Source organism: Protopterus annectens, chromosome 2.part0, assembly GCF_019279795.1.
Source record: "Protopterus annectens isolate FY-2018-M chromosome 2.part0, PAN1.0, whole genome shotgun sequence".
Taxonomy (NCBI): Eukaryota; Metazoa; Chordata; order Ceratodontiformes; family Protopteridae; genus Protopterus; species Protopterus annectens.
Genome location: NC_056728.1, coordinates 784,816,663 through 784,888,751, shown reverse-complemented (window position 1 = coordinate 784,888,751; position 72,089 = coordinate 784,816,663).

Sequence of the window (72,089 nt, the reverse complement as noted above, 5' to 3'; positions counted from 1 at the left end):
AGTGAGTGACATCTGAATCTCATGTGGTTGTGGCCCTTTGACTGTGTACTGGGTGGGACAGGCCTGGATGGCTCCTTGTCACAGTCACTCTCTTCCACACATCACTGTGCATCTACCTTTGGCTTATTATGGTGTGTTGTCCCTTAGATATATGTCTGTATTCCTATCCACTGTGTGTGCAAAGCATGAGTGGTGCATACTGAGGAGTGTCTGCACTAACATCTGTGACTGCCAGATATGTCTGGTCCACTGGTGTTTGCAGACATGGCCTTCATTTGTTTAAGTGTGTGAGCATGCCCAGTATGACCTTTCAGTATGTTGTCGACTGACATTGTCTTAATTTCTCTAAGTGTGTGAGCATGCCCAGTATGACTTTTCAGTATGTTGTTGACTGACATTGCCTTCATTTCTCTGTGTGTCTGAGCATGCCCAGTATGCCTGTCTGTATTGAATGTGTGGATCGAGTCCAGGTAGTTTGTACTGCAGTGCAGACCTTTGTGTTATACACCTACAGGTAGCATACTGTTTCTGCAGGGTATCCGTCAATCATTTGTCTATATGGGGACAAACTGTGCAGGGGATATTATGTACTCTAGGTGATTGTGTCTGTGCTGCTTCAGCTGCATGGTACTGCTGTTAGCAGAGATATTCAGACATGTACTGTTAAGCACAGTGATGTTTCCTGTCCTCATATACTGTCAGGTGGACATTCTTGCTCACAGTGATGTTTTGGGGGACAAGGGTGACTGTGGCTGTGTCTGGTATTGTGGGCAGACACCTATTTATTAATGGTAAGTTATGCCATTCTGGAGGCGGAGATGCAGATGCTTGGTGCTGGGTTCATGTATCCAATTCAGCACCTTGGTACAGTATTGGCAGAGGATCCCATACTTGTATGCCCATCAGCATGCAAGTATGGACTTATCTTGCTGTAGCAATGCCTCACAGCTGTACAGACCTGCACAGGTCAGCCAGGGGCAGGGGCCATGGGTGAGGACATTTACCATAGTGTGGTATACGGGCATGTGTGTAGCCACCCATGTATGTGTTCGCAGCCAGGGATAGTGTGTCCACACAGCTTGGTGTCAGACCCTGCACATTCCATGCTGCCCATGCTCTGTTATTCTAACCTCTTCCGTATATCATGCATGCATTCTCTGATACTTTCCCTAAGGGTATCGCCCCATCACAGATGTGTGTTAGTGTTGGTCCACAGTTCATGCAGTGGGACATGGTGGACATGTACTGTGGCTTGTCCACATGACCTTGCATATGGCTTATGCGGAGGATGTTATGTTTTTATTTGGGTGTCCATGACATAACATGCATTGGCAGTACATGTGAGACACAGGCCTTTGTCAGATGCCTGTGGGCATTAGGTGTTGCTGCATGCCAGACGCGGAAGGTCATTCCATTCTGTCAGTCCTACAATCCCAGACCACCATACAGTATATTCCACTGGGGTGACAGGATAGGTGTGATAAGTGTTCATGCCAATGCCTCCTAACAGTCTAGCTCAGGTGGTGTGGATGCTGGCATGGTGCTACCTCCCGCTAGGGACACACCTGCATGGGACACCTGCACTGTATGCTGCAGTCTTCCACTATTGCCATATACAGGTGGGGTCTTACTGTACCCATTCCTCACAGCAGGGATATGACCAGAGAGGAGCCTGTGGGTGGTGTTTGTATGAGCTGAGTACATGTGTGCTATGGACACTACTTGCATCTGACACACAGATATGCATTCGGCATTCCAGTTATCCTTGCATGTGCCAGTACATCAGCTGTTTCCCATTACATCAGTCCTACCTCTTTTGTGATCTGTGAGTGTTTGGGCAGACAACACCAGTATCCCCTACTACAGGACGAAATAATGTGATGCATACCTGTATGTATGTTTCCAAGGGTGTGTCCATTTCACAGTGACACAATATACACTGTATGTCTGGGGTAATTTCCCCTGTGTACTGCTTGTATATGTAGAGCAACAGCCATGCCATCTCAGTCTTTCAAATGGTGAAAATATTACCACCATACATTTGCAATGGCATAATGACCACTCTCACATGATATGGGACACACATCAACATAACACACATATACCTGCATATTGTGCAGATGCTACAATCTATCCTGCTACCTTGGCCACCTCTGTGCATCTGTGCTCCACTGGTATTAGACCTACACATACATGTTACTACATTTCTACATAGGGTTGTGGGGGGTGCACCTGACTGTTACGACTTGTGTACATCACATTGGGGGGGGTACACCAGACCGTTACTACATAATTCACTAGGGTAGGGGGGAGAACACCTGACTGTTTCTGCATTCCTACAAAGGATTGGGGGGCACATCTGACTATTTCTACATATCTACACATGATTGGGGGGCACACCTGACTGTTACTACATTTCTACATAGGATGGGGGGGCACATCTGACTATATCTACATTTCTACACAGGATTGGTGGGGCACACCTGACTGTTACTACATTTCTAAGTATGATGGGGGCACACCTGACACTTGCACACATTTCCTATGACTGTACTGGTATGTCAGGTACTCCATTTCATTTTGTATCCTAACCTATCATGCTGACTAGAGGCATAGCAGGGTACTACAGATCTTAGCTTTGATTTACCTACATATTAGTTTCTGACTTGCTACCCTTCAAAACTAACATCCCACTGCCTGACCTGCTGTGGTCTGTCTGTGTAGGCCTGGGGGGAGGTTACCCATAGGCTTCCTTCAGAGGCCATAGCACAGCCTTTGTTTGTGTTTGTCTACACCTGTCCTGCTGGCTGTGACTGTTTTTGGGTATGTGGACGCCCCTGACTGGTATGTGTGTGTCAGTTACTTTGTGAGTATCCCATTATTGAGGGTGGTGCTGCAGGACTGCCTATGTTGGATGCACATAGTACACTCCCTACACATGATTGAGCACAGGTAGTGTCATGTTTGGCATCCCTTTTACTGTATGTGAGAGTCAGAGAGAGGTGTTATTCCCTGGGTCCCTCCCGTGTCAGTGTATGTGCTATGTGTTCCCTCTTTGCCAAGGCCAGGGCATACTGGGCACACCTCCTTCTGCCTACTTGGGCAGGCTCAGGTTGTTCCTCCTCCAAGTCACTCTGTGCCTGTGCAGGCCTTGGCAATGGTGGTGGGCTGTGTGGCCCTGCCGCGTGCTGTTCCTGCTGCAGCTGTTTCCACAGAATCATATTGTGTAGCATGGCACATATGATGAATATTTGGGTACATGTAGCTGGTGAGTAGTGCAAGGCTCCACCGAATGTGTCCAGGCATTGGAACGGTGACTTAAGCATTCCAAACACATGCTCTACTATAATTCTGGTCTGTGCGTGGAGTTCTTGTTCGAGTGTGTGCGCATTTCTGATGGGTGTCATCAGCCATGGCTCCAGTGCATATCCAGCATCCCCCACTAGGTGACCATGAGGGATGTCCCCATAGGCAAATCTCTGATACAGCTGCATCAGATGCCAGATGTGGGAATCGTGATAGCTTCCAGGGCAGCCAGCACACACATTCATTATTATGCCCTGGGCATCGCACATGACCTGGCAGTTGATGGAGGGGAAGCCCTTGCAGTTGATGTAGACCCTACCCTGCTCACCGGGTGGTGCTTTGATGCATATGTGCATGCAGTCTATAGCACCCACTACCTCAGGGTATTCTGCTATTTGGTGGAACAGTTCCATATTGCTGGCCAATGCTTCACGGGTGTTGGGGAAATATACGTGCTCACCACCATGTGCTGACATGGCATCCAGGAACTGATGGAGTACCCTGGATGCTGATGCCTGTGAGATCCCATCATATCCCCAGTTGGCCTTTGGAAGGTACCTGTAGCTAGTATTCTTAGGCCTACACATACCTTGGTATCCACTGGGATGGATTTTCCACTGTTAGTTTTGTGTGTGAGGCGTGGCCAGCACAGCTCAACAATTTGCTGTAGGAGGTCCCTGTCCAACCTATAGTACTCCACTATCTCCAGCTCATGTAGCCCCTGGTAGGTTACCCTGGGTCTGTACACTCTTCTCCATCTCCTCACTGTGGGTTGGTTGACAGCATTCACATCCTCACCACCCTCAGCTTCTTCCACAAGTTGTTGTATGACAGCTATTGCAGCCCCTATCATTTTGTTGTTTTGATTGTTAAAAGTTCCCCACTTGTTTACACCAGTGGTGTAGAGTGTGGGAAAGACCAGAGGGGAAGGTGTTTGCATAGTTTATAGCAGTGTTTTGGATTGGGCTGGTCTGCTGCCTGAGTAATTGGCTGATTCTGATACATTTCACCTGCCAGCTATGCTAGTTCTCCTTGATTACCTTCCTACTGCTGTTTTCCCTTCCCATTGTCTTCCTGTTTAAGCCCGGGGGCGCGCCGCGCAAACAGAGTGCTCAAATGTGCACAGAACTGCTACTTCCTCATTTAACATTTTTTTTCTTCCTTTAAAACCCAGTGCACGGCACTCACACCCGCTTAAGCAATGTAAAGCGTGCTAGGCAGATTCAGACACACCCCCTTGCTTAGCTGTGCTAAGCTAGGAGCAAACCCGAGCCACAGGGCTCCAATCCACGTATGGTATGCCTGGCACACCACCATGATGTCAGCTAACTCTTAGGCTTGCACCAAGCTATTCCTACTCTTACACTGTTGGAACCTGACTAGCATGCTGGGGAAAACTGGGATTCACTATCATTCCTCTCATTTGCATAGGATTGCCTGTTAATGCATAATTACATGTCTCACACTGAGCCTCCCCCCTTAGCAACCACTACTCATTGGCCATGTTGTCTTCTGCCTGCCATTGACTTTTATGGCAGAATAGTGATTTTACTTAGGATGCTTATTTTAGGTTTATTTTATTATTTTCCCCCGATCCCGTTTGGGCACTGCTGCCCTATGCTTAAACAGCCGAAATTGGCTAAAAAAAATAAAAGTTGATTTTTTTTTATTTTGTAAGCTGTTTGCAATGCCAATGGTCTTATACTTGGCCATTGGCATGCTTCCTGACTGATATGCAGCCTTTATTTGGAGCTGTCACAGCTCCGTTTTGGATTTTGCAGAAATATACTCAGTTACTAACCGAGTACATTTTTATAGAGTTCACTAGTCCTGCACGGCTGGTTTCAAGCTTCCTGGATCACAAATTCACCTCATTTGCATGGATTACTCCTGCAAATGGGGTGATTTGCATACAGGGGCTTAGTCCATGCAGGACTAGTGGAGAAGTGCTCATGCACACCCCTGCAGTCTGTTCCTGGATCGCACGGCAGACATATTGCCTGCTAGAGCTCCTGCACTAATTCTGCATGCCATGCAAGGCATGCAGAATCCGGGGGAGGGGGGATTATATTGTTTTCTATACAAGTATTTCTATCACATTTGTATAAATGTGCAACTTAATGCACAAATAATGCAAACAGTGATACTAACTACATCCACTTCTAACAAGATGTGTGAATATTCAGTAGGTTGTCATCTTATTATATTTCTTTTTTTGATCAAATATTTTTATTGAAGTAAGAAAATGATAATTTTAACAATAATGTGAACATCATCGATATGATTGTCAAACATAAAAGATCAATGAAAAAGGCACATTACAACTATATGCACTATTTACAGAGGCCCAAAATTTATACAATTATAAAACAATAGCAAAATGTTTGCATAATAACCATCAGTTAATTCAGAAAGAGTTAGTCTTTATGAAAAGTTTAAATGAGAAAAGAAACCTTTATCCCAAAGATTATTAACAACATTTCTGGGGTGTATTCTCATGTCTTTCATTTTGGCTTCTCTGGAAATCATTTCTTCAAGGTGGGTCAAAAAATCTTTCATAGTTGGAAAGGTGGTGGACTTCCATTTTCATGTTATACACTTTCTAGCAATTGCTAATATTGTCCATAAGAGGTACGAGCTGGCATTGCCCATTACAAAACCTTCATTTACATTAAAGAATATTATTGATTTAGTTAGAGAAAAAAAATCTGTAAATAATTCTTTAAAAAATCTTTAGTATTATCCCAAATTGTTTCAAACAGGCACATTCATAAAAAATGTGGATCCAATCTGCTTTACATCTCCAACAAGTAATGTTGACAGTTTTATTAAATTTTGCAAACCTCTCAGGAGTTAAAAAGGCTCTATGCAGGAACTTCCATGTAAAAATTCTCAAATGCTGTCTCCGGGATGTTAATTTTATAGAAGATAATAATTTGGATTTCTCAAGTGAAGCATAACTGAGTCAGAAACCCTAAGTTATTGAGTTCCAATGTTTATTTGTTAGTGTAGTTTTATATCCTATTAGTATACCATACAGTTTGAAAATAATATTGTTAAAGTTAAAATTATTGTACAATAATTCAAATATATAAAAAGTTAAAGGTGGTTGGTCTTTATAGGAAGAATTACTAACAATTCAACTTAGATCCTTTGAATATTCATTATACTTTGTAATAGTAACCAGTCTTGTGTCTGTAGATTGAATTCCTTAATAATGTATTGCACAGTTAAAACTTCTAAGTCTCTTATGCAATGGTTCCAGAATACAAATTTATTGTTCTCCCATTTATTGAAATGTTTAAAGTGTAACTTATCCAGCAAGTTTTTTGTAATTCTGATGGGAACAAGTAAATCAAAGCAAATTTTAATATCTGCATTGGAGTTCATTTTCTTTCTGAAGTTATTAAAGGTATTGTTTATGATATTAGACTTTGGAGGTTTTGTGACATTGAAGTGTATGGACTAGCAAATAAAATGCCAAAATTTATTCAAAGATTCACTAATAAAACTTTTGATAATAGTGATAGATAACTGTAGACTTCCAATTAGAACTATAATTTGGGTCTACCCAACTTTTCACATCTTTAAGCAGCGAGGCTCTTACATAAGTTTCTATATCTAGGAATTTTATGCCACCTTTATCCCAAGATCTAATGTGATGAATATAAGCTATTCTATTCTTTTTAGGGACCCATAAAATGTTTAATTAAACTCTATTTAAATCTCTCATAAATGTATTTCCATGAAGTATGTAAAGGCTAATACTATGTAGAGAATATTTGGCCAAAGGACCATTTTTATTAATTGTAACCTGTCTTCAAAAGAGAATAATATGTTATTCCACTTACTTATGTGGTTATTTACTATAGATAACATGTTTTTATAATTGGTTAATCTTGCCACTTCAGTAGTGTTGTTTAAGGTTATATCTAAGTAATTTAATGAATGTACTTATTCTCCAATAAAGTTTTGGTTACCATGATGAGCTTTTGCTTTGTTATTCAAAATAATGTAATTAGATTTCTGCTTATTGAAATGAAGTCCTGAAATTTTTTTGGAAACTATTTATAACTAAGTCCAATTCTTGCAATTCAGACTCTGAGTTGGATAGGGTAAGTAAAATGTCATCTGCAAAAAGAGTTATTTTGGAGTTATAATTGTTATAAATATTAATACCCTTAATCTTTTTTTCTTATTAAGAGGCAAAAGTTTCTATACCTAGAGTGAATAGAATGGGAGAGAGTGGACAGCCTTGCATAGTCCCTTTAGTTATCGGTAGGGACTCAGACACAAATATATATATAACATAAGCAAGATTATCTTTGTAAACAACGTTTATCATAGAAATAAATGATGGTGGAAATGCTAATGTGTTTAGTATACCAAAAAGATCGTCCCAGTTGATAAGAGTTGAAAGCCTTTTCGATGCTTAAGCTGACTAAAAGAGCTTCTTCACCTTCTCTATTTAGGTATTCAATAAGTGTTAGCATTCCTTTAATATTATCGTGTGTGTCTTTTATGTATAAAACCTGTTTGATCATAATTTATCATTTTCATAAGCGAGACCTTCACTCTATTAACAAGTATGACATAAAAATTTCATAATCATTATTTAATGGGGAAATTGGCCTGTAAGATCCACAGAATTTTGGTTCTTTATTAGTTTTGAGAATGTTGGTGATTAATGAATACTTCCAGGATGGTGATATTAGGTATTCAGACTGTACTACTGTTAAAGCTTTATGAAGAAGAGAAATAGTAGCTACGGGAAATGGTTTGTTCATTTCTATTATAATACCATCTGCACCAGGGATCTTATTAGGTTTAAAACATTTAGTTGTATCCTTTATTTCATTTAGAGTTATTTTTTCCCAAATTTGCATAAAGTTCATCAGGGATTCTCTCTAAGTTTGTTGTAGCCAACTCCTCATCTAGGTTATTACAGCTTAAATTATCAGAATTATAATGATTAGTGTGATGAAACCTGAACGCATCTAATATAGCTCCTGTGTCAGATACTGGCTTATTGGAAGACTCATGTATTGTTTCTATGATATTATTTGATTTAGAGTGAATCTTGGCTCAAACTGCCAAATTATGCATGTGCTTTGGAGTTAGTGCATATTAATTTAATTTCATTTTCTCTAGAGCATAATTTGTTCTATGCACCAAAATATTTAAGTACTTTTTATTAAGTTTATCTAATTCTTTTTTATCAATTGGTGATAGGTGTGTTGAGTTTAAGAGTTGAAATTTGGATTTGTAGACCTTGTAACTCAGATTCCCATTCCTTTAATTTATTGTTGTACCAGGTGACAGTTCTACCATAAATAAAGGACTTTAAACATCCCATGTCATTATTACATTAGTATGAGAACTAATGTTTGCTTCTTGAAATTCTTTTGCTTCCGCTAATAACCAAAGTTTGAAGTCTTTAGTTTTGGTGATATATGCAGGGATTCTAGGTATTTATATTAATTTAGTAAAATCTAGCTGTATTTCAAGTTTGAGACAATCATGGTTGGAAATTGAGCAAGGAAATAGAGAGAAAAATGAAAGTTTTAGCTTTAAATTATTAGAAACTAATATTCTATCGATCCTAGTTTGGGTTTTGAATCTTATTATATTTCTTTCAACAATCAGTAAGTCCTTCATAATATTATTTTCCTAAATTCACAGAGCATTTTTCTCATAGTTACCTAATATTGCTAATAAATTTACCCTGAATTTAAAATGTGTTATTGAATCTTTTGATCTTCATCTTATTGTGCCTATTTCTCTCTCAAAATGCTAAAAACTCATCCTTTAAGGATATTTACCAACACAGATTTGTCAAAAGAAGATCCTGTATGATTACTGTTAGCATTTTATATAAAAATGTTTGAAGCTTTGGATAAAGAAATTGCAACTAATATCATATATTTAGTTCTGCAAGGTCTTCTGTTCAGTCCCACACACCATTATTATTATCTCAGTGATGTCATGGAATATTATCATTTATATAATAAGATGAGTTCCCAACTTGTTAACTGGCAGGAGATCACATGATAAGAAAAAAAGCAATGCTTCGTATGAGTATGATATATTTAGGGGTGTGTCACTGGGGTCAGTCCTGGGTTCACATCTGTTCTGTGTCTATATGTTACAGAATAACACACACCCTGAAGGGCATTATTGTGCTTAGAGAATGGGCTATCATTTAAATTGTTTTGTACGTGTTTGCTTTTGTTTTAATTACTCTCTGTTTGTCTCTCTTTCTCTCTCTCTCTCTCTCTCTCTCTCTCTCTCTCTCTCTCTCTCTCTATGGCAAAATTCAATCTCATCCTGTCTCTGTATCCCTACCGGAGTTCCTCAAGGCTCCATACTCGACCCCCTATTACTCAATATTTTTTATAAATAACTTTCACCCTTATATCTCCAAAGCTGATGTAATTCAATACACAGACAATTCAACCAGAGTCTACTCAGCCAACTCAATTTCTGAACTGTTGCTCAAAACACAAACTGCTTTCTTTCTCCACCACTGAAGCCTGAATGTTCAGTAGCACTTAGCCCTGAACCCAAATAAATCTAAAATCATGATTTTCACCCCATCCAAATCAACCACAGTACACAAAAACACATTCATTATCTACACCCAAAACAAAGTACAGATCAAAATTGTCTCAAAACAAAACTACTAGGAGTACTCATAGATGATCAACTAAAATTCAATATCCATCTACAGCATTACATCCAAAAAAACTCATCAAAAACTTGGAATGCTATACAGACACAACCAATACCTAATCCCTTCCACTAGACAAACCCTTGCTTCCACCTACCTGTTCCCCACTCTTTTGTATTGCTCCCCTGTACTTACCAACCTTCAAACCTCCCAAAAAGCCAATCTGGAAGCATGCTACAACAAGAGAGCAAAATTCACAACAAATTCCAAATACTCCAACCATCTCTGTAATTCATTTCACTCACTAAAATGACTGGAGCTTCCAAACTACTTCAACTATCTACAACTCTCTACTGCTCACAAACCTAACTTCAAATCCTCAGACTGTCCCTCCCCAGATTCTGTCTTCAACTCCTTCCACCCAAACAGACCCCTTAGATCTGATAACCAGAATCTACTCCTAGTTTACAAACCTAACCGACCTCCTGGCCAGCTAATCTTCTCTTTCTCCTTAGCCAAAAAGTGGAATTCTTTCCCATCGGCTCTCAGAACTACTCAAAACCCTGCCAACTATAAGGCTTCTCTACATTCATACATATCCTGGAACTGCTCTTGCACCCAAACTCCCTGATAACCTTACTTTCATGATACATCTTAACTCTCTACTGTATTTACTTTAACTACTGCGTATTATAACTATTCACAAAAATACTGTTGGTAAACTGTCACAGAATTGTACTCTGATCACTGAGTAGCAGATAATTCTTCATAATTGTAATTTAATTGCTCTAATAACCACATATCAATAACAAATCTTGGTAATCCATTTCTACTTTTGTCTAACTTTTGAGTTACATACGATGTTAATATGTTAACTATGTAATTTTGTAATTATGTAATGCCACTGTTTGACTATGAAGCTTTTCTTCCCAGGCCTCCACTGAAAATGGACTATATATGGCCAGTGCACTTCCCCAGTTAACAAACAGTATATATATATATATATATATATATATATATATATATATATATATATATATATATAGCTATATAGATATAGATATATAGATATATAGATATATATAGGTGTGTGTGTGTGTGTGTGTGTGTGTGTGTGTGTGTGTTTGTGTGTGTGTGTTGAATATTTTTGATGTAAAATAGTTCCTCTGTCTACTGTTTCAAGCTTGCTGTAGTATATGCTGGCAAATCATTGGGGGTTGAAGTCACTGAATAATAAGTTACGTTTGAGTTTCAGACCTTATCATAGCTCTCAACTAATCAGGGACAAATCCCAACAGAATCAGGGACAAATCCAGAAGTAATTAGGGAGACTTGTAAAATATTACTACTGTTAACTTAAGACATTGACAGAATAAGAGAATGTGAATTAATATACATTTTCTGGAGTAAAAAAAAAAGTTTTTAACTCTATTTATTGTCACTGTTTATTATGTGTAATTCATCTCCTTTTCCCCAAAAGTCACCAGTTTTATGAGGGATTAAGGGAGGCAAAGCTAAAAACTGAGTCAAAATCAGGGTTGTCGCTGAGGTGACAGGTATGGACTTCATATCCTGCAGAAAAGACATATTAATATAAATCATTTCATTATAGCAACTCTCTAATTTTATACGAGCAACATTTAAAATCTGTCCCTATTGTTGAGCATTTGCCCCATCATTATTTTAGGCTTTATCTGGACTTCTTGATCTCTCTCTCTCTCTCTCTCTCTGTCTCTCTCTCTCTATCTCTCTCACACACACAGACACACACACATGCACACACACACACACACACACACACACACACACACACACACACACACACACACACATACATTTCAGCTTTCATGCATGCTATTGTACGCACAAGCATATACTTTTGTAATTTTTTTTAATTATCCATTTGTTTTAATTTTACACATACTAAACAGCAAAAGCATTGCTTAGCAAGTATAAAATAATAGCTCAATTGATCTCACTCTCACTTTCATGCATGCATAAAGTCACACACAGACATAAACACACACACACACACACACACACACACACACACACACACACACACACACACACACACACACTTTTATTTCTTTCGTTTTTTTACATTTTTTTGTTTTAATTTTGCACTTACTAAACAGCAAAAGTGCTGCATAATGAGTGCAAAATTATGGTGACCATTATCTCTGTAATAGTCTAAGCTCCACGGCAGCTTAATATGCTGCCATGAAGCAGTGGACTCATTTTTCAACAGGCACTACCTCTACATTAACATCCTGCTGGAGAACGTTCATTCTCTAATCAGAGTAGCAATATACAGGTCATCCAATCTCTAAAATTAAGTATCAGGGCTGTGCAATTCACTTCTAAGACATTGCATCAATAGCACACATTAATCAGTGCCTCATATCCTGAGTCAGTCTTGCATGTGTGTGGCATTTGCACTCCTTTCCACAGTGTTTGAAGTATAAGCTCACTTTGAAATCCTTTTTTCCTGGTCTATCGGTACCTACCTTTTTGAAGATTTTTATTCTGCTGAACAGTGCTCTTTCTAATTATATATTTTCATTCAGCTGATAATTTCATCCCTGAATCTTCATCTAATAAATGGAAAAGGGATATTTCCAGATGGACTGACCTAGTCATCAAAATACATGCATAAATGCAGACACAAATAAACAGACAAGATAAATAAATGAACACACTGATATAAGAAATAGTTGAGTGACGTCTTGTCATTTTTTTTCTTTTAGAGTGAGCCTTCTTTAAGTAATTTACATGTCTGCTCATTCTTTTATAGTTCTGTTACTCCTGTCTACAGCTTGTAGCACTGAGCAATAAGAAAAGGATTGCATTTGGGTATGAAATATTGGAAGCATTGTAATTTTTCTTGTTTCAATAGCTTATAAAGCCTGGTGTTGTCTTGGAAGTGTGAGGAATTTCTTGTAAAAGGACTATGTTTTGTTTTAATCAGTTCAACAGCATATGCTGTATATTTTCTCCAATGATCAACAGCTTCTGAGTAAATAATGTAATTTAATCAACAATAAAGTGTTGTTAAGCAAGGCTATGTATTTTTTTTTTTTTGAAAACCTGTCAGATGATCTGGAAAACTGCTTTTTTTAAGATGACATAATAAAATGCCATTAGACCTAGTAAAACATTTCAGTTACACTAACATAACACATAACAAACTGCTACCACTTTACTGCTGAAGAAAAAAATGTTTTAATCAGCCTCATATAACAGCACAGCAAACAACCTTTCAAGTGTGATATTGCAAAAAAATTTTTTTTTTCAAACCACAGAACTTGGAATTCAGTATAAATGCAGCTGATGGACAAAAAACATAATATAAATTGGCAAGAATGTCTTTACAGTGATTTGCTGAAATCTACTGGCATCAGCAAAATATGCAGAACAGACAGCTGCATATAATTACATTTGTTCTCAGGTCCTGATGCTTTAAGTCTATTTAGTTCTACACACTGCTAATATTAATTATGCCAGTAATGCCAGCAGGACAAATGTGCTGAATACTGTGTACACTGACTGGAGTATTTTATCTGTAAAGGTTCCCCAGCTTAAAACAACCAGTGACAGAGGGAGTCCTTAGAAAACCTTTCCACAATGCAGGCAGAGACCCATGATTCAAACAGCACTATATGCAAAAAATCAATAGCATAAGTAGTTTCATTGTAGCATTTTCATATGGAACTCTATTTGATACATTCTTCTTCACAGACAATATGGTCAGCACTCTTCTGAACTAAGATGTGTACTGTGAGAGACAAAACATTGTTCTAAAGGAAAGTTATAATGTCTATTTTTGTAGATTTGCAGATGTGAATGATAACAGCCATATTAATTCTTGAAAGGTATCAAAGGGTCTTCACTTTGGTTTGACCCATTATATTAGTTAATATGGAAAACACCATAAGTTAAATGTTTTAGCATTACTTTGCTGGAACTTAATTTCGGTAACAAGTGAATATGATTTTAAGAGAGACAAATATTTGCAGGAATGAAAAAAATATAATAGTAAATTAGTTTATATTGTTGTAAGGTTATTATTGTTTCTTTTAAACAGTAGCAAATGTTAGAGAAGGGCATGATGAACAGTTAGTGATACCATGGGAATTCTAACTGGAGGTTGATGGTAAATCAGCCAACACTGGAAGTATTTATCTCAAGTTGGCAAACAGGTCAGAATGTTAGCAGCTGCACATAGTGAATATGTGATAGAATAGGAGTACCAGCCTAAAGAGCGACCCCAACAGTGCATGATTTATTTAATTTTGTTTGTAATTTATTTGTAAAGCTAAGTGAACTGGGCCATATAAATTCCTTTTCAGTCATGACATTATTGTAGTTAAAAGGGGAGAGGTTAAGCATGCAAGTTAATTCATGCATAGAATTGTAATATGCAGTAATATGCAGTAATAGTGCAATATGTAATATTCAGCTCAGTATTAGGCTAATGTGACAGAGTAGAAGATAGATTGTGGTACTTAATGCATCAGAAAGTGAAAACAGGGCGTGGCCAAGGATGAACACAGGATAGCAGCAGATTTCTTCAGCTCCACCAATTTCATTACACTGACAGGAATTAATTACTTAAAAAATTAATTTTTGAAGTAATTTTCTTTCTAAATATGTTTGTTTTATATAGTTTTTGAACTATATCTAAAAAAGAAAGGACATTTTAACAATATTCCTGTCAGAAATCACTTTGGAAATTTCCCTGTCAGTTTATCAGTCTGAAATGAGTTCCAGTAAGACAAATTCTCAAGACTCCAGCATCAAGAAAGAACTTCAGTCTCTGATAACTACAATCCAGCAACTTACTGCTAAGATGGATAAAATGGATACTAAAATAGATACCTTCATAGAAAAAACTACAAAACAAATAGACTTGTTACATATAGACCTGCAACAACAGAAGATCCAGATGACAGGCATAGAAGAAGCTGTGAATGACATGGAAAATAGAATCCAAGAAGAGGAAATCAACATTGAGTTTCTGCTGAAACAAAATACACATTTACAAACAAAGCTGGATGACCTGGAAAATAGATCTAGGCAAACCAACACTAGGATTTTTGGACTGCCAGAAAATATTGAAGGTAACAATATTACTTCTTTTTTTAACAACATGGCTCCTAAAACTTTAGTGTTACCAGAAGCATTCTCTGTTCGTAGCGCAAGAGCACATAGATCTATAGCTAATACTAACTCTAACAAAAACTATCCTAGATCAGTTATAGTTAGATTTCTATCATCTTTTGATAAAGAGATGGTTCTTAAATCTGCTTGGGCTAAAGCTCCTGTTAAGATTAATGAGACAACTGTGCGTTTTGACAATGACTATTCTTCCTTGGTAATAGCTAAAAGAAAAGTTTTTCTGACACTAATAAGGGAGCTTAAAAAAGCACAGTTTAAAACATACCTTCTGTTTCCTGCCAAGCTAAAAATCTTCCTTCCTGATGGTCCTAAAATTTTTGATGACTTAGACTCTGCTTTACTGTTTATCAAAAAAAATAAGATTTTGGATAAAATAGAGGAAATGGAATGGGCTAGTCCTTCATTAAAGAGACTGGCAACTGAAACTTCATGGAAGACTTCAGAGAAGAAGAAGAGACTAAAAAACAAATGATTTGTTCTACGTTTTTTTTTTCTTTTTTTTTCTCTCATCATTTTACTTCATTATTAATCTTTTTAAATATAGTTCCTGCTTTTGCAGAAAGCCACAAATATTCTGAAAAAGATTTAATCAAAGTTATTCTCTGTGTGCAAAGAAATGTTTTGTTTCATAACCAGTCAAAATATCTGAGGAACTAATAACAAACTATTATTCAATTTGTTTCTCTTTCTGAAAAAGAGAAGTAAGGTCAGTAATTTGATACATTTTTTTTCTCTTTTTTTTCTCCTTTTCTTCTTTTCTTTGTTTAAACAATGACATTCTATTTAGATTATGTAATGGGTAAAGGGTGGGGGAGGGGAGGGCAGGGAGAGAAGAGTAAAGAAAATATGATTAATAGAATAATAACATATTTATTCTTTGTAAAAAGTTTATATGTTCTTCAAATGCTATTCCTAATTATACTTTCTTGATTATACTGCTTATGCTTGTTTGTAAATAATCTGTCATGCTTTAACTAATAATAATTAGAACTAAATAATAGTAAATAATATGTTTTATTTTTAACTCTATTAATATAAACAGTAAGTAATATTCCATTGCATATACTTCTTATAGCTTTCTCTTACATTTTTTTTATTTCTGCCTTACACTCTTTTATTTTCTACTCTCTTTTTCTTTTCTTTATTCTTTCTCTTTATTTTTTTTCATATTAATATATAGAAATGCTTTTGATCATATAGACACAGTAAATAATAAGATTTGCATAAAAATTGAGTTGGGACAAAAATATTGAGTTTTATTACTTATTAATAACTTTGGGCTTAATTTAACTTACATAGAGGCTGTAATAACCTGTAAAATACATTGCGAAAGTTTTGTCATGTTTAGATGCATTTACACTGCTAAATGAATGTTTGTCACTAGTTTTTAACAAGTTTCCCACCAAAATGTTAAGGGAGACAATCTGGGATGTGGGCTACCTCATGAACAGTGTCCTCGAGTTGTTTTAAAAGCTTCAACTCTCAGAATTCTCACAGAGAAGCTGAAAGCAGTCAATCTGACCTTTGACCCAGATATCACACTGACACATTGCAGATTCAGGAAGAACACTCTACCAGGAAGTAGAACTGATGCAAATGCGACTATGTGAAGGAAAATGAACTCTTTAACATCTAAATGTGAGTTATTTTATATAATTACTTAAATATCTATGTTATAATTCATAAAATATGTCAGTTATAATGATTTTAAATGATACAGTTTCTTGTAGTAAGTAAATGTCTTATTTTAGAAGGCATAGAAAATGAAACATTTATTCAAGTGTTTTTGAAAATCTACTTGACTGCAGCATACTAATCTGTGTTAAAAACGTATGTTCCAAACATATACATTACTATAACTCATTTAATTCATCTGATTGACAAGCATAAATAACTTTATAACTCTATTCTGGAAGAAATTGTCATGTGATATATTTTAAAGCAGTAATATAGACATACAAAATACAGATGGCATTTTTACAATAATGCAAGTGTTTCTGAGAATTTGCATAACTATGCAGTATGATTTATAACAATTTCTATAAATATAATATTTTATTCTATTGACAATAATGAGTATGAGTAAAATGCTCATATACAAGCAATTCAAGGTTTTTTTTGGAAGCTGTTGACTGCATTTACATGACAGAAAATAGATGCATCTTAATATATTTAATGTCTGAACCATATTAGCCAAAGTTTTTGATTTAAATGAATGTTAGAACTTATTTTTACATACTTTGAATAAATTAATATGTAAATATGCCTTCCTTTTTTTTTCTCTCTCTCTCTCTCTTTCTTTCACTCTCTCCCCCTCTTTCACGTCTTTTATTTCTCTCTCTCCTCTTGGTTCCTAATATCAAGATTATTTGAATGCTATTTGAATACAAGTGTATTATATTACATAGATGTATATAGTAGTATGAATAGTTTTTTTTAAAAAAAAAACATTTATTTTAGTTTATATGATGCTGTTTTACCAAATGTGTAGTCTTGTCTTGCTAGATAATTGAATTGAAAGCTGTTAATTTAAGTTAAATATAACCAGTATTAAATTGATAAGGTGGTAGCTGAGGTACTGCTGCATAGGGTAGGGGGTTAACTTGAGTGGTAAATACTACTCTAAGTTGGAGTTTTTAACTCCAGGCTGGATGCAAGGGTTAATCCTTACATTATTTTCACTTGTTCATTGTTATATGTATATAGTTTTGACATCCACAATATATTTTGTACACTCATTGTCACTACAAACAAAATTGAATCCTATACAAAATCCCATAAGAGATTCAATAAATACAGCTATATTTAAAGGTACACCTAAAGGAGGAGATGTAACATTACTTATGTTGTTATTTGTTATTTTGATCATAAGATTCTTAAGTTTTAAAAATGACATCTTTAAAAGAAATTTCTTTAAACATTAATGGATTGAATAATCCGTGTAAAAGGGCAAGCTTAATAAGATACATTAATTTACATAAGGCCAACTTAGTCTTCCTGCAAGAAACCCATCTCTTGAAAAAAGATATTGATAAACTAGCCACAAACAAATATACAGTATTGGTTAGTTCAGAGCACACTCAGAAAAAAAGAGGAGTGGCTATTTTATGGAATAAAAGTATGCCCATTCCTAAAACCATTAAGTCTTATCAGGATGACAAAGGAATGTTTTGTATAGTTACAATACAAATTAATGGGAAGACTTACACTTTAATTAATGTATATTGGATACCTGGAATTGGTATTAATACAGTGAAACATCATCTTGATAAGATCATATCATTCTCTATAGGAGATATTATTTTAGCTGGTGACTTTAATTGTATACTACATGAAAGTGATACTACCACTATAGGAAAAAGAAGAATTACATCTAATGCAAAATGTTTAAATGATTTTGCTAATTCTTATCATTTGAATGATATTAATAATCAGATAGATTCAAAATCATTACCATACACCTTTTTTTCTAACAGATACAAAACTTATTCAAAAATAGATAGGGTCTTTATTTCTAACCAGATGGTAACAGATTTAATTAATTCCAAAATCATTCCTATATCTGATCATAATTCAATTGTTTTTGAATTCATGATAAAAAATACTCATAATGTTCAGATCAAAAGGATACCAGCATGCTTAACTCAACTAAAAGACTATAAAGAATATATACTTTCAGAAGTAAAACATTTTTTAGATATAAATAATACTCCTGAAGTCTCCATTGTCTATGTTTGGGATGCCTTAAAATCATATCTATATGGACAAAGTATCAGATGGTATAATAATAAAAGGAAATCTTGGGATAAGGAATTGTTAGATATTCAAAGTAAATTAGACTCTTATAAACATAATAATAAAGAAAATATTATGGACAAGAAAGTTATTGAAGAAATAAACAAACTAAATGAGAAATACAAAGAAATTTTAACTCATAAAGTTAAAATAACTTTAGAGAAATACAAGTTTTGTCTTATTCAATAAGCCCCAAATACTTACATAGACTTAAAAATAAAACAAAAGGTTGAATAAACAAAACCATATCAAAGAAATCTTTTCTCTAAGGAAAAGAAGAATGTTTCTAGTATACCAGAAATACTAGATGAATTTAGAAATCACTTTCACAAAATTAACCATAATAACATTAACATGGAACCTAAAGATAAAATAAAGGGGTTTATAACCACAAACATGAATAAAAGCTTAATAAACAACAGATTAAACTATTGGACAAGAGTATTTCATATACAGAGGTTATTACACAAATAAATAAGCTTAAATCAAACAAAGCACCGGGTAATGATGGTATTATACCAGAGATATATAAAATCCTTTCTAAAAGTACATATTCATTAATACATAAGGTTTTTATTTTGGCCCAAACTGAGTTAATAACCCCCCCATCTTGGCAATATACATTTATTTCACCAATTTTAAAACCTAATAAAGATCCAACTAGATGTACTTCATATCGGCCCATCTCATTACTTAATGTTGATTATAAAATGTTTATGAGTATTTTTGCTGATAGATTGAAGACAATCATCCCGGCATTATAGATATAGATCAGACAGGCTTCATTGTAAATATAAATACTTTTGATAATATAAGAAGAACTTTAACATTAATTGATTTTGCAAATAGGAAAAAGAAAGATTTAACACTTATTAGTCTTGATATAAGTTCAGCATTTGATTCAGTAAGTTGGGACTATCTGTTTACCTTACTGAAGTGCACAAACTTCTCAGATGCATTTGTAAATCTAATTGAGCATTTATACAGAGGAACATTGGCTTATATTAAGGTAGGAACATATGTTTCACAAAAAATACCCATTTTAAAGGTACAAAACAAGGATGTCCACTTTCTCCACTATTATTCACTTTAGTAATGGAGCCTTGGGCTAATTTGATCAGAAACAGTACTGACATAGAGGGTTTTGAAATAGATGAAAATACAACATCCAAAATTCAACTTTTTGCAGATGATGTTCTAATCACATCAGCAGGATCTAATTCTTCTATGCAGTCTCTATTTGATAAAATGATGAATTTTAAAAGTATTTCTGGTTTAATATTCAATGAAGAAAAAACTAAAATACTACCTATATATACACAAAAAATATTCTCATTAGTGATTTTACTAAATATGTACCCAATTCAGGTCAGATAACTTATTTAGGTATAATACTATCTAAAGATATTAAATCTATTATATATAATAATTATAATACCTGTTTTCTTAATATACAAAACCTTTTTAATACCTGGAATAATATGTTTTTTACTATGGAGGAGAGACTTACAATTATTAAAATGATAATATTCCCCAAGATTTTATACTTAATACAATCAATAATACTTCCACCTACAAAAATAATTATCAAGAAACTGAATACACTAATGTTAAATTTCCTATGGGCACCTAATAGACCTAGGATTGCATTAAAGAAACATACTAATAGCTGGTCTCAAGGGGTATTTCTTTTCCAGACTTTAATTTATATACTATCTCTTCTATTGTAAAAGTTATTACTTTATTAATAGATCAGTCATATGTTGCAAAATGGAAAGATTATTGGGAGCTAATTAGTATGCACTTCATGAAAATCTCCTTAACACATAAAAATATGATTGTAAATAACTCCATGTTATGGTTACTAAAGGAATTTTGTACTTCACCTATTACACCTAAACATATGGTTTGTTACCCATTAAATATTATTATTAGCTATTGTAACTTTATATTCATGCACCCTAAGTATAGGAATGGAATTTTATTATATTCCTATAATGTATACTCAGGGTATGCTTTTGTCATCTACTTCTGAAGGAACTCATTTAGCTATAGATAATGATCTAAAGTACTGGTATCAGTTGATATCTGATAATAAAGTTAAAAATCTAGATTTCTTAAAACAAGAATTTGATCTAAGAGAAACTTGCTGGTTAGAGGTTCAGACCTTTAGACAACATCTCATTAATAAAATAGATCTAATGTCTATAACAGTTAAAGAATCTATTCCAACACTGATTGATTACTTGATATTAAATTTACAACATAAAGTTTCTGATAAAGGTAAACTTTCATACATACATAAAATTATCAGACAAGAAACATTTTACAGTGTAGATTCATACTGGAATTATTTCACTTCTATTAATGGGGACCCACCAAATCAACAAGATAAACAATATATATTGGAATCTGCCTATAGAACTACATCTTCCATTGTCTGGAGACTTTATACATGGAAATTTTTACATAGATCTTTTATACACCTTTGATGATGAATAAAATAAATAATAAAGATAATCTATGTAAGAGATGTAATGTAGAAATTAATGCTGACTGGGCTCATATGTTTTATGACTGTATAAAATTGAAAGAATACTGGAAGTCAATTAATGAATTTTTGCAGGCTCTTGTTACAGATAATTTCATTATTTCTAAATCTCTTATATTATTCAACACACCTGTACCTCAAAGTGTTAAAAAGGTTAAGCTTCCCTTGTTATGGTCTATTCTAGCAGTGGCTAAGAAAATAATAACCAGAAATTGGATTTCAGATACACCTCCTTCGTTCAATGAATTTAAAAATGTTATGAATATAGTGTGCCATATGGAAATAAACACAATTAGGTCAAGAACAACTAGAAAAACATCTTATTATATTGTATGGGATAATTTACAAAATTTGTTAAAAAATCCTAATTTCAATAGCATGGTATTTTAGTTTAATTAATTGATCTGATTGTAGTGGATGTCTTTGTAAATACTTTAGTTGTTTTGTTGAATGTTATAATCATATCTATTTTTAATTACTTGTATAAAATTGTTATGATATTTCTCTTGTATGTTAAAACAATAAACCTGTTTTGAAAAAAAAAAAGAAAGTGAAAACAGGAATCATACCTCTGGAGGCGTGGCCAAGGATGAACACAGGATAGCAGCAGATTTCTTCAGCTCCACCAATTTCACAACACTGACAGGAAATAATTACTTTTAAAATTAATTTATGAAGTAATTTTCTTTCTAAATATATTTGGAATATCTATTACTTGAATAATATCAAAAAAAGAAAGAACATTTTAATAATATTCCTGTCAGAAAACACTTTGGAATTTTTTTCTGTCAGCTTTTCTGTTTGAAATGAGTTCCAGTAAGACAAATTCTCAAGATTCCAGCATCAAGAAAGAACTTCAGTCTCTGATATCTACAATCCAGCAACTTACTGCCAAAATGGATAAACTGGATACTAAAATTGATACCTTTATAGAAAAAACTACAAAACAAATAGACTTGTTACATATAGACTTGCAACAACAGAAGACCCAGATTACAGGCATAGAAGAGACTGTAAATGACATGGGGAATAGAATCCAAGAAGAAGAAATCAACATTGAGTTTTTTGCTGAAACAGAATACACATCTACAAACAAAACTTGATGACCTGGAAAATAGATCTAGGCGCAATAACATTAGGATTTTTGGACTGCCAGAAAACATTGAAGGTAACAATATTACTTCTTTTTTAAATACATGGCTCCCTAAAACTTTAGACTTACCAGAAGCTTTTTCTTTTGGTATCGAAAGAGCCCATAGATCTATATCTAATTCTAACTCTAACAAAAAGTATCCTAGTTCAGTTATAGTTAGATTTCTATCATCTTTTGATAAAGAGATGGTACTTAAAACTGCTTGGGCTAAAGCACCTGTTAAAATTAATGAGACAACTGTGCATTTTGACAATGACTATTCTTCCTTGGTAATAACTAAAAGAAAAGTTTTCCTGCCATTAATAAGAGAGCTTAAGAAAGCACAGTTTAAAACCTATCTTCTGTTTCCTGCCAAACTAAAAATCTTTCTTCCTGATGGCCCTAGAATCTTTGAAGACTTAGACTCTGCATTGCTGTTTATCAGAAAAAATAAGATTTTGGATAAAATAGAGGAAATGGAATGGGCTAGTCCTTCATTAAAGAGGTTGGCAACAGAATCTTCATGGAAGACTTCAGAGAAGAAAAAAAGACTAAAAAACAAATGACTTGTTCTATGTTTTTTCTTTTTCTCTCTCTCTTTTTCTTCACTATTAATCTTTTTAAATACAGTTACTGCATTTTCAGAAAGCCACAAATATTCTGAAAAAGATTTAATCAAAGTTACTTTCTGTGTACAAAGAATTGTTTTTGTTTTATAAATAGTCAAAATATCTGAGGAACTAATAACAAGCTATCAATCAATCTGTTTCTCTTTGTGACAAAGAGACTTAAGGTTAGTAATTAGATACATTTCTTTTTTTTCTTTTATTTTAAATAATGACATTTTTTTTAGATTATGCATTTAGTAAGGGGTGGGGGAGGGCAGGTAGAGAAGTGTAATGAAAATATGATAAGTGGAATAATAACTTATTAGTTCCTTGTAAAAAAGTATATATGCTGTTTAAATACTGTTGCTAATTATTTTTCCATGATTCTATTGATCATACTTGTTTACAAATAACCTGTCATGCTTTAATTATTAATAATTAGAACTAAATGGTAGTAAATAATATGTTTCATATCTATCTTTATTAATATATACAGCAAGTTATATTCCACTGTAGATACTTTTTATAGCTTCCTTTTTTATTTTTTTATCTCTTCTCTTACTTTCTTTTATTTTCTACTCTCTGTTTTTTTTCTTTTCTCTCTCTCTCTTTTTCTTTCATATAGGTACATTTACATGCTTTTGATAATTCTGATACAGTAAATAATAAGATTTGTATAAAAATTGAATAGGGACTTAAAAATTAGTTGTATTATATACTAATAACTGTGGGCTTTGTTTCACTGTCATAGAGGCTGTAATAACTTATAAATTACTTCGCAAAGGTTTTGCTCTGTTTAGTTTCATTTATATTGCTAAATGAATGTCAGTCACTTGTATTTATTAAAATTCCCACCAAAATGTTAAGGGAGACAATTTGGGATGTGGGTTACCTCGTGAATGGTGTCCTCGAGTTGTTTAAAAGCTCCAACACTCAGAATGCACGCAGAGAAGCTGAATGCAGTCAATTTGAACTTTGACCTCTGAATTCACACTGACACATTGCAGATTCAAGGAGAACACTCTACCAGGAAGTAGAACTGCTGCAAATGCGACTCTGTGATGGAAAATGAACTCTATTACATTTAAATGTGAGTTATTTTTATAACTATTTACTTATTTATGTTATAATATATAAAATATGAAAGTTATAATGATTTTAAATGATTCAGTATCCCATAGTAAACAAATGTGATATTTTAGTAGGCACAGAAAGTAAAACATATATAAATATGTTTTTGAAAGTTTACTTGACTGCAACTTATTATTGTATGTATGTACTTATGATTTAAACATATACAATCGTAAATCCAACAATATATGCTGGTTCCGGATGTGCCAAGAAACACCCACGAAATGCACTACCCATTGTACAAACTTCTGTAAGGAAATGTGAAATAAAATCAATTCCTTTTTCACTCGATGCAGTAAAAAATGCAGAACTTTATTGAAAGTAAGCGCTTTCACCAATTAGGCTTCTTCAGACTTTTTACACTCACTGCATTACTATAGTTTAAATAAACAAGGATGTCTTACTATTGGTTATCTGAAAAGAGGCTTAAAGCGCTACGCTCACTTCATATAAACATACACTTAAAACTTCACTAACATTTAAAAGGCTTTAGTATAGCATATAAAACATCTTATAGACAATAACCATATTGGAAAAAGACGTGCATGTAAATAAATTTGTTCATAAACAAAAACACACGCATACAAGAATACACATGTGTATGCATAAGCAAAAACAGACTAGCATATCAATATTGACAGCTAAATCCATGTACGTTCACACAAGTAACAAACAGTGCAAAATAATGTTGCATAAAAACATTTAAAACATGTGTCTTAAGTCTGACCTATGCAAGCAGAGATAAAGGTACGTGTGCATAGGTGAAAACAGACTGACATATCTATACTTGTGCGATCGCGTACTAACAGCTAAGTCCTATCGCACAAAATAATAATATTACTACATATATTAAAAAGATATGTCCTTAAATTAGGATCCTAAAACCATAGGCTAATATATATACCTATAGCAAACACCTATAACCTAAATGACAATAGCCCAATATATATTAATGCCTATGACTAAAAGGCTAATGTCTTATATCTTATATGTACCTACATGAAGAAAACCTAATGATCTGTGGTTCTATGTAAATATTCCAACTGCCTGAATGTTAAATCAAACATATCAAAACTAACGCTTTGGTACTCAAAGTCTTTTTTTCTTCAAGAAAGGTTTCACCTGTACTTTGTCATTCAGGCCTGGGAATTGATCTGCCCTGCATCTAATGATCCATCTCATTTCATTCTCTAATGTATGGTTAATTAGATCACCCCCTCTTATACTAATATTAATCTTCTGGATGACCATAAACTTGAATTTATGTGTAGTACCCAACTCCATCGTATGTTTTGATAAGGCATTAAACAAAGAACCTTTCCTAATATGATAAACATGCTCCCTAATACGTTCTTTTAGGGAGCAATTAGTTTTGCCAATATAAAATGATTGGCATGCTGTACATCTAGCCATGTATACAATGTTTTTACTATCACAGTTTGTGTTGGTATAAAACTGATATACTTGTTTCGTCACAGGATGAATAAAGTCCGTGGTCTCGTCTATATATGTACATTGGTTACATTTCCCACAAGGTCTTGTATTAATGTTGTATGTGCCCTTGCGTTCTTTATTCAAAACACATTTCGGTTTACACAATATTCTTTTAAGATTAGGTTGGTTCTTAAATACAAAAGTAGGTTTAGGACCTACAATCTTGCTTATATTACTGTCTAGGCAAAGAATATCCCAATGCCTATCCAGTATTTGTTTAAGATGAACAGCATCCTTTGTGAAGAACATAGGTGTTCTAATGTGCTCCAGGCTTGTAGGTAAATTTACACAAGATTCCCCCAAGTGTTCTGAAAAATAAGGTTTTGCTATTGTATTCCTCAGATCATTGACCACATTAGTAGTTCGTAAAAATGTCTCTTCATTGTAACCCCGCTGTAAGAACTTCCTCTGTAGGTTATTTAATTCCTCTCTGTATCCTTCATCAGATGGATTCAACCTGGAGGCTCTCATAATTTGACCTTTCAAAACATTGTCAAAGATATATTTAGGATGCATGCTATCTCTATGCAAGATGGTATTTACTCTAATGAATAATTTGGAGTAAATTCCAAAAAGTTCGTAGACATTTTCATTGAGTTTCATTTAAGGTCACTTGTTGCTGCTAATAACAGTATTCTCAGAGACAGTAAACAGTTTTTACTTGATTTATACACATATGTTACACAGTTAGATGATGAAAGTCATTACATATTGGTAACATTAGACGTTGTCAGTCTGTTCACAGTGATTCCAAATGCTGTAGGGATACAATGGTTACATGAATATCTCAAAGCTCACTCTGAATATACTCTTGATAAAATCAATTTGATCATACTATTTTTAGAGATAGTTCTAACTAATAATTTATTTATGTTTGGAGAAAAAGTGTACCTCCAGAAAGATGGCATAGCTATGGGCACTTCCTGTGCCAATAGCTACGCCAACTTGGTTATGGCACACTGGGAGGAGAATTTTCTTTTCAAGTTTGAAGCATTTCAAAACCATGTAGGTCTATACCGTAGGTTTGTTGATGACCTCTTTTTTATTTGGCTGAGTGATGTCGATACACTCAAAAACTTTATTGATGATATTAATATGTCTACGAACTTTTTGGAATTTACTCCAAATTATTCATTAGAGGAGATATCATTTTTAGATGTTAATATCTCGAGGCTCAACAATGGATTACTCAACACTTCCATACACAGGAAGTTATGTCATAGAAATACCATCTTGCATAGAGATAGCATGCATCCTAAATATATCTTTGACAATGTTTTGAAAGGTCAAATTATGACAGCCTCCAGGTTGAATCCATCCGATGAAGGATATAGAGAGGAATTAAATAACCTACAGAGGAAGTTCTTACAGCGGGGTTACAATGAAGAGACATTTTTACGAACTACTAATGTGGTCAATGATCTGAGGAATACAATAGCAAAACCTTATTTTTCAGAACACTTGGGGGAATCTTGTGTAAATTTACGTACAAGCCTGGAGCACATTAGAACACCTATGTTCTTCACAAAGGATGCTGTTCATCTTAAACAAATACTGGATAGGTATTGGGATATTCTTTGCCTAGACAGTAATATAAGCAAGATTGTAGGTCCTAAACCTACTTTTGTATTTAAGAACCAACCTAATCTTAAAAGAATATTGTGTAAACCGAAATGTGTTTTGAATAAAGAACGCAAGGGCACATACAACATTAATACAAGACCTTGTGGGAAATGTAACCAATGTACATATATAGACGAGACCACGGACTTTATTCATCCTGTGACGAAACAAGTATATCAGTTTTATACCAACACAAACTGTGATAGTAAAAACATTGTATACATGGCTAGATGTACAGCATGCCAATCATTTTATATTGGCAAAACGAATCGCTCCCTAAAAGAACGTATTAGGGAGCATGTTTATCATATTAGGAAAGGTTCTTTGTTTAATGCCTTATCAAAATATACAATGGAGTTGGGTACTACACATAAATTCAAGTTTATGGTCATCCAGAAGATTAATATTAGTATAAGAGGGGGTGATCTAATTAACCATACATTAGAGAATGAAATGAGATGGATCATTAGATGCAGGGCAGATCAATTCCCAGGCCTGAATGACAAAGTACAGGTGAAACCTTTCTTGAAGAAAAAAAGACTTCGAGTACCAAAGCATTAGTTTTGATATGTTTGATTTAACATTCAGGCAGTTGGAATATTTACATAGAACCACAGATCATTAGGTTTTCTTCATGTAGGTACATATAAGATATAAGATATAAGACATTAGCCTTTTAGTCATAGGCATTAATATATATTGGGCTATTGTCATTTAGGTTATAGGTGTTTGTTATAGGTATATATATTAGCCTATGGTTTTAGGATCCTAATTTAAGGACATATCTTTTTAATATATGTAGTAATATTATTATTTTGTGCGATAGGACTTAGCTGTTAGTACGCGATCGCACAAGTATAGATATGTCAGTCTGTTTTCACCTATGCACACGTACCTTTATCTCTGCTTGCATAGGTCAGACTTAAGACACATGTTTTAAATGTTTTTATGCAACATTATTTTGCACTGTTTGTTACTTGTGTGAACGTACATGGATTTAGCTGTCAATATTGATATGCTAGTCTGTTTTTGCTTATGCATACACATGTGTATTCTTGTATGCGTGTGTTTTTGTTTATGAACAAATTTATTTACATGCACGTCTTTTTCCAATATGGTTATTGTCTATAAGATGTTTTATATGCTATACTAAAGCCTTTTAAATGTTAGTGAAGTTTTAAGTGTATGTTTATATGAAGTGAGCGTAGCGCTTTAAGCCTCTTTTCAGATAACCAATAGTAAGACATCCTTGTTTATTTAAACTATAGTAATGCAGTGAGTGTAAAAAGTCTGAAGAAGCCTAATCGGTGAAAGCGCTTACTTTCAATAAAGTTCTGCATTTTTTACTGCATCGAGTGAAAAAGGAGTTGATTTTATTTCACATTTCCTTACAGAAGTTTGTACAACGAGTAGTGCATTTTGTGGGTGTTTCTTGGCACATCCGGAACCAGCATATATTGTTGGATTTACGACTGTCTTTATTATTTTTTATTTGCTGGTTCCAGCTCTCATATTGCTGGTTGTAGTCCTTGGATTTTTGCCTTAAACATATACAATGTTACCATTCATTTGACTTATCTAACTGACAAGCATAAATATTATTATGATTTTATTTTAGAATAAATTGTCATGTGACATATTTTAAAGCAGCAGTTCAGATATATAAAATTCAGATGGCTTTCTTCACAACAATGCAAGTATATTTGGGAATTTATATAGTTATGCAGTATGATTTGTAACCAATTTTATAAACATAAATATTTTATTTTACTGGCAATAATAAGCATGAGAAAAAAGCTTTGATGCAAGTAGTTTAAAGTCTTTTAGAAGCTGTTAACTGCATTTCTATGACAGAAAATAGGTACAATATTTTTTTTTGTTTTTTTTTTTCTTTCTCTCTCTCTCTCTCTCACTTCTTTTATTTCTCTCTCTTTTCTTGGTTCCTAATATCAAGTCTATTTGAATGCTATTTGATTATAAATGTATTATATTAAATGGATGTACATAGAAGTATGAATTGTTTTTAAAAGTTTCTATTTGTCTATACGATGCTGATTTATCAAATGTTTAGTTTTGTCTTACTAGATAATCTAATTGAAAGATGTTAATTTTAGTTAATAATAACTAGTATTAAATTGATAAGGTGGCAGCTGAGGTACTGCTGCTTAGGGTAGGGGGTTAACTTGAGTAGTATGTGCTACTCAAAGTTGGAGTTTTTAACTCCAGGCTGGGTGCAAGGTTTAATCCTTATATTATTTGTTTTTTGTTTACTGTTGTTTGTATATAGTTTTGACATCCACAATACATTTTGTAAGGTCATTGTCACTACAAACAAAATTGAAGCTTATACAAAATCCCATAAGAGTCTCAATAAATACAGCTATATTTAAAGGTACACATAAAGAAGGAGGTATAACATTACTTATTTTGTTAATTGTTATTTTGATTATAAGTTTTATATGTTTTAAAAATGCCAAATGACTTCTCTAAAAGGAATTTCTTTAAACATTAATGGACTGAATAACCCATGTAAAAGGGCAAGCTTAATGAGATACATTAATTTACATAAGGCCAACATAGTATTCCTTCAAGAAACACATCTCTTGAAAAAGGATATTGATAAATTAGCCGCTAATAAATATACAGTATTAGTTAGTTCAGAGCACACTCAGAAAAAAAGAGGAGTGGCTATTTTATGGAATAAAAGTATGCCCATACCTAAAATTATTAAGTCTTATGAAGATGATAAAGGAATGTTCTGTATGGTTACAATACAAATTAATGAAAAGACATATACATTAATCAATGTATATTGGATACCAGGAATTGGTATTAATACAGTGAAATACCATCTTAATAAGATCATATCATTCTCTATAGGATATATTATTTTAGCAGGTGACTTTAATTGTATCCTACATGAAAAAAATACTACTACTATAGGAAAAATGAAAATTACATCTAATGCAAAACATTTAAAGGACTTTGTTAATTCTTATCATTTAAATGATATTAATAATCAGATAGACTCAAAATCATTACCATACACCTTTTTTTCTAACAGATATAAAACTTATTCAAAAATAGATAGAGTCTTTATTTCTAACCAGATGGTAACAGAATTAATAAATTCTAAAATCATTTCGTGTCCTACATCAGATCATAATTCAATTGTCTTTGAGTTCATGATAAAAAGTACTTACAATGTTCAGATCAAAAGGATACCAGCATATTTAACTCAACTAAAAGACTATAAAGATTATATACCTTCAGAAGTGCAACATTTTTTAGAAATAAACAATACACTTGAAGTCTCCATTGTTTACGTTTGGGATGCTTTAAAATCATATCTATATGGACAAAGTATCAGATGGTATAATAATAAAAGGAAATCTTGGGATAAGGAATTACTAGATATTCAAAGTAAATTAGACTCTTATAAGCATAATAATAAAGAAAATATTATGGACAAAAAAGTCATTGAAGAAATAAACAAACTAAATGAGAAATACAAAGAAATTTTAACTCATAAAGTTAAAATAACTTTAGAGAAATACAAGTTTTTGTCTTATTCAGTAAGCCCTAAATACTTACATAGACTTAAAAATAAAAAAAAGGTTGAATAAGCAAAATCATATTAAAGAAATTTTCTCTCAAAGGAAAAAGAAGAATGTTTCTAGTCTACCAGAAATATTAGATGAATTTAGAAATCACTTTCACAAAATTAATCATAATAACATTAACATGGAACCTATAGATAAAATAAAGGAATTTATAACTACAAACATGAATAAAAAACTTAATAAACAACAAACTAAACTATTGGATAAAAGTATTTCATATACAGAGGTTGTTACACAAATAAACAAGCTTAAATCAAACAAAGCACCAGGTAATGATGGTATTATACCAGAGATATATAAAATTATTTCTAAAAGTACATACTCATTAATACATAAGGTTTTTATTTTGGCCCAAAATGAGCTAATAACTCCCCCATCTTGGCAATACACATTTATTTAGCCAATTGTAAAACCCAATAAAGATCCAACTAGATGCACTTCATATCGACCCATTTCATTACTTAATGTTGATTATAAAATGTTTATGAGTATTTTTGCTGATAGATTGAAGACAATCATCCCAGGCATTATAGATCTAGATCAGACAGGCTTCATTGTAAATAGAAACACTTTTGACAATATAAGGAGGACTCTAACATTAATTGATTTTGCAAATAGGAGAAAGAAAGATTTAACCCTTATTAGTCTAGATATAAGTTCAGCATTTGATTCAGTAAGTTGGGACTACTTGTTTACCTTACTGAAGTGCACAAAATTCTCAGATGCATTTGTAAATCTAATTGAACATCTATATAAAGGTGCATTGGCTTATATTAAGATAGGAACATATGTCTCACAAAAAATACCCATCTTAAAAGGTACAAAACAAGGGTGTCCACTTTCTCCACTATTATTTACTTTAATAATGGAGCCTTGGGCTAATCTGATCAGAAACAGTACTGATATAGAGGGATTTGAAATAGATGAAAATACAACATCTAAAATTCAACTTTTTGCAGATGATGTTCTAATTACATCAGCAGGATCTAATTCCTCTATGCAGTCCCTATTTGATAAAATTATGAGTTTTAAAAATATTTCTGGTTTAATATTCAATGAAGAAAAAACTAAAATACTACCTATATATACATGAAAAAATGTTCTCATTAGTGATTTTAGTAAATATATACCTAATTCAGGTCAGATAACTTATCTAGGTATAATATTAACTAAAGATATCAAATCTATTATACATAATAATTATAATACCTGTCATCTTAATATAGAAAATCTTTTCAATTCCTGGAATAATATGTTTTTTACTATGGAAGAGAGACTTACAATTATTAAAATGATAATATTCCCCAAGATATTATATTTAATACAATCAATAATACTCCCACCTACAAAAATAATTATCAAGAAATTGAATACATTAATGTTAAACTTCCTATGGGCACCTAATAGACCTAGGATTGCATTAAAGAAACATACCAATAGCTGGTGTCAAGGGAGCATTTCTTTTCCAGACTTTAACTTATATACTATCTCTTCTATTATAAAAGTTATTACTTTGTTAATAGATCAGTCATATGTTGCAAAATGGAAAGATTACTGGGAACTAATTAGTGTTCACTTCATGAAAATCTCTTTAACACATAAAAATATGATTGTAAATAACTCCATGCTATGGTTACTAAAAGAATTTTGCACTTCACCTATTACACCAAAATATATAGTTAGTTATCCATTAAACATTATTATTAGTTATCATAATTTTATATTCATGCATCCTAAGTATAAGGAATGGAATTTTATTATATTCCCTATAAAGTATACAAGTGGTATGCTTTTGTCATCTACTTCTGAAGGAACTCATTCAGTCACAGACAATGATCTAAAGTACTGGTATCAGTTGCTATCTGATAATAAAGTTAAAAATTTAGATCTTTTAAAACAAGAATTTGATCTGAGAGAAACTTGTTGGTTAGAAGTTTAGACCTTTAGACAACATCTCATTAATAAAATAGATTTAATGTCTATAACAGTTAAAGAATCTATTCCAACACTGATTGATTACTTGATATTAAATTTACAACATAAAGTTTCTGATAAAGGTAAACTTTCATACATACATAAAATTATTAGAGAAGAAACTCATTACAATGTAGATACCTATTGGAATTATTTCACTTCCATTAATGGTGAATTACCAAATCAACAAGATAAACAATATATATTGGAATCTGCCTATAAAACTACTTCTTCCATTATCTGGAGACTTTTTACTTGGAAATTTTTACATAGATCCTTTTATACACCTTTGATGATGAATAAAATAAATAATAAAGACAATCTATGTAAAAGGTGTAATGTAGAAATTAATGCTGATTGGGCACATATGTTTTATGACTGTATAAAATTGAAAGAATATTGGAAGTCAATCAATGATTTTTTGCAGGCTCTTTTTACAGATAATTTTATTATTTCTAAATCTCTTCTATTATTCAGCACTCCTGTACCTCAACGTGTTAAAAAACTTAAGCTTCCCTTGTTATGGTCTATTCTAGCAGTGGCTAGAAAAATAATAACCAGAAATTGGATTTCAGATACACCTCCTTCTTTTAATGAATTTAAAAATGTTATGACTGTAGTGTGCCATATGGAATTGATGACAATAAAATCAAGAACTACTAGAAAAACATCTTATTATGTTATATGGGATACCTTACAAAATTTGTTAAAAAAATCTTAACTTCAATAGCATGGTATTTTAGTTTAATTAATTGATTTGATTGTAGTGGATGTCTTTGTAAATACTTTGGTTGTTTTATTGAATGTTATAACCATTTCTATTTCAATTACTTGTATAAAATTGTTATGATATTTACTTGTATGTTAAAAATAATAAACTTGTTATAAAAAAAAAGAAAGTGAAAACAGGATAAGACATTATTATCTAATCAATCAAATGCAGATCTTAAGAAACTGAATAGTACATATAGATATTGTGCTATATAAGAAAACAACTAGATGATAAAGCCTAAGCAGTTAAAGTGATGTTGGTGTTGAAGTGGTAATTTATGTTAGTAGGCAAAGGTGTTTAGGGAGAAAACCTATGAACGGAGCTAGAAAGTAATATCCATTAGAAGGATCAATGAAAGATGGTGCTTTATTATTTAAGAATGAGAGAAATGACAGATAGACAGAGTAAGGCCTTGGGGAATGTAGAATGCCTGAATGAGATAGAGGCTTACACAGCAGTGATCAGATGATGGAATGACAGCCAATGGTAAGGAAAACTGATCTATGGCTCTTACAAATGACATTCCATAATAACTGAATTGATGTCCATAGTTAACAGCAAGAACTGAATGACTCAGCCCTGAGGTACAGCAGGCTGCAAAGATGACTGAGATTAATCGTGAATGACTTTAAAGGCTCTGCCAGGTAGGTCCTCCAGGAAACAACAGAAGGAATGATGGCTAGAAAGCAGGCTATATGCCTTAACATTAGCTTATGGGTGCAATAATAAAACATTCACAAAAATTGTGGCTAAAGGGGACATTTGGGACAGCTGGTCAAAAAATTGTGTAAGAGAAATGGCTACACATTTATGGGACAGGAATAACATTCACTATTTTCATGAGGTCAGAGAATGTACCGGATGTGAGAGAAATATCATTGATGTGCCTTAACAGAGAAGCAGTTAGCAGATAACATGCTGCAATTAATTTAGGTTAAAGGCCATGTGAGACACTTTCTCATAACTTGGAATTCCCTTGAGCCAGTGATGAATTTTTGGGTGGAAATCTATAGAAAAGTGAAAGTTATTGATAAAACCAACATGGAATGTGCTGTACTGCTTACATGTGATAGGAAATTTTCAATAAAGGGACAGAGTAGGGAAATATGTGCTCTGTAAAACCTTCCCTAATAAGTTTGGGGTCTGTAACAACTTCTCATTTGTAGTTAGTGAGCTGGGATGACTACATTTTCACTGCAGACCAAGCTATGGACCTCTTTCAAGAATTCTCCAAAGTTTTCTAGAAGAGTTTCTTGATGCTGCTTTAGTAAAAGTGTCTTTGTTCTCCTTGATAGAAGTTTAAACTGATTTCTAATTGTGGAGTGGTGCTACTGATCAACCAGCAGACAGGTATGTGTATACATTGCCAAGGTTGCTTTATTGGAGTTTATGGCCTTCTTTAACTCTGATTTGATCCTACATACAAGCTTTTGCTTAATTCCTTGGTTTGGGGGAACTGTACTTATTTTGAAGCTGTACTAGTATGTTGAGGATATGTTGCATTGTGGTATTGTTTAACTGTGAGGAAATGGATGACCACTTTGTTATGAACATTTCATAACAAGGTTATGCCTCATTTTCTTATTCATAGGTAAATACTAGGCCAACTACTCTGAAGGGCTTTTCTATGCTTAACCAATATCCTAAGGTCAGAATAAATCCTGTACCTTGTGTATTTGTGGTAAAAAACTTAACCATTAATCCAACATCTTGACACCCCCACCCCACTCCACATGAGTGCAATGATGTTATTAGGAAAGTTATAAAGCATTTTGGCAGAGAAAGCAGACAAAAATGGTTAGTAAAATAGGGACATTCCACTCTCAGTAACTAGAATTTGGAAAGTTTATTAGTACAGGATCTGTCCACATGGTTGTGATTACTAAGAAGTTGTTTGAAACATGTTGTTTATGACAGTAGGTAGAAGAAACCATTATTTGCATGAGTGGAACAGTGATATATTGAATTTCCCAATGAATATTTAAGCCTGTACATATAAATTAAGGTTGGCTTTGACTATTTTGGTTACTGCAAGTTGAGTAGTATGTGGCAGATGATAAATTAAGGCTACTGTTTGAGTACATTTGCCTCCAGAGGTTTATCTACTAGCCAGTTAGGTTCATAGCCATGAGTGTTAGGAGAAAGCAACTGCAGTAACTATAAAATATGATTCCTAACAAGTATATGGAAATGCTTTGCTTGTTTTTAACCATGTTTTTGTTATTCATATAATATCATGTCTTAGGGTTGTTTAAATGTAGCCAAGCTTTATTGTCAGTAATTTTTTGGTTGTATTGCAAAAGTTTGTTGAGACAGGCATGAGGCCTTTCATGTCATGTTTGTCAGCCCACATTGAGCACAGATAAAAAAAGAGTCAAAGAGAACATCTAAAAGAATGTGTAAAAGTTTCAATAGACCCTGACGAGGTACTGAGGTATTCTGTAATGGTGTTTCTAATGACAAAAAACTGCAGTCACAGTTTGCCAGTGAGGCCAGCACTGAGACAATATTTTCAAATAGTGTCTAAAGGGGCTGTAGAAGAAATGACCTCAGCAAGCATCTCTATATAAGTGCATATTTGCTAGAGGTGGGAGTAATATGGACATAGATGAGGAAAACTCTCTTAGCCAATGATAATCACTACCTCAGTAACAGTAGGATCTGAGTCTGCAGGGAAATTTAGCATGTGATGTGTAAGGGTAATATCATGTAAGCTTCACTACAAGGCAGCTACACAGAGGTAAGTATGTAAGTGGGGTAATCTTATTATAGAGCTGCATCCGATAATTACTTACCATGCCCATTAGGCAAACAAAATTAGACCAAAATAATGCAGCAACAATTTATTGTAAAACAGATGAAAAGAAGGATAACTCTGAGAATAGTGTGATCACTAACTACTATAAATAAAATACTTTGGGTCGAGTGATAGCATCTGTTTCAGATATATCAACCCAAAATAAATAAGCGTGGCCACAGATCTGATATATTATTATGGGCTGGATATTCTGCTGTATATTAAAAATGACTAGCTGCAATGAAAACTTAGAAGTTATTACCCACCACAGACTAAAGTATTAATTCTTGCCTTCTAGTACTGAGTGTCTTGATAAATCATCTAAAGGATGGTAACCCTGCTACACACTAAAAAAGGTAACTACACTATAACAAACCAAAATAATAAAAAAGACGGACAATTGCAAAGGAATAATGTCCACATCAAAGAAAAATGTTGAGACTTTGTCAGAGAAAAAGATGACAATCTAGCATCCATACCAAAAAACTAGAGATGATGCAACTTCAGAATAGAGTAAATAGGCAAAATCTGACCAATAACTTCTAAGCCCACATTTGAGAGTTGGGAGGACTGCAGAACAATCCGATGCAAGCTGTTTGAAAAATAAAAAATCAGTCAGCCTACTGAGGCACATTGTACTAGACAGCAGTAATGCCATTCAGAAGCAATTATTTTTTTCTTTGCAGTACCAACTTCAAGTATTTTGCACCTGATGAAGGATCAGACTAAAGAATTGCCCAGGGTTGTTCACAGAGCTTATAGAGGCTGTTGTTAACTGAAATGACAAAAAACAATGAAAATGATTAAACAGCAAATCACACCAACTGGGCCTCAAGTCAGAGGAACAAGTGTATAATCCAACAGGAACAAAGTTAATAAAATTCCTCCACGTGACTCAGTGGAGTAAAAATAATTGCTTTATTAGTAAAAGTAATCAGTTTTGCGTTCTGGTCCAAACACTTCCTCAGACTTTAATAAAATCACTTTAAACTTCTACTAATATAGAGGGTAGTCATTAATATAGAATGTCTAGCTTAATTACAACATCATCATTCTATGAACCCCCATCAAGTTGTTAACAATGCTGCAACTAGAAACTGAAGACTACTGAATGCCAAAGTCATCATGTTCAATGTCATAACATTCAAAACAGGAAAACACTCAACTGACTTGCAAAAAATATATATCATTTACAGTTTATGCTAAAAATGCACTCATACATAAATAACTATATCCACTTATAATAAAACATCAAATTCTAAAATGAATAGTAACTACTGCAAACCATACATACTGCACAAAACATATGCAAGATAATATCTCAAATTATTGGTCAAAGCCAAGTAAAAATAGTGCTTGTCTAGGAGCTATATAACAAATTCAGTAAAGCCTCATATTATATAAGCAGTAAACAAGGACTGGTGACATAGAATGCTCTGTAAATCCTGGCCGCCTAAGCAAATATTACTTAAGTAGCTCCAATTTTTTCATGTTAGTGCACTTTAATGGCACAGTTTTCAGCTGAACAACAAACCTTAATCATGTTTCATTTCATGGACAGAGAACACAAAATTTTGAAATCAAAATATTCATTGAGACACTTCATAAGTAAATCAACGTTACAAACAGAAGCTTTAACTAAGCTTGAAAACTATAAATACAGGTTCAACGACCAGTGGAGCTCCTTCTTTACTTTTTGATTTTCACCAGTGGCAGCACCAGGTCATACTAAGGTAGATGTTGTTAATATATGCTATTATTATGAATATTTATGCCATATGTAGAATGAGTCGTCTATTGAAATAAGAAGTGGCTAACACTGCATTGTTGAACATCTTTGAAGTTAGAGCTTAGTTAATGCTTCTGTTTTTAAAGTTGATTTAAGGCATCTCAGCAGCACATATCTTTGCTAATCTTAGAATAATCTATGACTAGGACAATGCCTTGTGTTTTGGCTGCCCCCATGAAACCTTAAATTCTCTGGTGAGCCTGTATGGTGACTACTCTGAGTAGAGATTTTGATAAATAGTGACAAAGGTGTCTTATGTAAGGTTTCTTTATGCTGAAGAGGAGTTTGAGGGTCTGGTATTTGAGTGTTGATTCTTAAGTACCTCAGCATAAGAAGGCATATTTTTTAAGTAAGCGGAGTGCAGGAGGAAGGTTGTTATGGACACTGACAATCCCATGGATGTTGTGGGTATGTTTAGATGAAATGATTGCTATGCACGCAACTTAAATATGTATTTGCACCCATCTCTCTCATGGACTTAGCAGTACTGCAACACTGAATAACAGCTGTGCAGTACCAAATTTTGATTGCAGGTGAAGGGTGAACAATACAGGACCGCTAAGGCCACAGTCGCAGTTTAGTTGTAATGACTTGTATCGATGCAATCCAGTAGGTCGGTGCAGGGAATTCAGTGCTCTTATCTCTTCCCTTATGAATGATCAGTGCATTTTTGTTTTTGCAGGTATTGTCTGCAACAATTATTTGATTACAACTAATTGAAAACTTAACTCACCTACAACCTAAATATCAGAATAAGTATTTCTGTAGGGGAGCACGCAATTCTACCCTCTAATATATATATATATATATATATATATATATACACACGCACAGGCTCTCTGACACACAGCAATTTATAGGTTCATAGATTACTACTAAGCTAACTGCCCTTGTAAGCCACTTTAAGCCTAGCCAATTATCCCTTCTGAGACTTGAACCCTGCACTTTGTGTTTGTAAGGCAAACACCTTAACCATTAGGCCACTCTCCCAACCCCCTCAATCAATTGATAGTAACTCAATCAACTGGCTGTCAAGTATATGCCATGCCTCACCTATCTACACTAATCTCAAGAAAAACAATCTCTCTAAACTGTCTACCACTTACAATAACATAGCTAGATTTGTGACTGGGAAGCAATTTAGAACCCATCATTGCCTGAATCTGCAAAAACTTAACTGGCTCGAACTGACAAACATGTTGCTTCTATCCCAACTTATGTTTGTCCAAAGAGCTTTTTACCAACCTCTTAATACACCTGTTCTTTTTAAACTCTTAAGCCCCTACTCAAACCTGAACTCACTCCGCTCTTCCAGCAAACTGCTAGTTACCTTAACCAAATCTAATAACCTTGCTGGTGATTCTCTTTTCTCAAATGCCATTGGAAAACACTGGAATAAACTTCCTCCTGAACTTACTTCAATTGCATCTACTGTTCTGTTTAAACAAAAACTCAGAGTCTACCTTAAAAGCCACTGGACATGTTCCTGCTCTAAGCCTGATTAAATTTTTCTTTGTTTTTTCTCCTCCTCATGGCTATTGTCTCTCTCTTTCTGGCAATACATATCTCTTTAAATCTGCACTTTCTTTCAATTAATGTTCTCTCTTTTCCTTGGTTTCATGCTTTCTCTAAATGGTTCTAAAGATGAATTTATGTTGAATATGTTGTTTATACCTTTATACTACGATTAATCTTTCTTGTCTTGGAGTGAAAGTCCTACCACTTTTTAATCTGTTATTATGAATTTTTTGTTATGTTGTATCCGTCTTGTCTACATGTGGAGCTTTTCTCCCCGGGCCTCTGCTGAAAATGGAAATATATCCAGTTAGACTAGCCCGGTTAACAAATGTAAAATAAATAAATAAATAAAAATAAATAAATAAAAATAAAGTTGTTTTATCTTCATAGCCAATGTTCACAATATATTGTCATATGCAAGTCAGGCACTGCTGTACCACCTAAAACTGTGCATTACTACAGACTGAAGGCATTTGTGGTGCACTGTCTACAAATTGTACAATGGGCTTATGACTATTATGTGAGCAAATCAGAAAGGGCAGCTTGAAAATGGATTGCTGAGCAAGTCTATCTGTGATATCGGCAGAGGCAAGGATGTGAATCATTTAATATTACATATGTTTAACATATTGGCAAATTTCAAACCCAACATACTGTGTTTCTAAATTTAAGGAGAAAGATTACCACAAATACTATTAATTGCTTTTTTAGAACTCAAATAACAAATTAATTTAAGTGTTGTCAAGTAAAGTGAGTTTTAGAATGAGATCTACATTTATATTTGTTTAACATTCATTCATTCATTCATTCATTCATTCATTCATTCAATTTTCAGGGCACTTATTATCCTATTCAGAGATGAGTGAAAACCACAGCCTTTCCTTGTAGCCAGTTAGTTTAAAGCAGAGAACCTGTCCTGGCCAGGATGCCTGTCCAGTGCAGGACAATCATTCTCACTCACTTACACATTACAAACATCTACAGGCAATTTAGATTTAACAGTTCACCTACCTAGATGCCTTTGGAATATGGAGAGAAAACAGAGCGCTAGGCAAAAACTCACATGGACTCAAAAAGGACATGCAGATTTCACACAAAAGACACCGTAGCCAGGAGCTAAAGCAGACAACCAAGAAATGTGAGGAAGGAAAACTTAATACTGTGTCACTATGCTACCCCGTCTCTTAACAGCAGACGATAAGTATCTTTGATCAAACCTAATGTCACTTATCTTCATGGCTCTGTGTGCACTTTTTTTTTTACTGCAGATTTGAAAGGGCATGTGATCTCAAATCCAAAGCTCCTTTGCTACATTTGTAAAATATATATATACTTTTTGAGAGGGTATGGGATCGCAAATATATCCAGTAATCAATGTTTTAGTTCAAAATACATTTAACCAATACTTTTTACTAATTTGTTAACTGGATAAACCATTTAGGCACAAATGCTATTTTCAGGGGTGATAAGAACACTGACTTGTCAAGTGACTTTCTTAGACTCACACAATAGGCAGATGGAGAATAAAGAAGTCAAACCAAGCACTACATAATGACGCTTGTTAGGAGCGTCTGCCACAGAGACCTTTACAAAACTGCCAGGTTGTTTTCTTTTTAATAGTTTGCTATGACACCCAAAGTCAGGATGCTATTGAGTTATTTTGCTAATTAATTATATCTATTTACCTGAGTTTCAGCTAAGAAAAAAAAAAGTGTTGGCACCTATCAAATCATGTGATGTATCTTTTTCTTTTTTCTGTTTTTTTTTCCTTCATTATATTTTACCATACTTAAGTAATTCCTGTCAATCTAATCTTGAATTTTAATCTAAATAGCTGGGTTTGTATCCATCCTTTCATTTTCTTTCCTGTATTAGTAAATGTTCTGGTTGCTATAGATTTGCAAGATGGCCTCTTGATGGCATCATTATCATAGTATGCCAGATTATGTAATGAAATCAAGATAAAATGCATGTAAAGGAACATTTTCTGATAATAATGTACTTATGATTTGTTAGAAATTTATAGTTTATAAATAAAAGCTTTTCTATTTCTATATTTAATCTAAAGATAATCATAAGGCATTCTTTAACTACATCTGAAGTCTAAAAATAAAGGCTAGCTACGTGCCGAACTGGTTGTAGATGGCATCACTCATACTACACTGGAAGATATTGCCATCCTGCTAGCTGACAGATTTAGAGCAAACTTCATCCCCACATCCCTACCTAAAATATTTCAAAGCATATCTGACCTCAGTGCTCTGCCTAGTATCTTTAGAGAATAGGTCATCTCTGCACTCGCCAAAGCCAAAAACACAACCTCAGTGGGTCCATATAATATCCCAGGTTGTTTGCTAAACAATCTAAAACAAGACCTAGCAGACCCACTTGTCATTCTGTATAATCATAGTTTGAGAACTGGCTATGTTCCTGCAGAATGAAGAACAGCAACAGTAATCCCCATGCATAAAGGGGGGCCATCAACTGACCCTGGGAACTACAGACCTATAAGTCTAACCAACCTCATCTGCAAGGCCATGAAAAGAATTATCTAGGACCTTATCAACAAGGACATAGATGATCTCCAAATGCTGGACCCAACCCAGTTTGGCTTGTTAAGATTAGATCATGCTTATTAAACCTGGTAGACTTCTTTTAGATTGTCACCAAAGCCATGGATGAAGGTAAGACAGTGCACACAGCCTATCCCGACCTTACCAAGGCTTTTGACCCAATCCCTCACTCCAGCATCATTGAGAAACTCTCCTAGCTGGAGCTTAACCCTTACATTACTAGATGGGTAGCCAATTGGCTCACCCAAAAAATGCACTCTGTCAAAATTGGTGACTCCACCTCAACCAGTAGGCCTACCACCAGTGGAGTACCACAGGGGTCTTTGCTGGGTCTCTTACTGTTTGGCTTCTATTTCTCAGAAGTCCAGGCCAAAGTATACGGCCTCTGGCTCACCAAGTTCACTGATGATTGCAAACTGGGAGCAATCATTGAGTCCCCTAATGTCAACATATTACAAGAAGGGCTAACACAAAAAAATGATTGGTGCCAAAGCCATGGTTTAAAATTAAATGCAAAAAAATGCATTATTATTCCTTTTGGCAAAACAGAATTCCCTGCAAATTACAATATTGACAGCACCCCCCTGAGTTCTAATCCAGTGGTGTGAGACTTGGGAACACAGTTTGACAGCAATCTGAACTTTGACCACCAAGTTTCCACAGTGGTAAGGAAAACATTCTGCATAGTTCACCTCATAAGCAAGGGCATAGCATCAAGGTCAAGGGATGTTATAACTCCACTGTACTCGACCCTCATAAGACCACTAATAGAGTATAATGCACCCTTCTGCATGTATGCCACCAGACACCTGCAGCACCAGAGGTTCCTTACTAAGGAAATACAGGAACTCCAAGCCATGACCTACGGGGACAGGCTGAAAGCCCTGTCACTTTACTCTGTATCGTATAGACTGCTGAGAGGTGACTTGTGCCTGGCCTATAGGGCAATCTCTGATGCTGCCCTAATGGAAATGCTGCACGTTTGCAAGTCAAATGAGATGAGTCACTCATTCTAGGGATCTTAACCTAGTCTGTGACATTAACAGAACATGCTGGATAGACAGATATGTCTCACAGAGACTGACACTTCTCTGGAAAAGACTTCCTATTCATGTAAAATAGAGCTCCTCACTGACCCTATTCAAACGCAACCTAGATAATTTGATGGGAGATTGCAAATTCACCCCTGAGGTGGTACATGTCTGCACACATGTTCCTCATGGACAGGAGTAGCCAATGTTGATCACAGACCCATTCTGCTCATTAATTCATTCTGCACACTACCCAAAAAGACCAAATGGGGATACTTGGGATTAACGTGGCTAGGCTTGTAAAGTTTCTAGGGCCGCTAGCCTAATAACCTTTTATGAACCTATGAACCTATAACAAATTCTGTTCCATGGTTACATTACTGGATGCCTTTAGTTCGTTTTAAATCTTAATTTATGAAACATTTCATAAGGAGTTTGCCCCATCTCTAAATTATGCATTATGTTTTGCATTTAGTATAAGAAATGCCAGAAGAATGGTATTTCCTAGAAAAGAAAAGTAGTGCCAAAGCAATATTATACATCTCTTTAGTTTTTTTATTGACTACTGTAAAACAGTCTTTCCATTCGAAAGTCCTGAACATGTAATGGCAGTATTATATAGTGTAGTATAAAAGTGAATGACTACAACATAACTTGACAAGTGAAAAAAGCCACGATACAAGTACAAGAACATAAATTCTAGCACTAGCATGAAACTGACAGATAACAAGGAAAGACGTGCTCCTTTGTTGGCATTAGATGGAAACAAGTGAATATATGGTGTAAGGAAACATACATATCTCTAAGTCATGTGCATTATTATTATTTTTCCTAAACAAGTACAAATACACACCCCTGTGATAATAGATGCCCACCTCTGCCCTACAGTTTCTGGCCATTAAGGAGATGTCAATCCATTTACTGTACTTTGACTGAAAACATCAATACTAAGCAAGCAATGCCTGGGGCAAGTTTCTTGCCTTTTCATTCTGGAGTAAAAAACATTGACTGCTGAATGGTTGTTGGATCCCAGTAGTATAATACAAGATATATTGCTGTGTAAGAGCTATAGAATGTGCAACTGGTATAAGAGAGAAATTCTCCAGGAAACAAGTTCATCTGCGGACAGCATGACTACAGCAATGCATCTACTGTTTCTGGAGTATAAAAATATATAGTAAACAAAGACGCCTGAAGGTAAGTTTTACATGCAAGCCTTATGATATTACACAGTGTTCCCAACATACGAAAGCAAAACAGGCAGCACATATGCATCTGTGAACATGTCTGGATAAATGACTAATGAATACAGATGATCTGTAGTGACTAGTATGACCCTGAAGAATATATACGTAGAAAATAATAGCATTTGTTTGCCATTTCATTTAACTGTGCAGTGCACAGCCTACTTGGAATAGTTGTATCAATACAGTATACATGGATTTTGTGGCAACGTAAAAAGATTACACAATTTGATTATATTATATGCAATGACCCCACAAGGCCTAGTGTGCCCTAGGATATCATGTTAAGAGAATAGCTACAGTAATGTAGACCTATTTGAACAAGAGCATTTTGTTGAACCACTGCATTCTCAGTTGTATGCATTTACTTGCTAAATATTTAAGATGGAATGGATGCTTGTAAATCTGCTAATTTTACTTATTGAATTGTTTATTTGTTTCATTGTTGCATCTTTTGGCTTTTCCGGGTTAGGGGTTGCTGTTGAATATAAATATCCAAATGGTTACAAGACCTAAATTTTTAAGGTCTGTCCAATGAAAACAGCTCCATTTTACAGAATTTATTTAAAAAGTATGTAGTCTTCCATTATGCCTGTTTTCACAAACCTGGCAAAATCTATGTAAGCTTTACAGAATGGAAGGAAGACAGGCAGAGAATATGTATCCCTATTTGATAGTTTTGCAATAAATGTGCTGCATATTATTCTTGCAAGTTATTCTTAATGCTGTTAGTTATGCAAAAGGGCAACTATAGACTGCCTGTCCTATCTTATCAGCCTGTTTTGACTTTATGATGCTGAAATGCAGGTCACGCTGTGCAAAGAGGTAATAATCCTGAGTTCAGACGAATTGCCTTATGCCTTTTCTCTGCATTCTTGAAGTCTTTCACAGCTGTTGGCCCTACAGTTTTTGTAGGAAGCATATTCCAAACATTGGTAACACTTACTATAAACACAGAGTTTGACAGCAGACCATAACCATATAAACCACCAAGTCTCCATTTTAGTTTTAAGATAAGACATTGAACATACCATTTATGTAGCGACTACTTTAGTCCATACCTTGTAGGGATTGTCATATGTATGTCTGATACAGTCCATAAATCACTTATCATTCTTAACAGTACTTCTCCACTTGTAATTCTTCAGTAGGCCTGACTTTATTTTTGAGCTCTCTATCACTGGAAAATATTCCTCAGATCACTACCACCAATAAGATTACTAATATAATACAAATATTTAGTTTCTAACCATTCTTCCATCGAAGTAATCAATCTCATTCTTTCAGATTCTATCTGGTAGTTCACTCCTATCTCTTTTTAGATATATTGAAACCACCTGGATTCTATGACTTCTCTGATGGAGGTTAAAGGTACTATCTCCTGCCTTTTTCAAAACTGCCAGGATTACTCTCTGTCAGTCTTTTTTATATAACTTCTGATATGGAACACATCCTGTGCTGCTGTCCTCATTTAGTTGCCAATTTGCTGAGCAGGTCTTTATTATTTTTATGGTCAGACATGTGGGCCTGAAATCCAGAAGTGTATCTAGGGAGCAAGATGCTATGATTTCTTTTTTTTTTTTTTTTTTTTTTTGCTCCTGCTCAACTTAGAAGTTGAAGGGCTCAGACAAGGAAGAACAGACATAGATCTGGGGTGTATTGTGGGAACAGACCATTTCTTTTTTTGTTGTTGTTCCTCTAGATTGGGGAATGGCACTGAATGCTAGATGTTAGAGCTACTGCTCTGATTAAACCCTACACAACCATTGTCAATTTAAGTGATGAATGGATTGAATTCGAGTCCCACCATCATCAGCAAATAATATGAGGTTTACAGGATATGGTGCCTAAAACTCCCATGAGTGCCAAAAAGTTCCTAAATGGAAAACCCTAGGCCCAAATGCAGTACTTAAAGATTTAGCCCTGAGTAAGAACTACTTATATGTGCATCCTGAAGAGACACTAGTCTGTTTAACAAAAGGAAAAATTATATTCCTCTTTAAAAGTGAACCTACAAGACATCCTAAATAGATCAATAACTTGCCTTTTGACGATGTACAAACTACATACTGAAACTGATGCAGACAGAATTTATAGTCATTTAGAAAAAAACTCTACTATGGCAATAGAACAAACAGATAATGAAAGGAAGTCAAATGGAACAAAAGATTATTTGTTGTTAAATAAAGCCATAATAGAGAATTGTAAAAAGGGGAAGAATCTATGTATGGCATGGATAGATTACAAAAAAGCATTTGACAGCATCCTGCATTCATGGATAATGGAGTGTTTACAGATGGATAAGATACACCTTATACTGATCAATTGGATTCACTTTATAAGCTCAAAATTTTGAAATCTCGAATTTCAGAATCTCGAACCCATAAAGTGGAAAATCCAAATACCCGAAACCACAAAACCACAAAAGCCTAAATCTCAAAACCACAAAACCACGAAATTCAAACTCCCAACACTTTCAAACATCAATACAACACACACGCACACAACTAAACAAGCATACACACCTACCCTTATTATATGCAGGGGGGAAAGCCCTCCTTCACCCCCCCACACACCCCCTACTTAAATATTCTAAGTTCAAGGTCGCACTACATACATACACACACGAAACACCACCACACAAACAACATTCTTCTTGCACACATACCTCACAGTAACAACCCCTACCCAACACCCTTAAACATAAACACTTACCTGAATCCATGAACACAGCACAACACCAGAACCGCTAATTCAAAATCTCCCGCATTTGAGATTTTGAATTTCGCACTTCTGGGGTTGCGTTTTTCCGATCCTTCCACTTTATGAGCTCGAGATTCTGAAATATGAGATTTCAGTATTTCGAGCTTATAAAGTGCTCCTGATCAATTACATTACAGTGACTAAGAAACTGTGGCAAACCACTTTGCAGCTTAGCCATGATAAGGGATAAATTATTATGCCAGTGATAAAAATTCAAAGGGGGATGTTCCAGGGTGACTCTTTGTCACAGCTGTTGTTTTATCTTGCCCTTAACCCATTAAGCTGTCTACTTAACATCTTGGGTTATGGCTTTAATTTGGCTTCCAGAAAATAACCAAGAGTAAAGACTTTTCAACTTCTTTTATGGATGACTTAAAACTGTATAGCTCATCAGACAAGGAACAGAAAGCACAACTGCAAGTGTTTAAAACTTTCTCAGATTATATAAGAATATCATTTTATCTTGATAAATGTGCAAAAGCAACCTTTAAAGCAAAAAAGCTGCAACACCGAGAAAATATTAGTCTGGCACAGGACTGTAATATAAAAGAACTTGAGTAGGAGAAGTGTATATGTATTTAGGAATTGATGAAGGATCAAAAATAAAACATGAACAAATGTCAACAAAACTCCATAATGGATATTTTAAAAGACTAAAACTAATATTGAAAATACCCTTGACATCTAGGAACTAAGTCCAAGCTATAAACCAATTTGTACTTCCTGTTCTATTATACAGTTTTGAGGTGACTAATTAGCCCCAAAAGGTATTGGATCATTTGGACAGGAGAACAAGAAAAATGCTTCATGCTTATCAAATGATATATAAAAATCATTGTATGCCAAGATTATATATTGCTCATTCTGAAGGAGGTATGGGCCTCCTCAAAACTGATTACACGTATAGATCTACAGTTGTGGGATTGCGTACTTATCTGTATATAAGATAGATACAAGATTCAAACATAGTGAATGTTTTAAAACATGAGGAGAATAAGGCTAAGATGACTTCCCTGCTTAGTTTAGCAGAAATACATCAGTGTCAAACAGGAATGGAAATCAAACCAGAAGTAGACAAAAGTCAGGTGGTAACGGAATGTGCCAAAGAAAAAAAAAAGAATATAAGGAGAAGGATCCAATGAGATGAGAAGGCAAGAAATGTGGAGAAGGCAAAAATATTATATCAAGTACAGAAAACCCTTGGAAAAAAAACTCATGTTGATCAGGATTTGATACAGGAATGGTCAAGGAGAGGTGAATTTAAACCAAAGATGAAAGGTTAATAATAGCAGCCCAGGATAGTGGACAACATACATGCTGGTTTACAAAGTTCACTTAACATGTGGGTGAAGCAAACAAATGCAGTTTCTGTAAAACTGAAATGGAATCATGTATATCTTGTTACTGGGTGTGATATACTAATGGCAGAGGGCCAGCATTCTGAAATGCATAATAATGTGGCAAGACCGTTGAAATGAGGATTGTGCAAACATTACAGTTTTCAAGTAGCTGAGAAGCATTGGAAACATGAGCCACAAAGCATTATAGAGAATGATGATGTTTTGCATACCTCTCAGCTACCCAGATCTTCTCAGAATATCAAAGTTTTGCCTCAGAATGTTGGTCTGTTCCTAATAAAAATTGAGGTTTTCTGGCAAATCACTGTTTATTTTATTTAGCTATTTATTTACATTTGTTAACCGGGTAGTGTCCAACTGGGTTGAAAAAAAAAAGTTTTCAGAGGAGACCCGGGCAGAAAAGCTCCACAACAAAAAGAACATTATTAAGGTACAAGCAATAAACTTCCTTTAAGTAGTACATTGCTAACAAATATGTAAATTAGCTTAACAAAAATATTATAGCAAAATATAATAGCAGTATACAATATAAACATGCATGCTTTAGGCATACAGGAGTACTTTTGTTTTGCAATATATGAGGTACATAAGTCATGTAACTTTACAAGGTGAATTAAAGTTAGTAAATGATATATATTTGAGTTTCAGACTTCATATCCTTCAGAAAAATATGTGCTAACACAAATCCTGATATTCTAGCAACTTTCTAATTTTATAAGAGCACTATCTAAATTTGTCCCTATTTTTGGGCCTTTGTACCCCCATTATTATTGTCCAGATATCTTGCTCTAAGATGTTGAGAGATATGCATGGGAATATGTATTACCAACAATTCAGAAAATAGATGTGAGAAATCCAGATATGGTAGTCCATGAAAAGAAGACAAAAGTAGCACTGATCATTGAAATTGCTACACCTATAGTGTCTTATGTACAAGGAGATACAGTTATAAAATACCAGGATTTACAGGCAGAAATATGAGCAATGTGGAAGAAGGATACCCAGACAGTTCCAACAGTTATAGGAGCAATTGGTTTCATAAAAATAATTTGCAGTCATATTTAGATATGCTACTGATACATGCAATTCCAAATGAATTGCAGGAGTCAATTCTGGGTACATTGTGGGTGCTGTAAAGAGTATTTTTGGCTAACATCAAAGACTGAAACTATATTAATTTCATGAGCTTTAATCATACTTTGATGTAGGAATGGTGCCCATTCCCATCATGATACTAGAAACCCAAAAGACTTTGAGAAATTAAACTGAAAGGCACCTTAAATGTATCCCTTTGCTTTACTTAGTGCAAGCTTAATTGATATGTATACAGCAGCCTTTTTAGTTGCTTTAAGTTTAGCAAAAATGGGGAACAGTCTCTATATTTCAATGTCCTTGGATATTTTCCTAAATGGAGAAAACTTACGTGGAATGGCCTCCTGCTGACCATCATACCCTGCCTCAGCCAGCTAGCCCATTCATTCTCCTTACATTGGAGTGAGAATTGACCAACAGGATCCACCAGTTAGGTAGTCAACAGGGTTTGCTCCATTTTTTCCTTTTGGTTGTAATCCCACTGTGCATGTTCTGTAACATGTGTAATGGGCATCAGTGAGGACTGTCACTCACCTACATATGTGCATCTCCCAGAACCCAATGCTCCCATCTGGTCTTCAGTCTCCACCAGGGGCTCTGTCATGAGAGTATGCACCTACAGTACACATACCTACACCCTACCTCTGAACAGTGGTTGGCTGGCAACCTCATGCCACATACACCTCCATTCCCTATTCCAGCTCCTACAGACACTCAAGCCACTATTCAGACTTGGGTCACAGACGTGAGTGTCAGGGCTCTGAGAGTGAGCATTGCCATATCCCATCTGATGCAATGACAGATTGTTACATACATTCTGCCTATGCATGTTTGAGTATGAAAGGCTGTCAAGTAATAATAGTAGCAAAACCTCTGGGCCTAGTAATAATTGTAAAAAGAATCCTTAGTTGTGGGCTTATACATATCAGGCAATAATAGTCATTCTGTTCGATGATTTATATACACCTTCCCAGTGCGGATAATCTAGGAGGTGATGGTGTGTTTTGCTCTTGTCCTGTGATACAGTTAAAATTTTAACTATGATTAGCAGATCCTTTTGGAAACTTAACTTCTAAAAGTGCATTAACCATTTTTGTAACCCATCCATAGAACAAAGATAATGTGCACAAATCAAGTACAAGAATGTGATGGATTTATCAGTAACATGTAAAATAGTATATAAAATCCTTACCATATACTGTAAAAAAGTGCAAACCCTGATTCAACTGCATAAGCCTAAATATGAATTTGCTATCAGATGCTTCAGACTGTATATACAAGTGATAAACTAAAACAAAAGAACACATTATTTTTGTTTACTTCTTTTACACAAAGCAAGGCTTTATCATGCCTACACTTATTTGTAGTAAAACAGTTTGCAAGTACAATTAGAAATATAACACTGATTGTTTGTTTATTACGAAGACCCATGAGACTCATGATTAGTCTGCAAACAGCGACCTCTGTTTACTACTGTCTTGCCTGTAACACTGCTTCTCACGCTAAATGTATTCCAAGCCCAGAGATTGATAACAATAACCTTATCAGGCATGCTACATAATAATATCTACTCAAGTTCTATACGCTGCTGGACCTATAAATCATCTGAGCTAGCTATACACCCATTATTAACAATCTGTGTTTTACAGAATTTAGTCATTTTATTTAGACTGTATAAGAATATTAAAATGTTCATCTGGAAATCACTTTTAGCCTTCCCCAGTCACTTCACAGCTTCTCCTAACTTAAAAAAAGGTTTTCCCTTAAATATCTGCCACCTCCTAGAAAAACAATGGGATACAATAAAGGCCCAATTCCCAAACCTTCTTGTCTAAAACTTAACTAAAAAAAATCATTTATGACTGGTCACAAAACAGAAAAAAAAGCCTTGAATGCACATTTTAATTCAGGTTTTATCATATCAGCAGTCAGAACATAATTCTACATAGACATATAAACAAGTTTTAATTTCTACATCTCTGTCACTTCCTCCATACAAAATTCACAACACTCCCATCATCTTCAATTTCTTACTTTATATAGTCTCCATTCAGAACAGCTGTTTAGGAAAGTAACAACTCCATGGCTAGACTTATATCAGCAACAGTGTCACTAATCAGCAAAACAAAAGTTAAATGTTTCAAGACTTTGTCTTCATACGTATGCAAAATAATAATAAATAAGTAACTTGGTCATTATTAAAAACAATTGAAAATAATTTCATCGGCACAGAATAATAACAAAGTCTTTTCCTCACAGCACACTCTCAAAAGATGATCAGAGACATATGTTTGTCAAATGGCATGCAGTAACATTCTGTGAATACCTGAAGTCAATTTACAATTACTTAAGCATAATGATTTAGGTGTTCATTCCTCATTTGCTGTTACTTCTTTCACCCATAAATGACACAATAGATCTTGTATGCCAGTATTTGGTGGGTTGTCTGATTTGTCAGCCTTCTAGAAAAAGAGTGAGACAGACTTTTACACCACCTGCCAGTGATCATTCCTCTGCATCAGTGTAGTAAGGATATAGGAAGTATAGTCAGTTAATGGGAGTGAGGAGTGAACTCTCCTAAGTAAGGGTGCAGGCAAGCTTGTCTTCTGTAAAAACAAAAATAGGTGTAATTTGCTTATAATGCAAAGAGCTGAAATACATTCATTAAAGGAATGGGTACACTTAAGTGTGTGACAGAGCAGGTTCATTTACATTTTAGAGGGAGTGAAATCAATCTTAAACTTGAATGTACAGTTATGCTGGCAAAGTAAATTAAATACTGGTCAATTCCCACTTTTAAATGAACATCTGAACATTAAATGTGTTCTCCCAGGTTAAAGAAATGAGACCTATCCCCCTTTCAGTATATATGATTCTTTTCTGCATTGATCTGTGTTCAAAGTGATTTTAATGGTATCAAATTATTTCATTATTTACAGTTGTTTTTAAATGTTGATGTGGAGATACATGATTAGTATTGTTTTAAGTCACGTGGTTAGTACTGTACGTTTATGATTTCTGAAGAAGTCTTAAGATATTAAAGATAAAGTGCTTAAAACAGTTCTGATTCTGTTTTATGTCTCTTTTTTTTGGGGGGGTGACTTTATATGTTTTTTCTCTGGCTCAGTCTTTGATTTGGTGAGTTTCCAGACTGTAAAGCATCACCACTGCTGGGTGGCTTTACTCTGCATACCATTCTTGAGGAGCTTTGTACAGTTTTAGGAGTTAAAGGATCTTGTCAGCCATTTATGGCCCAGCTCTCACCAGATGGCTGATGAAGGAATGGGAGAGAGAGAGAGAGAGAGAGAGAGAGACATTATTTTTAAAGACAGAGTTGGAGATGAGGATTTGTCTCTAGTCACCATTCCAGCTGCCCATTTCAGCTACTTGAACAGTAGCTACTTAATGGGACTAGTAAGTTTGCTAGTCAAAAGGTTGGGTCTGGAATTGATATTAATGATTAAAAAAAGTAAAGAGATCCTGGGCAATCCTTCCGGCATGTCTTCTACTAAGAAACATGAAGGGATGACAGATGGGGAGAAAATAAATACTCCCTCAAGTTAAAAAGATAAATCAGATGATTATAGGAACAAAAAAGCATCTTTGTTTTGTGTTAATGACAAAAAACAGTCCTGTATTTCTGATTTAATAAGTAACACCAGCTTTACAGAAGCACTTAGGATCAACCTACTGTATTAACATGTGTACTATGGTACTGCTGTTTGTGGTATAATGATGTAAAACATTGTTATACTGTAATAACATTTGTACTGTGGGACTGCTGTCTGTGCTATAATATATTGTTACATTGTATTAAAATTTGTAGTGAGGTATTGCCACCTCTGCTGTAATACTGCAATAGGTTCATACACTCTATTAATGCTTGTACTGCAGTACTGCACGTGCTGTAATCATGTAACAGATTGTTATACTGTATTAATATTTGTAATGTGGTATTGCTATCTTTGCTGCAATACTCTAATAGATTGCTCAACTGTACTAATGTGTCTTACTGTGGTAGTGCTGTCTGTGCTGTAACACTGTAATACATTTTCCACTGTATTAACATTTGTACTGTGGTACTGCTGTCTGTGCTGTAATACTGTGAAATAGTGCTACACCTTATTAACATTTGCACTGTGTTACTGCTCTCTGTGTTGTAATACTGTAATAGCTTATTATGTTATATTAATGCTTGTACTTTGCTACTGCTGTCCATGTTATAATCGTGTAATATGCTGTTATAGTGTGTTAATATTTGCACTGTGGTACTGCTGTCTATGCTGTAAGACTGTAATAGATTGCTGATGGAATGTAATAAAAGAAAAAAAAATTAAATGAATTGAACAGCGAGATTCAGTTGATGAATGATAGAAGTATCAATATTTTAGGATATATGCTTAACAATTTTTTCTTGTCATCGCCTGAACTGGAGGAAAGGACTTCTTCTTTCAGCTTTTCCCAGTTATGGGTTGCCACAGCAGATCACCTTGTCTGCTCATGATTGGCAGTGGAGCTTTACCTTGTTGAGTTGCCAGACCGGCACCCAACCTTCCACAAAAGGCACACACATAGGGCTAATTTAGAGTGTCCAATCCACCTGCAGCATGTCTTAGGGATGTGGGAGGAAACTGGAGCACCCAGAGGAAACCCACATGACCACAGGGAGGACATGCAGACTCTGCACAGAAGGCACCCCAGCCAAGGATTGAACCAGAGAACTTCTTGCTGTGAGGCGGCAATGCTAACCACTGCACCACCATGGCGACTCAACTGGAGGAAAGGACTAATCTATCAAATTAAAAAGATTAATAGGTTAAAATAAGATCAGGATGATTATAGAATGAAAAACATCTTTGATTTTTATTAATGTCAAAAACAGTCCTTTATTTCTGATTTAGTAATTTTTACTAGCTTTACAGAAGCACCTAATGTCAACCTACAGTATTTACATTTGTACTGTGGTACTGATGTCTGTGTTCTAATACTGTAATAGATGGCTACACTGTATTAACATTTGTACTGTGGACTGCTGTCTGTGCTGTAATAGTGTAATTGGTTGTTATACTGTATTAACATTTGCACTGTGGTACTGCTGTCTCTGCTGTAATACTGAAACAGGTTGTTACACTGTACTAATATTTGTACTGTGGTAATGCTATCCATGCTGCAATCATATAATAGATTCTTATAATGTATTACTTGTACTGAGGTATTGCTGTCTTTTCTGTAATACTGTAATAGATTGCTCCACTGTAGTAACATGTGTGCTGTGGTACTGCTGTCTATGCCTTAATACTGTCATAGATTGTTCTACTGTATTAACATTTGTAATGTGGTACTACTGTCTGTCCCTTAATACTGCAATAGGTTGCTCCACTGTATTAACGTGTGCTATAATACTGCTGTCTGTGTTGTAGTACTGTAATAGGTTGTTACACTGTATTAACATTTGTATTGTGGTACTGCTATCTTTGCTGTAATAATGTATTAGATTGTTACACTGTATTGACATTTGTACTGTTGTACTGCTGTGTGCGCTATAATACTATAATCAATTTATATACTGTATTGACACTTAAAATGTGGTGCTGTTGTCTGTCCTGTAATAGTGTAACAAAGTGTTATATTGTACTGGTATTTATGCTGTGAAGCTGTTGTCTTTGTCTTAAAACTGTGAAGAAGTTGTCCTTCTGCACTGGTACTTGTACTATAATACTACTCACTCAGCTATTATAGCAAAAAGTATTGATTGCTACTGCATATATGCTATCTTTGCCAAATAACCAGGATTGTGAAAATTCACTTACCAGGTTACCAAATACAGCGATTCATTACTTATGTCATTCATAGGATACCACCATAAAATCTCACAAAAAATCTAGTTCAATCCTTGCCTTTAATATTGTAAGGAGACAGACTATGCAGATGTTAATGAAATAAGCATATATTATGACATTAGAAGAAAACTATGTAGCACAAGTCATACAAATTAAATGCATAACAATATAAAAGATTAATAGACAGTGTAAAGCATGCAATGTATTACCAAGATGAGCAGTAATCTATCTGTACTGTTTTTGTTACAAAGTGCAATGCATCAAATATTAACATCTTACAAATGTGTCTGTTATGTAAGTCAGTTTGTTAAGGAAAACACATTTGCAATACATTCATGTAATATGCAATGCAGTCAAATAATTGAATGAATGTCAAACAACATAATTATCTTGTTATGTCTACATACATGCACATCATGTACATTGTGTGACAGCATACTGTGTGCTACTATCAACCTTGTTTAGGAACGTCTGTCAGTCATAATATTCATGTTGGAAGTGTTACAGAACACAGCTCAGAGTACATGTCAGTGCAGCTTATAAAATGACCTGTAAATGAGGACACACACACATATCCCAATAATATAGCCGCATGTAATTCACATGACAAGGAAAAGTGTAGTCAGAGGTATAACTACTGGGTGACATTATGTAGCTAACATATGTAGTAAAGCATGCAAACATCACAAAACAATGACAGCTATGCAGTCTGACTATAATTAGTTGACATGTGCACTCATACAAATGTAAAATCAGCTGCATGATATGTAGTGAACATCAACTATTCCTGTACAGAATGTGTGTAATGATTGCCTACCTAACATTAATGTTTTGTAAGGATATACTGGAAGTGTAAAAGTTACATTACTGTCATGTAAAGATGATAACCAAATGCAGAAGGAAAGCTATCAAGTTGTATTCATCACTTGCCTGATATGAAGGGATATGCAGCTATGAAACCATCACAACACATAGATAGCAATACTCTAGGAAGACTTACATGAATGTCCGAGTGTGCCCATTAAAATGGTAAACCATATTACACAGTGACATCCACTGGAATAAAGCACATAGAAGATTGAGATCATTTCTGTTGTCACATGCACGTTTGTCAGTATCAGTGTGCCAGATGTCTAAACAGCAGACATACATATAGGAGCACTGCACATCTGCACCAAACAATAGCATTGTGTATATATGCTGCGCCACTCTGTGCAGATTGTAGCATTAGAGTAAATCAATAACTGCCACAGAGAGACTATGACCACATTGATTAACACACACACCCACCCATGCACGCATGCACACACGCAATGATAAAACAATACTATGTGCAACTTCTAATCCATATGGAGGTAACCAGTGTCAAATTTGTGATTTTAAGAAAATCGCCATATTTTTGAGATATTTATGCAAATGAGTGTAATATGTCTTAAATGGGTAATATATAACATCAGAAAATACTTACATCAGAATGGGAAGTGAATGTATTGGCTACATCTTTATGCATTGCCATTTTAAAAGACAGCATGGCCTTGCTTTGTTTTATAATATTTATATATATATATATATATATATATATATATATATATATATATATATATATATATGTGTGTGTGTGTGTGTGTGTGTGTAAAAAACAGACATATATCAAATTTGTTGTCAAGTCCTATAAGTATCAAAGAACCAAGAAATATTACACTGACAGATGTAGCTGCTATCCTGAAAAAGAATATGCTTATAGTGGGCATACGTTGTACAGCCAACCTTACATAGCACAATAAAGATAGGTATGTGTGACAATGGGTCTGTATCATAACAGCGAATGCTAAAAATAGTGAATGCTGCCCCCCCACACCCCCAACTTAAATATATCAACTCCGAGATCGCACCACATTGGAGAAAACAGCAAAGCCTGGAGAACGGGACAGCAAATTTTTTTCCCTGGGAAAAAATTTGTTGATCCGTTCCTTCACTGTTTTCAGCTTTCGGACTTTGAAGTTTGATATATCAGTGTTCGCTATTTTTAGCATTTGCTGATGTGATACAGACCCTGTGACAATATGGTATAAATATGTATGTAATGTAGTGAATGAACAACAATATTTGTTCACCTAAACATCTGTGCAAGAAGAGTGGAATGTTTTGATTAGTGACTACATAGTTAAAGCATGGCATATACTACCAAGTGACCCTATCTACCCATGCATTACAATAAAAAAAATGACTGGTGGATAACGTGTGAGACAGGCCCAATGTAACATCAAAAGGATGATATGATCAGCGTTATGAACATTTTACAGTGATATGTAATATGCTATGCTTAATGCCATATGCACATTAGGTGTTAGAGAATGACCTTTAAAATGCAGTCATATTCCCCTTAGTAATATATAAGAAGTGTCACACAGCAGACAGGACAGAAATGGGAAAACATTACATACATCGACACTTTCAGACACCAATGTACATATTAATGTTGTTGTATATGTATAATTTTGAAGAATTTAAATAACTAGACATACATACAAAATGATACAGACATTCAAATATGAACATACACAAAGTTATTTAAGTCTGTATTATTTATTGACATTTGGTGACCAGGAAAGCCCGACTGGGTCAGGAACCCATTTTCAGTGGAGGCCCAGGGAGAAGAACTCCTTCAGTACAAAAAACATTTACACATTTATATAATTGAGTTGAAAATAACATTAATGCAGCCTTTATACAAGTAAGAAATTAAATAGTAGTTAAATAAAATGATAAAACATACAGTAAATATGTTGCTATGGTAATAATAGTTATTGCTATTATTATCAGTTGAAGAGTTTAGAAAATAGAGCATCTGGTGGCAGAGAAAAGGAAAGGAGTATTCGATACATGGAGGTAAGGATTCTCAGTAAGAATAATAAGAAGAGTGCTCAAAAGAAGGGAAAAATGAGCTGTGCTATAAGGAACGGAAATTAACAATAAAGTTGAAATGAGTAGTGTTAAATAAAATATTGACAGAGTTACTTAAAAGTCATGTACGATCTGATTAGAAAATCCTATTTTGGCAATAGGGAGATGGAGCAAATGAATAGAATGAGGACAAAAGAAGGTAAGAAGGTAAGTCGAAGAGGTGAGGAGAAAGTGAGGTAGAAGGTGAGTAATGAAGAGGTGGATGAGATATAAATCAGAGGATAAAGTTATCTTTTTGGTAAGGAGCAAGGACACATATCAGAGTTAAGAAGGTAGCTTTTTACTGTGATCTTGAAAGCCTTAATTGATTTTATGACATTAATATTTGTGGGTAAGCTATTCCAAAGTTTAGCAATGGTATAGGAGTAAAGACTGTGACCGTCTCTTTTGTTAGGTTTGTATACAATTACGGAGAGTTGTAGATGGAGTATAGGAATGTAAGATAGATTTCATGTCAGGGCATCTATCTGGTGTATATATCATTTTGTGTGCAAGCGATAGTTGTAGAAAGCAAAGATGATGGGGAAATTTGAGCCAGCTTAATTGTTTCAGCACATAGCAGTGGTGAGAGTGGTAAGAGAAACTTTAGCAAATTTGGTTATTTTATAATAGCATGACTAAAGCTTATTCTTTAAGGCCATATGTAGGTTTATGAATATGGGAGCACCATACGGGAGGGATGGGAGTAAAAGGGTATTAGCAAGGTTTTTTTTTTTTAGTAGGCGTATCCATAAAGTGTTTATGTCTGTATAGCATTCCGAGTTTGTGATGCATTATTTTAATGGCATTGTGTATATGTTGTTCAAATGATAGTCTATTGTCTATGGTGATGCTTGAGTTATGAGTTCGATCTCTGTACTGTTTTGTGAGTTTATTTTGAAATCATATGACAGTGGCTTAGGTGAGAACAGTAGTAGTTTTGCCTTGTTGGGATTAAGGAGTAGTTGTGCCCCATTTAGCCAAGACTTGATTGAGGTGAAAGCTTCTTGCGTTTTTTGCAATAGATGTTGGATATTGTCAGGGGAGGAAATTATGGTCAAGTCATCTACATATTAGATAAGTGAGCTATGAAGGGAGGCAGCGTGTAGATTATTAATCAAAAAATTAAATAATAAGGGTCCAAGAATGGATCCTTGTGGTACTCCTGTTTTATTTACATGGTATGGAGAAAGACTATCTTGCCATCTTACACATTGCTGTCTATTTGTTAGGTAACTTTCAAATGATTTTTGAGATGATTGAGAGCAACCGATAGTAGAAAGTTAATGTAAAAGTTTATGGTGTGACACTGTATTGAAGGCATTAGACAACTCAAGTAAAATTACGGAAGTTATTTGGTCAGAGTATAAGACTTTATTAATAGTGTCGGTGAAAGTGATGAGTGCAGTGTTTGTGCTGTGTGCAGGTCAAAAAACATGTGGAGTGGCTGCTAGAAGATTATTATTCATAAGATGTTTTCTTAGTTGTATGTGTATACATTTTCTAGCAGCTTGGAAAGAGGAGAGAGGATAGAGATAGGTTGATAGTTTATTAGATTATTGGTTTTACCTCCCTTATGTAGGGGGATTACAATAGATTTCTTCCAGGGATTTGAGACTTGAGACTCCATAAGGGATCGATTGATAAGGATGCTGACAGGGTAGGCAATTGCATCTGCAGTAAGTTTTAGGTATTCTCATGGAAGATTATCAGCGGAGAGGCAGCAAGGTTTTAGTTTTAGGAGAAGTGTATGGATTAAAGAAGTAGATACAGGTTGGAGAGATAATGGTGGAGATATAATTTTGGAGGTGGAAGTGGTAAAATTGTTGTTTGATGCATCAGAGATGAGAAGAACATTTACTATGGAGTCAGTTAGTATTTGAACTGGAGCTGGTTACAAGTTTGAGTATGCTATCAATGAAATGGGTATTGAACATTTGAGCTATTTGGGAGGGAGCTTTATATGGGGAGGCTGAGGGGATTTGTATAGAACCTGGTGTAAGGAGGGTTGAGATAGTTTTCCAGAACTTTTTCGGGTTATTGTTGTAGCTGGACAATTGTTGGGAGAAGTACTTTTTTTTGTAAGCAATGGCTACCTTTTTGCTTTATTACATAGCTGTTTATATATAAGTAGATTTGAGTAATTTTGTTCCTGTGTCAATATTTCCAAGCTCAATCTCTGGATTGTAATAATTGTTTTGTTGATTTAGTAAGTCAGGGTACATGATTAGATTTGATTTAGTAAGCCAGGGTGTGTTTATTCTTTTTGCATGGAGAGGGGCTAGACTATTTAGACTGTCCAAAAAGAGTTTGTTGAAGTGACAAATGGTATCATCTAGTGGTAATATTTTTAATGAGGACCTGTTAATGTTTTTTTTAAGATGATATTAAATGATTGTCGACTGAATTTAGTTAAGTTTCTGGGTGCTTTGTAGATGTGAGGTTTGGGTATTTGAAGGGAGGTTCTGTAGGTGTATTCAGGTAGGTGGTCACTTAAACTATTAGGAAGCATACTGCAGTAAGAATATTTATGGGGATCAGAGACCAAGATCCAATCTAGGGTGGTTCCTGATTGTTTACTATTTTGCATTCTGGTAGGAGTGGATATGAGTTACATGAAACCAAAAAGGTTGATGCTATTTAATGACGATTCAGTGCTTATGTTCTGCCATTCTATATTATGTTTGTTATTACATAGCTATATAAAGTCATGTATATGCATGCAAAACTACATATGTATAGTGATATCTGATTGCATCTGTCTACCCATATGTATAGACATATGCAGATATATATATATATATATATATATATATATATATATAGAGAGAGAGAGAGAGAGATATATATATACACAAATTTATAGGCAAGAGAGAGATAAAGGGTGGAGAGAAAGAGTAAGATATATATATGCATGTATATATATAGGTTCATAGGTTCATAGGTTCATAGGTTCATACTAGGCTATCTGCCCAAGGGCATTCATAAGCCTAGCCCATAGTTATGTGGCTTTCGCAACCCCTTTAGTTTGAATAAAAACTATGCCTATCATTTTGCTGTGCCTCTGTCAAGCAGTGACACTGAAGTAATCCCTGGGGTATATCTGCAATCTCCCATCCATTGGTCAAGATTCCTCTTGAACAAGGCCAGAGAGGTGCTCTGCCTCACATGTACCGGGATTTTGTTCCACAGCATAGGGAGTCTCTGGGTGATGAATCTGTCCCTCCAGCACGTTCTATTTATAACCGTGTCAAGGTTTAAGTCTCCGCCCTTGTGGTTCTGAGGGATCTAGATTTTTGAGGTGAAGCATATTCATCAAATCTGGGTTTGACATGGCCTTATATGTCAGGCACAGGTCACCTCTGAGCAAGCGGTATGAGACTGAATAGAGCTGGAGTTCTTTCAGTCGGGCAGCATAAGACATATTTTGAGACCCTTTATCCTTTTGGTGAGGAACTTTTGGGGCCTTTCAAGCTGCAGCAGGTGTCTGGTCAGATACATTCGAACGGGCATTGTACTCAATCATAGGTCTAATGAGTGATGAGTACAGGGGACGATGACACCCCTTGATCTAGATGTGAATCCTTCATGATCAGGTGGGCGATATAGAAGGTTTTCCTAACTACTTTAGCAACATGAGTGTCAAACGAAAGGCTACTGTCCACCTGGGTCCCCAGATCCCTGATGACTTCTTCTGTGCTCAGTGGATTGCCACCTATATGGTAGCTAGGGGAAACCTTGTATTTCCAGAAGGGTATGACTATGGATTTTTGGCGTTAACTTCAGGCCATGGCTCTGGCACCAGTTATCCGCTTTCTGTGAGGCCCTTCTGGAGATATCTGTGTCAGATGTGTTTTCGACTATGGCGCCCAGTTTGCAGTCATCTGCAAACTTTGTCAGCCATAACCCTCCTGTGTTTGCTTGTACTTCAGAAAAGTAGATGCCGAACAAGAGTGGACCCAGGACTGAGCCCTGTGGGACACCACTTGTGACAGGCTTTGAGTCTGACATGGCTCCAGCAACTCTGACCCTGTGGGTTCTGTCACTTAGCCAGTTTGCAACACATCTTGTGATGTATGGGTTTACATTCAAGCTGATGAGTTTTCGATGATACCTGAGTGGGGTATTGTGTCAAGGCCTTTGCCAGGTCGAGGTAGGCTGTATGGACTGCCTTTCCCTCATCAATGGCCTTGGTGACTGTCTCAAAAAGTCAACCAAGTTTAAGAGGCAGGATCTGCCTTTGACAAAGCCAAACTGGGTTGGATCCAAAGTCTGCAAATTCCTATGTCTTTATTTATGAGTTCCATTATGATCCTCTCCATGGCTTTGCAGATAAGGCTTGTCAAGCTAATGGGCGGTAATTTCCAGGGTCTGTGGAGGCACCGCCCTTATGAAGTGGGACCACAGTCGCCGTGCGCCACTCCTTGATCCTGAGGTGAGGCTAAGATTAAACAGCTGTCCTAACTGTGGGTTTAATTCCTCATTGAGTTCGTGAAGCACACAGCCGGGGACACCATCCGTCCCATGGATGCTGTGTTTTTGCCTTAGTGAGGGCAGTTCTCACCTGGGCGTTGGATGTTTGAGGGGCTACAATCCTCTGGAATAGATATCTCTGGGAGAAGTTTGCACTGAACCTGTCAGCCCGTATGTTGGCAATGTGTGTAGGTTCAGTAATTTTCACATCAATTTGAACTAATTCTGAGCATATCTGGGAGTTTCCTCCTAGGTTTCTAACATAGCTAAAGAAGGCCTTATGATTCTCTTTAGAGTCCTTGGCGATTTTTCTCTCAAAATTTGCCTTGGATGATTTTATGAGAGCTCTTAATTTTTTACTTATAATGATCAAAGTGTCTTACCTTTCAAGGATTTTGCTCTATCTTGTAGTAGCTTCCTCCTTTTGTTGTAGAGCTTGTTTATGGCTGGGGTCCACCAGACTGGACGCTTGCCTTTGGTACAGAGAGTCTTAGTTTTGTTTGGGATTGCCTGATCCATGCAGTCCTGTAGGTGCTGGTAGAAGGCATTTGTAAGTGATTCAGCGGTTTTAGTAATGTTTACCACTGGTTTAGGGGCCTTAAAGACCACACTAGTTTTGGAAGTGTGAAATCGGCTTTTGAGTTTTTCACTGTGGTCTTTTTGTTTCAGGTGGGGCGGGATGAGGACCTCCAGCGAGATTAGTTTATGATCTGATCTCACCAGTGAGGGGTATACTTCCGGTGTTGAACATTTTGATCCCATGTTCGTGATGATGAGATCAAGTATGTTTTCTCCTCTTGTGGTAATGGTAACTAGTTGTTCCATGGCATTTGAGTTTATGAACTCCAGGAATCTTTGGGTTAGAGTGTTCGGGCTTGAGTAGTGTTCCCAGTCTATATTAGGGTAGTTGAAGTCACCTAGTATGATGGTGTTTGGAGATACATTTATCCCCTCCAATGTTTTCATGAAGGCCATGTGAGGTTCCTGAGTTTGAGAGGGTGGCCTGTAACATGCTACAAATTGCAGAGCAGTCTTGCCTATGGTTAATTGCACCTGGATGGTCTCCGATGCATCGTGCATTGCCACCAACCTTGAGGTGTGGGTGTCCTTTATGAATATGGACACCCCTCCTTTCTTGGTGTTGTCCGGATTTTGGGGCGGGCATGATATGAGGTGAAACCTGTTAGTGCTGGGGTGCTCTCAGGAGCCTTGAACCAGGTTTCTGTCACAGCACAGACATCGATGTTCTCCATATTGAGAAGGGCCTTGAGTGCGTGCATCTTGAGATTGAGACTTCTGGCATTGAGCAGCATTACCCTTAGTTTTTTCCTTTTGGTGTTCTAGGGTGGTAGGTTTAGAATTTGAGCCTTGCCTAAAAAGGCACTATGGGGTGGCAAGAGCCTTTGCCAATATCTGGAAGCCCAGGGGTGACAGGTGCAAGCGTCGCAGCGTGGCTTGTCCAGCATGTCATCCCAGGCAGACAGACATTGGATCCTTTGAATGACACCAGAATTTAAGCCAATTATTAAAGCTGATCATCTTACCACTGTATTGTGGCATCATTCTAGGTGAAGGTAGGATACTGCTCAAGGTCAGGGTCATACCTGCCTGGGCTACATAATCAGAGAGCTCCTCGATGTCCCTTTTCATAGTCCAAGGAGGTACGTCTCAGGTCGTTGACACCAGCATGGACAATGACTGAGTCGTACTTGTACCTGCTGTTGAGAGACCTGAGTGCTTGCTATGTGGCGGATTCTAGCGCCTGACAGGCAGCTTACTGTGACCTTCTCTTTACTCAGTCTGGTGAGCGGACGTCAGTGTGTCTGACTATGGAATCATCAATGACAAGTGTGTCTGGCATTTTGTTTGGCCTTAAGGGCTGTGACTGTTTGACACTCTGACTGTGTGGTCTATGTGTTGCATGTGTTGGGTCGTGAGGTGGTAGTTGTTTGGGTGTCTGCTTTGGTGGCCTCTGCTGTTTTGGTAAATTTTTGATCAGAGCCTCCGAGTATGTCTTTGTGTGAGTATGTGTATGATTTGAAGTTGTGATGGTACCATGTGACTGGGTATGTATTGTGTGTGGTTACCTTCTCTTCCTGTCTGGTATTGCCAGTCCTATGTTGAGAGAGCTCAGCCTCCAGTTTGGCCATATAGTTGCATCTCTCGCATGTATTTGTGTTTTGTGGGAGAAGGAGAGGATTGTCTGTACATGAGGCAATTGTAACATTGCCTCAATATTCCCAGGTTCACCAGTTGAGCTGGAGAGGACACTAGCAACTGATCCCTCGACATACTAGAAGTAGTAGATAAAGAGACTTTCAAAGGACTCGGGGAAGTGGGTTTTAGGCTGGTGGGGTACTATCTATAATAAGAGTGCTTTATCAAGGTGCAAGTACTGTAGGAGTAAGTGCTAGGCTTTACAGATAGAGAATAGTCTACTTGGGAATCAAGTAGAGATGAACTTTTCAGTTATAGGATATGCTGGTTAGATCAGCAGTACAGCTCGAGGAAGGTAGTTCTAAGGGAAAATTGGAAGAGTGGAATTTAGATGGCCCAAATAGTTTAACCTTGTTTAACCGCCGCTGCTCTTGTGTGCAACAGTGAACTCCGCTAAATCAGCGTGTTTAGCGTGTTTTATAGGGGCTGAAGGAGCTAGGAATTGGCCCAAACGACCAATGGACTACTAGTTTCTGGCTGAAACTTCACCAAATCGGACAAAAAGGTTGCTCAGTGCTTCCCACTCCCACTGGTAAGCAAAGAAACTTCCCTCTTTCCTAATAAGGCAATGGATCAGTAACAGGAACTAAAAACAAAGCCCAGGGATCAGCAACTCTGAAACTGGACTACTCTAGTTCAGTAAGGGGAAAACAAGAGATTTTTGTTTTATTACAGAGACAAGGAAAAAAACAGACAGTAAATGCTATATATATATATATATATATATAGAGAGAGAGAGAGAGAGAGAGATACACAAATTTATAGGAAAGAGAGAGATAGAGGGTGGAGAGAAAGAGTAAGATATATATATGCATGTGTATATATATATATATATATATATATATATATATATATATATATGTATGTATAGATATATCTGTATGGATTCATTTCAGAATCCCAAATTTCCAAAACATCGAATTTCATATGATCGAGACCATATGATTGATGTTTTGGCATATTAAGATTCCGAAGTAAATCCAAAATTTAAAAAAAAAAAAAAACTTTTTGAACCCCCCCATACCCTTGCTACTTAAATATATCAACTTCAAGATCGCACTACAGTGAGGAAAATGGAAATCTCCCATTCCACACTGTATGCAGATCTCCGTTCAGAATTTCGAAGTTCTAAAACTTCGATCATATGGTCTCGACCATATGAATTTCGAGGTTTTAGGATTTTGAGATTCTGAAAGGATCCCATATGTATATATGGTATATAATACATATATATGGATATGCATATGTATATTTCTCTTATGTGTAAATATATACATTTATGGCATAAAATAATACAAATAAATGGTGTCTGCTGACCTGTGTTGTTTGACAAATGGTGGTTTCATTCAACATCAGATGATCATTATTATTCTAGAAAATGTGGACATGAATGAAACCTGTTGATGTTTTCTGCATAATTGGATAAGATAATACAACACAGAGGTTACCTTACATAAGTTGTGAGTAAATAAAATGCCCAAATGTCTAGTAAACACCAAATTGGGCATTACAGAAATGAATGGACTTATGTGAGATTTAAACCCAAAAACACAAAAGAAGCTGGACTGCAGTTACTTGCATTACAAGGATTACATAGCTACATTTTTAGTAACTCAAGTCTGATTATAGCACTCAGTCAAATGGAATGCATGGTTCCTTGCAATCCTCACATATTTTTCCATCACAAACAAAAAGTAATGTATGTGAATAGTTATTAATTAAGATTTAAGTCAGAGCTTACATATTTTATTTTTCAACACAATTTTTCAATGTACTCACAAGGATATCCATGGTAACAAATAAATGGTATGGAACAATCTTGAAGTATTGCAAGTAATGAAAGTGTGTAATCATCTGCGACATAAAAGAATCATGTACTACAACACATATATATTACCTTACAGGGTTTATGAATAACAACACATGCCTAAGTGTTTAACAAACATGAAAATGGGCTTTACAGGACTACTGTGAAATTCAAACTTACAAATTCAAAGCAAGTAGAAATATAGTTATTGACAGTATTTAGAGTGCTAATCATTCAGCTATACCACAGTCAAGGAATTAAATGTCCACATTTGCTATATATTAATTATGATTGCATGGTGACCTGCATTGCTCTTATATTTTTGTAAGTCAGCCAAAAATTACTGTATGTGCATAGTAAGTACTGAACATCTAAGACTAAACTGACATATTTTATTGTTACATAACCACTGCCAGTGAATTACTCCTACATTTGGATTAAGAAACTATTTGGTACATTCTCAAAGTTTTGTAGATAGCAAGGAAATGCAAAGTCATCCATGGCCTACAAGCTGTAGACAGTAATGAATTCTGTCAGTGAAACACATGTATTGATTATTTCATACCTCAGCACACAACCACACAACATAGTCATATTATGTAATGGTTATCAAAATAAATTAGTACACAGCTATGTTGAATAACAATGCTTTTGGGGTTTTGAACCTTCAGACAACCAACTTTCATTTGCACTGCTATATTTTTTAAACAGTTGAGCTAAAGGACAACACAGTTGCTATCAGGGTGAACCAGCTTCTATTAATGAATAGCACAGTTAATGAGATGTCTCAGATACATGCGGTCCTTAAAATCTTGAATACCTGTATCTCTGGCCCTCCTTTTTTGGATAACTTCAGGATGTGCTGTGATAGCCATCAATAATAAACTAGTAAATTGCATTTTCATTACAAGTACCTTACAGATAGTGATACATATATAAATGGAATAATAATGGGTCTCAATTCATTATCGCACCACATAGGTTCAATACATTATAACAATGTTTTATAGTTGTTAAGGTGTGGCTTATGGGACTTACTGTGGGTATCTGGGGGCTGTCCTCAAAATTCTGTGATCCTATTGTGAAAGTTAGCCTGGTCCCTATGATGAAAATTGTCATTGGAGCTGCATGCTAGTCCTGTGTTCTTGGAGCTCCCTCGCAATCAGGTTCCATATGTTGATCTGGGTGAAGTTTCTCTGGTGTGCCTGCATTCCCTGTTAGAGTCCGACACACACTATCAGCATCTGGGGGGTTTCCTCATCAGTTGACTTGGGAGCTCTGATGTGCCAGGCGCCTCACAGTTGATAGCCTTGAAACTGGTTGCAACAGTGAACAAAAATGTCTTCTGAAAATTGCTCAGAGATACCACTCAGTTTGCAGGTAGCAATAGTATGATAAGAAAATGTATCAGTATCATATTTTAAAAGTGGTGTTCATAGGGTGGTAGCAATCTACTGCTGGGTATCAGGCATGTGTTCCAAATGTTCATGTGCAATGATAACTATGGGAGATTTGTGGATAGCATTGCAGACTTCCACTGAGCTATTGGTTAATGCACCAAGACATGAGAACTTATGCAGATGTTCGCTGATGTGATACCAAAACATTGCATGCTAATGAGCCTTATTAATTATGCATGGCAGAAATGGTACTTAATAGCTGCTTGCTTTGAGTTAACCTTACTGTTAGGTATAGCTGCCAGACTGCAACTCAGAACCAGTAGTCATGGGGTCAGCTTGTATTACTCTTTTAAACTATTGTGTTCAGTGTTACTCTGCTATGTTCATAGTGTCCTGAGTGTACCTTGTAACTCATGTCATTGAGTTTTTATCTTGAAAGCGTATGCACATCAATATGTCAGTTACATAAAGTGTAGGGATAGTCTTCCCCAATATGCATGCATATAGATACATGTCAGTTATTACCATGGAGGTTTCCTAATAAGCAGGTGAAGGCTTTAAGCACATCACTCCTGGTAATCTGTGGATATGGAATGAATCCATCCATATCCATTGGTAATGCTGTTTCACCTGTATGTCTATAATACTGTTGGAGGATAATGACATTTTACTGGAGTGTCCCCAAATTGTACATCCAAAGTATCATTTTTGGATATTTGGTGGTGCTTATTCCTACATTTGAAGGTGTTATGCCATTCAACGAGATTGCAGGGACCTCAAGAACATATAACTTCTTTGTTAATTTTACATCTAGCCACTGTCTCTAAGCTGTTCATTTTCATAAGCTGTTCTTGTTCTGGCTTGCCTTTTTCACACATACAGCTAAATAAGTTTTTTTTTACATTAACATACATGATGCAAATATGTTGATCTTAGTTTCTGACTACATTGACATATATGACATGTCCCACATAGCTGATGTTGACTTTGTAGGTGCATTAAGCTGTGCATATGAATGTGTATAACCTAGCATTTTTACTGCTTAAGTGGTGGCACAGTGGTTATCTGACCGTCTCTTAGCTGCCAACATTTCCACAGACCTGGGTTCTGCTTCTTTCACTGCATATATGATATATCCCAAAATGTGGAATGGGGTAATTATGTTGCAAATGTAGGTTTTACATGACATATATGCAGCAATTGATACATGTGAAATGTAAGGTAATCTCTGTGTTGTATTAGCTTATCTGTAATAAACATGACACCAATTGTTTTGCACAGTAATAGAATGTATATCAGGGGCATTACATCAACATATGCTTTAAAGGTTGACATGTCAATAAATGCATTACTTGTATATGATCTGATATGTGCAAATCACATATTTTTCTTAGAAGGTAATCAGGAATCGTCACAACAAGTTTTCCCATAGAGAAATTATGAGACAATACAGCAACATACCTGAAATTTGCTTGGAGAGATGGGTGATACACATGTGGAAGAACATTACTAATTTGGTGAATGTTTGGGTAAACACAACCACTCCAGAAAGGCCTGTTTTTGCCGTTGGTCTTACACGATCCTCCATGCTTCCAACAGACTCCACTGCTATGAGAGGGAGAAAAATGCCACTGGAGGTTGGTCACCAATACTTCCACTGGATGAGATGATGATCTTCCTGGCTTCCCATCATAACACCTGTCAGGATCATCATATACATGGGGAAGGGATTGAAGTAGTGCAAAATATATAGCCCCAGTAAAGAAATTGTGTAGGACTAGAAAACACAAAAGGAGTTATGATTTGGCTCTGGGTGGAAAAGTTAGACGAGGCTGTGCTGTGTCTTACCCAAAGACTCCAGTAGTTAAAGTAGAAAAGGAAGGGAATGCCAGAACTGACAAGAAAGAAACAATAGTTAAAATGTACTAAGAGAAATAGATGTAAAAACTCAGGAAACAATGGATGATTCTCAGACTGAAAAAAATGGAAAACTGGAACATTAGAAGAGTAAAATGTGTCTCCCTGTTAGTCAGAAATAGAAACAGGATTCCAATTTTGAAAATGGTAAGGAAAATAAGACAAAATACTGAAGAAGAGAAACAGAATGAGAAATTACCAGTACCTCTGGTGTAAGAAAATTATTTTCATGAGTTACCTTTTATAAAGTAAAAACAAGAAGAAGGGAAAAGCCTGTATACACATTTATACAAAATACCACTGCTTCCACTTCATGTCGATATACTGGTGACAGGAGTGCTGACTTGAATGACATTGAATTATGCCATTCCAATTTCATAAAATTTCAGAAGGCAAACAATAAGCAAAATTAGAGAAAATATAGAAAGAGTAGGTGTGCAACCAAAGGAGCAAAACTGCCCTACTTCATTCCCATACTTTGAACTAAGAAATTGTTTGTTGTACAGGGTAACCAGTTGGTAGGTCTAAGGTATTTTAGAATTCTTGTAATTAAGGTAGCAAATTATATTTTAATTATATACTACCTCTCACTGCCTACTGACCATCAAGCCTCACCGTACTTGGCACCTGTGCATTCCACAAGGTTGGCAAAACTCCAGATCCACTGGGATAACGTCTGCCAGTGAACCATCATAGAGACAGACAGACATCTGTATTGCTTATTCCATTTACTGGTGTCACATTATGAGTTTATTTATTTATTTATACTATGAATGGCCTAAATTCCTCACTTGGTCGTGACCTGAGCACATGCATCACTGCAAGGACTGCTTATGTTCTTTTGTCTGTGTGCACATGATCTTCCACATCTGTTTACAAGAACAGCCATCATGAGATTGGTTGGTCACACCTGCATCCTCCCTGAACTAGCTTTTTGTATCCTGAAACATCTCTACACTGTACTGGAGACTGGGAAAAATAGAACAGCAGCATAAGCCAGCTGGGACCGCCATCCATTTTGTCAGAATGGGTGTACCCATCATCTCTGCCTGCACTAAGTGCCCAAGCTTCTAACTGACCTGAGGTCACTTGGGGCTATACTCAGAGTGTTATCCCTACATCATCAGTATGGACACACAGCCAGAGTTTGGATGGTCATTATAGGATGGTCAAGACAAAATCTACTATTTTTAGCTGGGACATACTGACCCTATATTATGAAGGGCATATAGATTTTTTGCACAGCTTGCTGAGAATGTCAAAGGATGTTACCAAAACCATAGGTTAAGACCTATTTTATATATGTACCCACTGTGAATGCTCCCTTACAATAAACCACAATAGGCATTATGAGTGCACTGGTAAAATCAAGTAAAAAGCATCAAAATGCACTGCTAATTATTGATTATGCAACAAAATGTCCTGAGACCTATGAAGAATCAAAGCAATGTCCATAGGAAATGACCT